This window comes from Coffea arabica, chromosome 10c (assembly GCF_036785885.1).
Source record: "Coffea arabica cultivar ET-39 chromosome 10c, Coffea Arabica ET-39 HiFi, whole genome shotgun sequence".
Classification (NCBI taxonomy): domain Eukaryota; kingdom Viridiplantae; phylum Streptophyta; class Magnoliopsida; order Gentianales; family Rubiaceae; genus Coffea; species Coffea arabica.
In genome coordinates, this window is record NC_092329.1 from 26,986,397 (window position 1) to 27,058,485 (window position 72,089).

Consider the following 72,089-nt stretch of genomic DNA (forward strand, 5'->3'; position numbering starts at 1 on the left):
CGGGGTCTCACACGGTGCTCATTAGGAGCCACTTATATAATACTATACACTTCATAATATAATAAGTCATTCAATATAAAAGGATACAAGCTCCTTCTTGGAGTCATTTCAACATCACTGCACACTCTACCACAATCATCCCTATATATCCTCTAAAACAATAAACAATCCCCTACATTCATTAATCAGTTCAATAATCTCTAAACTTGAAGGTAATATACCGAAACCCTTACCCAAAGCTACCATTCTATCAGACCAAGCCCTTTGCTGGTTCGAATAGTCCATTGAACAGAGGGTTTTGGGGCCCAAGTCAATCGATGTAGTAAAGTACCCATACGGCTTACATTCATGCACACTTACAGTAACATTTGGTTAATTATTAACCTTCAAATTCAACTAAATTGAGTGCGATAAAGTACACCCCCGACTTAGAAGGCGAGGGATAATTGAGATACACTTTACAATGAATCACTAGCAATATTCCGTATTTCATAATAAGCACATTTATCACATAACTTCACTTAAGTAAAACATAAGCAGTTTAGACACACAAATCCAAAAAGACTCACTTAGTCCGAGATTGCTTTCATGCCCACTAGTAGTTCCTGAGACAAATTTCAAGTACTATGATTATGGTATAATTCTAGGAATAGTCACTAATTGCAGTTACTTTCATCCCCAATCCCAATTCTAAGTTGATTGTACTAAATTTAATCGTTAGAACCTACCCAAAGTACATATATGGTTCACTTTAGTATAATTTAGTCAAGTTCAAGCACAATAATATTGTATAAAATCTACCTAACAATTCAAGTTAAAACCAAAATTAATTAAGGTTGAGGTTTAGTCTTAAAGGTGAAATAATTGTCCAAGTTCACTCATTTCATTTCCTCCTAAATTAGTCTTTTCTAACTTTTAAGTCAACACGTACTGTGACGATTGGAAAATATCCTTATATTTTTCTTAAAATTCTCTTTTATTTGGAATTTATTACCTTACAAAAGCTTTACTACTCATTTACCCCCTTAAGAATTGCAATTCACCCTAGAATCAAGGGTTTTTCATTTAGGTTCGTAGTTAGCGTAAATTCAAGTTTTTACGTATTTTAGTAATGTAATCAATCGGTATAGACTATGTATAAATTTAGTGATTAAAGAGTGAGTTTTAGATGATATTAAGTGTGTGATTAGAAGTGGTAATAATAAGTTAGTGAATTATAAGTTAAAACCCTAGTATACGCGAATTAAGAAAAAACGGTGTGAATCGAAGTGTACCGTTTGTTACCGAGTGAGTACACCACTTGAACACTACTTTATTATCTTAATCTACTTGTTATTAATTGAACAAAATCAGACCTAAATATCTTCTTAATGCAGCCGAAATTTTGAACTAAAAACAAGAGAGAAAAGAAAAAAATTGACTTCCAATCAAAAGGTGACACTTGTCCAATTTTGACCCAAATGAATTCCTATCATCTTAACCTTCTTGAAGCTTCATTTCAGCCTCCATTTCTGCACATTCCAACTGTGAATTTGAGAGAGAAAATAGGGAAGAAATCATTCAATTTCCATCTTGATTTTTAGCTTAATTTGAGTGAAAATCCAAAATCTAAACCGATTAAACTCTCCCTTTAGTTCTTAAGAAGCTTTGTGTGGTGAAACTTTGGAAGGAAAGGTTGAGGTTTCTCTTGAAAGCATCATTAGCAAGGTATGAAGGCTGTTTTTCCATTATCTTTCCCTTAATCTTGGTTAAGTTTGTATAGCAACTTAAATACTTGGCTAATGATAGCTATTTAAGTAGTTGTGATGATTTTGGTGGATTTGTGAGTTAGGGTTTTGAATTGTTCAGTGGTATTTCTTCTTGTTTAGATAGAATATGATGTCTATAATCTTGTATAGGAAGTTGAAGTAGTGGTTTAAGCTAGAAATGTGAAGGTTAGATCTTGAATGCACTAAATTCCAGATTTAAGGAGTGAAACTGCTCTGTTCTGACCAGTTTTATTCGTGTATGTTAGAGACTGAATCAGGCTTAGGTTAAAACATGAAAGTTGTAGGAAACGGTATTTTATAATTTCTTATAAAATTTCAACTCGATCTAATCACTGTAGCATGTGACATGATCGAAATACCCCTGACTGCCAAAAGCCTCATTTTGCGGACAGTTTTGAGATTTCACATGTTTGGCTTCGTTTTTCACTTTGATCTGTATCAAATCAGCATTTGGCCGAAACATGAAAGTTTAACTCTAGGTTTCAGCTTTCCAACGCATCTAAAAACATCTCAAACATAATTGTGTAGCCTGAATTATTGCCATTTGAATTCAGTACTGACAACTATACTGACAAGGACATTTTGGTTGTGTAATTTGCAAATTCAACCTAGATCAATTGTAAAATGGGTTAAGTTGTCTTCATGAAAGTTGTGACCCTTTGTCTTAGCTTCGAAATGGTATAAAATTCACCCCAATCTGATAAGTGTAGCGTCAGTTGTGACCAAAACGCTAAGAGACGTCAAATCTGCCATTTAGTCTTTTACCTTCAAAACTTGATTTCCGATTGGATTATTATACTTGGATGATTTTGAGCCTATTGAATGAATATTGTGATGAGATTATTTATATGTGTTTTGGGCCTGAATTGTGAAAAATAATGAAGTCATAAATGGCTGAAAAATAAGTAAACACAAAGGGCGTGCTGCCCAAATTTACACTCAATGGTTAGGTAAAGGTACTCGCGACTTGAGTACGAATTCCGGAACGAATATCTCTTGAATCGTCTAGGATATTCAAATTTTATTTCATAGAGGTATATAAATTAGAATTCGACCGAAACTTGTACCCTTGTAAAATGAAAGTAACGACTAATAGAAATATGTTAGTTTCAAATTTCAAAGGTTAATCACTTTAAAGTTTCACCATTTTAAGAGCGAGCATGATTTTACAAATATTCTCGAAATAAGTTTCAATTATGTGATTCTGTTAAACGAAAGCTTAAGTTTCAAACCTTAGTTACTTTCAAAAGCTCTTAAACAATGTTTTATCACAGATTTGGACTCCACACACGAAGTAATACCCGAACGTAACCCGTAAAGGCACCGCATCTTTTGGTGAGTGCTTCCAAATACCTGATTGAATTGGACACTTATTTTCAATACTTGACCAATGTGATTTAATAATATGTAATTTGTTTGATCGGGTAAGAGTGTACTTTATCGCACTTGCCCTAAAATGATATATATACGTGTTTATTATTGCATTTGACTTGATATACTTGTGCTTGACTTGTAAGTGCTGAGTGACAGCATGTACCACACTCAATGTGAGTAGGAAGTGCCTCTCATTCTCGTCTCCATACTTTTATTTTGATTTAGTCGATTGGAAATGATATCTCATCGACTTCTTTGGGACCCAAACCCTACTGGCTAGTTAATTGAGTCGAACCGACAAGGGTTTGGTGTAAGGATCAAAGACAACTTAAAAGGGGGGATGAATTAGGTGGTTTAAAAACTGACCAAAAAATGAGTCACTTTTTGAGAACTTGCCCTCTTTTTCTAAAGGACCACACAATAAAGCAATTAATGAGGAAGCACAAGTGCTTGGGAGTAGAAGAGATAGACAATTTATATTGCAAGACGGCAAATAAAAGGATAGAATAGCAAACCAAGTTTCAAACTCCACTTGAATTTGAATACCACTTTATATAGCAAGTTTCTTCAAATTGATCAACTTACAACCAATCTCTTGTGTATAAAAGAAGGATCACTTCCTCCTCGTCCCAAGCCGTACTTGGTCAAGCACGAAAGCTTTACTATCACTCGGATAACCCTCACAAAGCTACACTATTGAAGAAATAGAAACACACTTGAAAAGCTTATTGAAAGTTCCATAACTAAGAGTACAAATCTTATTTAAAGAGTATTCTCACACTTGAATCACTCAAGATTTGATGTAGTCTCAATGTGCGAAAGTTGTTTGGAGTGGTTGACTTTTTTCTTTTGATAAGGGACCAAAAAATTCTTCAATTAATGCTACTAACGGATAGAAGGCAGCTGAAGAGTCAACTAGCTGTGGGTGGTGTCGGATGTCCGGTAGGCTAGTTTTCTGCGTCCAAACGCAGGCAGTGAGTTCAAGAAGTTTTTTTGAAATATTTAGGACGTCCGGTACCTCCAGAATATGCGTCCGAAGGTATGATGTAAAACTGGGAATTCTCCTTCAATTCATTCGGATGTCCGGTGCCTCCAATGTTTTGAGTCCGAAGTGTCGCAACGTTTATCGGACGTCCGGTACTCAGGTGTTATACATCCGCTCAAGGTCAATTAGTTTAGAGGACTTGGCTTATCATTTTCGGACGTCCGAGCGTGAGTTCTTCATGAGTCCGAAATTACTCAATTGTTGTCGGATGGCCGATGCAGTGTTTATGTGCATCCGACAGCTATTTCAGCATATGTTAGCCTTTGAACCTGTTCTGCTCCAATTCTGGAAAGATCTAATCGGAGAATATTAGTAACATCCATTTTTTGTAATCATCAAAAGTTACAGTTTGAGATAAACAATCTCGCCCTTTTTGATGATGACAAAACAATTGATGGAATAAAAAAGGTTTTAGGAACAGCTCCCCCTAATTTAATGCATTCAGGGAGTATTCACAACTTCCCTTCAAAATAATCACAACTCCCCCTTAAAATGACTCCTCCTCACATATAGATTGCATATCCATATCTCCCCCTTTTTGTCATCATTGAATCAACCAGTAAAATTATCCATATTACCAATACATTGGCTCACCAACATTGTCACCAGGTATTATCAGCAACACACATCCAAGCTGAATTTAGCAAAACTAATATTGGCAGAACACAGCAACACCATCAATTCAGAACCAAAACCAAAACATTATCAACCCGAAACTAATATTTGCAGATAGACTGAAATAAGCAACATTCAACATAAAGGATAATTAATTAGTTTTACAGAGCAGTAGAGGAGTAAAATCCTTAAGACAGAGCACAACAAATGTTTTTAAGTGCAAAAGATGCAAAAACCTAATATGAACTATTATCCTAATCATGAAGTGCAGTAGCCTAGTAGTGCCTATATGGTGATCTTTGAGGATCCAAGCCTTTTTCTAGCCAGGTGAAACTGGGCAGGGTTTTCTTCCTTAGTGTCCTCACCCGCATCTTCATCACCCTCTTTAGTCTCTTTTTCAGTTGCCGAAGCTTTTCCCTTGTCCTATGGTTGAGAACTGGAGGCACGGTATTCTGGGGTAGCCTCAGTGGTTGGCTCAGTTCTAGACTCCTTTTGGTATGCATTTTCATTTTCTGGAGGAATGGAAGTACAAACAGATTCCTTTTGGCAATGAAGGTGGCTTGTTGATCAGAAGTCATGGTCATCATCAAGCCATTTTCAACAAGTAGGATATGTTTTTTGAGATCATCCAGCAGAGAGTGATGATAGCATCATGGTACGTGGGCACGCCAACAATGGCTTGAGTGACCCAGAGGTTGAGGATCGCGTAAAGTTCCAAGCGGATCCATTACTAGGGCTCACGCGAAGAGATTTCGTGAGCAACTCAATATACTTATTCTGGCCATACATAAGTCCTTTGAAAGATTCATACACTCAAGTGAAGGTGATCGCGGTCCGGTAATGAGCATTGAAGCTACACCTGAGGATTAGGGTTGTTGCCAATCCCTAGTTTCCATTTTAGCATCATAGTCAGTTATTTCTACATTAGTTGAATAGCTTGAATAATTGACTAAGTGCATGTTGCACGTAAAATCGCCAAGGGTAGGATTGTTATTTTGTTCATTATTATTTGCTAGAGTGGGTTGCCTAGGAAGGAAAGCCCACGTAAGGTCCAACCCGTCGAGGGTTGAGCCCGTAGCTTCCGTTTCCCTTTTCGTCACTTATTAGGGCCCATATCCACCACACCTTTAGTCCTTTTCCTTACTAGATTAGGGTTTTTTACTTGTAGCCTATATAAGGCACTACATTACATCAATAAAGGGTAGACACTTATATCATAAAATACATGAGAGAGTTTTCTCCATAACTTTCGAGCTACCCTTGAACAACTTAGAGTTACACTCTAGTGTTCTTGTTCGGCTTATCAATTCAAGAATCGCACTTGAAATTGTGGCGCCTTCTACACTTGCCTGAGGTTCGTTAATTCGTTTGATTACGGGTTGAGATAATATCAACAAGTTTGTAGTCACGGGGATTAGAAGGGTCGTAGGGTTTCCGCTGCTACCTTCCATGGACATCAATCTCAAATCCAACAAGCGATCTTGGGTCGCGAATCTCTTTCTCCAACGAGATTCGTATCAGCTGGCATCAGAGCTAGCTTGTTGGTAACATCATTTTATCCCTCTTGTCGTGCCTTCAATTCGTATGTGTGCCTTGTCTTGTTTCTTATTCGGTTAGCCCAGCCAAAAAAAAACCCACTGGTGTTCTTAGAGTCACGTCCTTATTGGTGTTTCTATTGAAGCTTGGTCAATCTGTCCGTGTCTTGTTATTGCCAATTTCTGTTGGGTATTGTGTGATAAAATCTGGTCGTGTCTTGCTGTTGTTATATCCACCGCTTGGGACTAGCAAATTAAAGTATCAAACGGTGCTAATAGTCATAGGAACTTCTGTCTTGCCACACTTGATATTGTTTCCTTGCATGGGCCAACCTGACCGAATTGTCTCCTTATTGTTTGTGCGTGTCTATTGTTCAGCTTTTGTTGTCTATTGCCTTCGTGATTAAGTGCCAAACTTGAGTTAAAAAAAAAATTAAAGGGGGCAAGAAAATTCTGGTCGGTGTCTCCTTCCAAGTCGCGAAGTTGCCACTTTGAAAGTTCCCAAATTTTGCTTGTGTCTCTTTGTCGAGTTGTGATTGGTTCTAAAGTTGTTCTTAGTCCATGTCTTAGTTATTCATTATCTAGGAGAATATTGGTACCTTGTTCTTGAATTTCGTAAGCAAAATTTCACGGTTTCTTGGAGCTCTTGAAGAGGTTCTTGATCCTTTGAAATCTGGAAATTTGCAGCGATATTCTTGAAGCTATTTGCTGGAAATTTTGTGTTTGGTTTACAACTCTTGATTGTTAAAGGTTGGTCTCTACCTGGAGCTGAACCTTGACCCATTTGGGGAACCAAAACGTAGCCTACCTGATTGCCAAAAAAAAAAAATCATCAAACAGACCGCACCTCAACTTGGACAAACTTGGGAAATTCTGGGTAACCTAAGCCTGTGTTCATCCGAAGTTGCTTAGTCGTCATCTGGGTTGCTGTCCGTGCTCCGTTGTGAGTTAGCAGCCAGAGGGAAGTTTATATCTTAGTTGTTGTACAATCCTAGAGCACTTGGGAAGAGAAACCTAGTTGGTTGAACAGCTAGAAAAGGGAAAAAAAAGGAGGGAACAGCCACTACAAACCTCCAAACCTGATTGGCTCCTAAAACCGACGGGGCTTCCAACTTCATCTTGTCTCCTAATTCGTAGCCACCGCTTGACCATACTTATCACCAATCTTGGTACCCTTCTCAAGCACTTAGGAAAGGATCCAATTAGCTGAACATCAAAAACAAAAAAAAAAGAGAAGAAGGGAAACAGCCACAAAGTTTCCTAAACCCAATTGGTTTCTAAAACCAAAGGAGTCCGACAAGACCAAGTGACTCTTAACATTCACTTGTCTCAAATTTTTGTGGCCGTACATTTCCCTAGAGTTATCCTAGGTAATAACAGCACCTCTGCAAAATCTAGCCAGCACCTTGAGTCGGTTAGGATAGGGTAAACATTCCAAGAAAATCCAGCAAAGCAAAAGGACCATCCTCCTTGTCGGTTAGAGCTTTTGAGTGTCCTTCTTAATTTTTTTTGTAGCTTTAGTGTCCATTCTTTTTCCAATTTTTATTCCTGAATATATTCTACCACTCCATTCTTAGTGTCTTAATTTTGTTTTCCAAGAGAATCTCCACTCTTACGAACCTCAAATTCTAGCGTGAACTTGATTTTTTTTGAGCTAAACGTGAGCACTTGAGGAATTCTAATTTCTTCAAGGTTTGCAAGAGGTTGTGAGAAAATCTTTGGTGAGCTCATTAGAGTGATTTGAGTGACCATACACGAGTGTGAGAGTATACACTTAGGGAGTGAAGTGAAAAAAAGAAAAAAAAAAGAGAAAAAAGGAGACAAACATTTTTTTTCCTTTTTTCCGTTTCTTTGCTACTAACCCTTACAGGTACACTCGAGACTCCATGTCTAGTAGAAACGAAGGAGTATCCCGCCCCATGGACTTTGAAAAGATGATGGAGCAAATGGAAAGGCGTTTCCAACGCATGCTAGAACCAATTCAAGATGAATTGCTGCAACTCCGAGCGTCTAGAACACCAAAAACGTCTAAGTTCACGCGAAGACAAAGGGACGTGGAGGAGTCCGATGGTTCCAATCATAATAATGACAACAAGGAACCTCATTTTCGACCAAGGCAAAGGAACCAAACTGGACCTACTGACGTGTTCAAGGGAATCAAAATGAAAATCCCAAAATTCAAAGGACGGTCCAATCCCAAGGCCTTTTTCGAATGGTTATCCAAGATCAAAATAGTCTTTTCTTGCCAAAACTACACCGAGGTGCAAAAGGTATAGTTGGCAACCATGGAAATCACTGAGTACGCTATGGTTTGGTGGGACCAAATCAAGAAGTCTAGAAGGAGAAGTGGGCTACCCGAACTCATTCCATAGCCCGAACTTTGAGCCATGATGCGCACCCGATTTGTACTTGGACACTATACTAGGGATTTGTACTACCGATTACAACTCTTAGTTCAGGGCAGCCGGAGTGTGGATGAGTACCATAAGGAGATGGAGGTCCTGATGCTTAGGGCGGATGTACAAGAGGATCCCGAAGCAACAATGGCGAGATTCCTAAACGGGTTAAGACCCGATATTGCTGAACGAGTGGAACTTCAACACTACATGGAGTTGCATGAGCTTGTTGACAAGGCCATTAAGGTCGAGCAAAGGCTCAAGAGGAGGGGTAATACTTGATCGAATTTTGGCAATACCACCTACTCTACCAACCACGGAATGATTCTCGGCCTTCGCCAAATGCTCATACACCAAAGCCGAGATTCGAGGGAGGTAAGGTGGGTAATTCTAGTGTTGGTAAACAACCCTCTTCTACTCCAAAATTTGAGGAGCCTAGGGTACAAACTAGAGCTCGTGATACTCGATGCTTCAAATGCCAAGGTAGAGGGCATATTGCTAGTCAATGTTCCAATCAAAGGATTATGATTATGATGCAAAATGGCGAGATCATGAGTGAGAACGAAGCCGAGTACGAAGGCATGCCAGCCCTTGAAGGAGGTAGTGATGGTGAGTCACCAAATGATGAGGAATTTAGTGCACCCGAGGGTCATTTTGGGACCGCCTTGGTTGCAAGGAGGGCATTAACTGCACGTGTTAAGGAGGACGAGCTTCAACGGGAGAACACCTTCTACACTAGGTGCTTCGTCAACCAAGCACTTTGTAGTATGATTATTGATAGTGGGGAGCTGCACAAATGTAGCTAGTTCACTCATGGTGGACACCTTGAAGCTGCCTACGAGGGATCACTCGCGACTCTACAAACTCCAATGGCTCAACAATTCTGGGGAGATTCGAGTAACCAAACATGTTCTTATATCCTTCCAAATTCATAACTATTCTAATGAAGTATTATGTGATGTAGTTCCTATGCAGGCTAGACACATTATACTAGGCAGGCTGTGGCAGTTTGATAGGCAGGTAACTTTTGATGGTGTGACTAACAAGTATAGCTTCTTGTACAATAGTACGAAAGTCACCCTAGCTCCCCTTTTCCCAAAACAAGTGCATGAGGACCAATTGAAATTGCAACAAGAGTTTGAGAAGTATAGTGCAAAAAAGAAAGAAAATGAGAAAGCCAAGGCAAAAAAAGAGAGGAAAAAGGCTATAGATAGCTCGACAAGGGAGGTAAAATCCGAGGGAAAACAAATGCTCCTGATAAAAGTCAAGAAAGTGAGGAAATTAATGAGGGATGAGCAGCCGTTTCTTATGCTTGTTAGCAAAGAAGTAGCTCTGAATGTGCATGAACTTGATACTAACATACCTGTCGCGCCCCATTTTTTAAATAAAGAAAAATAAAAAGACGAGTTTAGAACAAATGACTTTTGATTCGATTTTTTATTGGAAAATGAATTTTTGATTATGGAAAAGCATGGGTCAAAATGGGACTTGAAAATGCGACGATTTGACCCAAAATATAGTTTAAAAAGGGTTTTTGAATGAAAAATAAAGTCGCCACTTGGTATAGAGTTAAGGTGTACCAAGTCACCTAAAAATGAATTTTTAAAGAAAAAAGTAGAAAAACCCTTTTTAAACGACTCCAAATCTACGAAAATCAGAGAAAAAGATTCGGGAGTCACATTTGAAGAAAGGGAAGGCAAGGATAAGAATCCAAGGCACCCTTTCAACCTAGCCAAGGCTAGTTGCACGATTTAGTCAAAGATTTTCTTATTTTAACCTAAAATTTTATCACGTTTGGATGTTATATATGAATGCAAACCCTAGACCTAGGAGGGTGTCGGGGGGTCAAAATATCTCTTCAAAGCTCGAATGGTGCCAATCACATTAATTGTGACGCCTAATAGGGACTCTTTGAAGAGGTCACGAATAATGCAAGTCATGAGATTCGAAAGAAAGGAAAAGTAAAGAAAATAATAATATACAAATGTGTATAACCTAAAGGAATGCATCATATCGGGTGCGGGGAACTAATGTTCGTGACTCCAATGTTCCCTTTAATAGAGAGAATACGAGCGTGCTAAAGCTAGAAAAGCCAAACTCGTCCATATCCCATATCCAAGGGGTTACTCCCTAACTTATGCAAGCAAATGAACTAGTCTAAAATGAGAATGCAGCCCTAAATGTGTAGGGCAAAGGTTAGGGGAGCATGCAAAATGTGAAACTACTAAAATGCATGAAATGTAATGAAGGCATGCAATTATGAACTAGCGAGGGGGACGGCCCTATTGGGTCTAGCATTGGACTAGCCCTTTATTAACGCTCATTCACAAGCATTGGACTTGTGAGAGTTCGAGGGGGAAAAGACCATGACTAGCATTGGACTAGCCACGGCAACGTGCATCCCATTCACATAATCAGATATAATATCAAAGCAAATAGACATGCGAGGCACATAGTTTCACATAGCACATATTCACATAAGCATGCTTATCTAGATGCAAGGCCCTAAGAAAGCGGTAACACATAGCACGTAAGCATGTAAATCACACAAAACAAATAAAGCGAATAAAACCCTAACCATTACATTCAGGGAGCCCTACTACAAATCTAAAAAGGGGAAATAAATAAATAATTAAAATAAATACCTAACTATTACAAATTTGGCATTCATGTGCCTTTCGAATGATCAAATTGAACTAAAAATAAACATATAAAGCCAATAAAGCAAATGAATAAATAAATGGAATGAATAAAAAAACATTCAAGAGGCATACAATCAAACATGTAAAGTCACATAGGGCACGTAGAGTCAAATAAAGTAAGAAATAAGGGATTAGGGTGTACCTCCCTTGAATTGGGGCCCCAACGGAGTGAAACCACTTATTTACCCTCCAAAATAAAAGAAAAGATCAAGGTACCAATTTATTTGGAAAAATTAGAGAAAATATGCAAGACACAAACTCACTTGGTTATAAAGCCCTTAAAATTATGAATTAAGTGCAATTTAAACAAAACATGGTGGTTAATTGAAGTAAGCAAGCAATGAAGTTACAAAATTAAAGCTGCGAAGGACTAAATTGCAAATATCAGAAAGTTTTAGGGTCTAATCACAATTTCCAGAACTTTTGGGGCAAAAATTGAAGGAAAGATAAAGCTCAAGGATCAATTTGTAAATTGTAGCAAGGACCCAATTGAAAGCCTTTATAAAAGTCTTAGGGTCAAATTTGGAGTCCTAAAAACTTTGGGGTTAAATCACAAAGAAAGGGGGAAACTGGGGACGAGAGTTATAAATTAATCATCTTCTCCAAATGAGCTCAACATCAGACCGCATTTCAGCTTTCTTTCGGTCAGCAACATCAGAAATTTAGTTTCAATTCCAAGCATTTTCAATCAGACAATGAAACCCACAAGAATTCCCCTCCCAACCTTAATTCGAATTCATATGATGGAAGCGAAAGGAACGGCAAAATGTAAGGCAGCAATGCACCAAAAATTCTCAAATGTGAGGAAAGGAACTGAACTTGATGACTTGTTCATTTTCCTCACATAAAACTGCAGATGAATCGCTTTCAGGAAGAATTTCTAATGTGACATTTCGTTGAATCATAAAAATAGACATTAAGATTTCACTGTCCTTTTGCCTAATTGATGTTATAATCCGTCCCAAAAATTATCAGCAAACCCAATCAAATTACTCTTACACAACAGAAATTATATACGTCACATGAGTGGGAGACACCAAAAGGAGATAAACTATGGGTTTCAATCGAGCATTTCATCGAACACCAGATGGGTATTGAAAAATTCAGTGATTTTTGTTCAATTGATGCCATAACTAGCCCAAAAAGTTTTGTCAGAAAACAAAACAAAATATCCCAACCAATCCATAAAGCATGCTCGGTCAAAATTGTGGACAATCCACAAAGAAAATTCAAGAAATCATCCTCTGTTTTAAGCTTAAAAAATATGAACTTGAACAAAAAAATGAATTTCAAAGAAAAAGGATCTCTTACCGCATATATTTTCTCAGAAAAGATTTGCCGATGGCGGTGGACTCCGACGAGGTGGGGGTGGTGGCTCCTCGCTAGTGCAGCAGCTTCGGCTGCTCTGTTTTTCGCAGCCTCTGTTTCTTGCCAAAGCCTTTCTTGCTTGCTCCCTTGCTTGGATAGACATCTTCTTATCTGAGTTGCGTATGTCTGCCGGAATGGACTCTTTTCAGCATTCAAGTCTTCAAATTGAACAAGGCCGAGTTCACCAAGGTAATTTGTGGTGAGGTGAGGGGACTCGGCGGGGATGATGAGTTGGACCAGTTGCATCGGCTCTGACCTCATCAGATCCATTGGCGGGCAACATCCTCCTCCACGCCGCTCTGCCATCATCTACATCCCCCTTCTCGATTCTTCTCTATGTCTCTCTCTATCTTCCTTCTTAGCTCTGTTTTTTCTTAGTCCGCCGCACTTTTCCTCTCTTCCCCAGATTCTGCAGTCACCCCTCCTCCTTCTACTCTCTCTCGCGTTTTCCTTTGTTTTCTGTTTTTAGCTGTCCTTCTCCCTGGAATCCCCCCGTGAGCTTTTTCTGCGTTTTTTTCTCCAGCCGTCACAACTCTCCCCTCTCCCCCTTTTCCTTTTGTTGCTTTTCTAAAACCTAGCCGTCCCCCGATGCCCCTGGCTGCGTTTCTTTCCCAGCTTTTTTGTATCAGAAACTCTCTCCTGAACCCTAGCATCCAAGGCACGGAAAAACTCCATCTTGTTTTTGCATTTTTTTACAGCCTTAGATTTTCATGTTTTTTGATAAACCTTAGATCGAGCCAAGTGTCTTCTGTTGGGATCATCAGACGGAGGAGAAAATTGAGTAAACAATGGAGCCCCAGAAAATTTTGTGTATCTGCCTTTTGCAGGAAAAAAATAAGGAAGGGTTTTGATGCTATGCTCCTCATGGTACATGAGCCCGTCACTTTTTCTTTCCATTTCCATCATTTTCATTTCTTTTTTTTTCTTTTCTCTTTTCTCTTTAAAATTAGTATGAGGACAAAAATAAAAATAAAATAAAAATAAAACCCTAGAATTGAAACAAATAAACCTATTAAATTAATTAAACAAATAAAACTAAGAAATCAAAAATTTGGTGTCTATAGTTTGCCCCTCTTTGTCTGAGTTTTGGAAAAACTTGAGACAAAGAAGTAGACACCAAATACTCACCTGTGTCATTCGGCTGCGAACGTCTCGAACGACGGACACTTTAGAAATGGGGACTGACCCCTTTGACAAAATTTTAAAATGGGACTGACCCAGACAAGAAATTTAAAACGGGACTGACCCGAACAAAATTTAAAAGCATGGGACTGACCCGAATAAAACTTAAAATCATGGGACTGACCCGAATAAAATTTGAAATCATGGGACTGGCCCGAATAAAATTTAAAATCATGGGACTGGCCCGAACAAAATTTAAGTGCTCACTAGTGGGACTAACCCATGTTTAGTGGCAAAGAAAATAAAATGCTCACTGGTGGGACTAACCCATGTTCAGTGGCAGAGGAAATGAAATGCTCACTGGTGGGACTGACCCATGTTCAGTGGCGATGAAAATAAAGTGCACACTAGTGGGACCGACCCATGTTTAGTGGCAAAAAAAATAAAATGCACGCTAGTGGGACTGACCCATGTTTAGCGACAATGAAAATGAAATGGTCACTGGTGGGACTGACCCATCTTCAGTGGCAATGAAACATGAAATGCACACTAGTGGGACTGACCCATGTATAGTGGCAATGAAAATGGAATGCACGCTAGTGGGACTGACCCATGTTTAGCGGCAATGAAACTGAAATGCTCACTGGTGGGACTGACCCATGTTCAGTGGCAATGAAACATAAAATGCACACTAGTGGGACTGACCCATGTTTAGTGGCAATGAAAATGGAATGCACGCTAGTGGGACTGACCCATGTTTAGCGGCAATAAAAATGAAATGCTCACTGGTGGAACTGACCCATGTTCAGTGGCAATGAAACATAAAATGCACACTAGTGGGACTGACCCATGTTTAGTGGCAAAATAAAAGAAATGCTGGTATGTATGAAGAAACTGTATAAGACTTGCTCGAAAAATTATCCAAAAATTTGCCCCAATATGATGAATTGGTCAGTGGGATTAAACCCGAGCCTGCCTTTGACAAATTGGTCAGTGGGATTACACCCGAGTCTGCCTTGGATAATCGGTCAGTGGGATTACACTCGAGCCTGCCGTGAGAATTAAAACACACACGTCAGTGAGATAAACTCAATGCTAACAGTGGTAGAAGAACAGAACCACACACGTTAGTGAGATAGACTCGATGCTAACGGTGGAGAAATCAGTGAATTAAATGTGGTTGTCAAGAATGGGAAATGAAAGGGTGCGCAGCGGGCGCTGAAATTTCATCAACAAGAAATTGAAATTTGTCAAGGAACAAGAAATTAAATTCAAGTTTGATTTTTGAGAATCTTTTCAAAAATAATTTGCCCAAACTTCCACCAATTATTGTGCAACCGATCAATTGATTTGTGTAGACACCAAATTTTTAGTGTAATTTCCTTTTCTATTTATTTTTATTTATCATGTTAGTTTTTATTTACTTTTAGTTTTTAGTTTTTCATTTTTTAGCCATTTTAGCGTAATACTAACTGAAAAAAAGGAAAAAAGGAAAAAAAAAGACAGAAAAAAAGAAAATCATTAATCAAACATCATTTGTTGTTAGGAATTTTATTTTTATCTTTTATTCCGAGTTTTTTTATTATAATCTGATTTTTATTTAAAATATTATTTTTGTTTTCATTGAATTATTTATAAAAAAAAAAAAGAACGCGGAGATAGCAGCATGCAAGAAACAAAAAATGCAGTTTTGTCCAGTGGGTTTTCCGGTCATTTTTGCCCAATATTTTGCTCCATTAGATTGGCATGGTACGAGCCCATCCGACCCTTCATCCGGCAACTAAAATTTCAGGAAGCAAAAGCCATCCAAGGGCTCCCGGACGATCACAGAAAAATGCAGAAAAGAGGGGACCGTAGATGCTAGGTCTGAGGGGTGGCTGATGTCTATATAAAGCCATGAAGCAAAAAGAAAGAGGGGGGGAGAGGTGACGGCTGAGAGCAGGGGTTTTTGGGGGAGAACTGCGAGGGTTTTGAGAAAAGGAGAAATGCAGCCAAGGGGGTGATAGAGGAAAGATAGGAGAGGAACGGCGAGAGGGTTTTAGAGAAGTTTTGACGGCAAAAGAAAAAGGAAGAGAGGACTGGAGTAGCGTTGGAGGGCTAGAGAGAAAGGAGCCGGAACCGAGAGGAGAGAGGAACCGAAGGATTGCAGCAAGTGAAAGAAAGCTAGGAAGAAAATGGGAAAACGCATGCAAAAGAAAAGGCTACCGTTTCTGAGGAGACCAGAGAGAAAGAGAAGCAGCTGCGGGAGAGACGGAGAACAAAGGCTTCATCTTTGGATTACATCAAGCTATGATCAGAAGCTAAAGGTAACATTTTTTACTCTGGAATTTGTTCATAAGCTGCTGGGTTATGATAGATTGCTGAAAGTTTGGCCTTTACACCTGTTTTCGTCCTCCATGCGAGTCGTATTTGCGAATCTGGTTGGGTTTGAGGGAAAGAAGAAGGGTTGTAATCCATGTGTGCGTGCTAAGCAAGGCTTCTCTTTGTTTGTTTCCCTGATTAACTTTCGCTGATTCTTGTTGAAGTTCCATTAGGTTTTCTATTGTTTCCTGCTCTTTCGCTTGACAATCAATGTGTGGGTTTGGCCTGGATTTGGAGGGATAGAGATTTATGTTTTTCTATGGGGTATATGATGAATCCATGGAGTTTTCGCTGGTCTTTTAATGCTTTGGAAATTATTTTCGATTGGTTTAAGCTCATCCACAAGTGCGTTCTTTTTCCTAGTGTTTTCCGCATGTATTTTAATGGCTATGGTGTTCATCAAAGTATGTTAAAAGTGTCTAATGAATCTTGGCCAAACATTGTCCGAATCTAGCCTGTGTTTCTTTTCTTTTGCTGCATTTTTCCCCTCTCATCTTATGCGATAATAGCTCAGGTTTTATGGCACAAATTTGATGTCAAATGTACCAAGATTGAATCTTGATGCTTGGGGCCCCCTAATCTTCATGTTTTGGTCTAAAACTTGATGTTTTGCTTGGATTTTTGTTACCTGGGTTGGGTATGAATTCCATAGCAGCGAAATTGCAGAAATTTTGTTTCTAGTTTGGCACGCTATTTCTTTCTGAATTTTGTGTTTCAGTTTTAAGAATTTCATGTTGAAAACTAGGAAGAATGTTTGATGAGCCTTTTCACCTGTTTTTAGAATGCTTTTGTGTTTAAGAGTTGTGCCTAAAAATCTGCTGCAACAAGCTGAGGTCTCTTGGCATGTTGCAGCAGCTTGGAAGGGTCCTTTTCTTTTCTATTGGGTCGTTGAAGTGGTAGTTGGTTAGACTTTCTTGCTGTTGTTTATTGCTTATTTGAGATAACATGAACAATATGCTATGAAGGCTGCATTTAGGGAAAACATAGTCTTGAAGATCAGGAGAAGTAAGCACCATGCGCTATTTGTTCAGTTTTTCTTGTTTGGGTTTTGATGCATGGAGGAATTAAAGTGTCTTGTTCATAAGCATAGCTTGTCTGACTCCTTGGTGATGATCTCAGTGTTTGGTTAAAGAAGTGGAATGTTCTTGGTTGAATGTTTAATGTGCCGTTGCGAGTATATGATAAAAGCTCCTCGACTGCATCTTTGTTTTTGTTTTTGTCTTTTTGGCCTAAAACTCTTCCGTGGGAATTGTACAAATCATGTTTGGGTCTAGGACTTGAAGTTTATGTGAGGTTTGGCTGAAGAGGTCTCAAACAAACTTTGTCTATCTGAATCTGAAATTCGAATTTGGAAGCCAAATGTAGCAGACTTGCACTTTAGGTTGCGGAACTTGCTGTTCTGAAAAAGGCAGCGGGTTTCATTTTTAGTTAGTTGCAGAAATTTCAGCCTTCTACGTATGCATGAATGAAAACCAAAAGAAGAATTTACACTTTAACCTCTCAAGTCTCCCATAATGCTAATTTGGCCCGAGTAATTGAAAAAGCCAATCAAATTGATCCCTCAAACTTCCTTTTTCCTTTCAATCGAACCCTAATTTTTTGAATCATGGACTGTTTAGTTGTTTAAATGCTTTCAATGGTTCAATTTCATGTTTATCCCGCTATTTGAGGTGCCTTGACCCTTTTTATTGTTTTGAAGCTAACATTCCCTTCATTTCATTTCCATTGCAAGGGAGGTAACCTCTATTTTTCTTGATTTTATTTCTCCTACGTGCTCCTAAATGTTATGTGTGAATATGCATGCTTTAATTCGCTTTTCATTTTATGTCTAATTGCCTATTTCACTTTCTTTTTATTTCGTCTTTTGAATTAGCAAGTCATTCGAAGGCACTTGAATGCCAAATTTGTAATAGTTAGGTATTTATTTTATTTATTTTATTCCGTTTCCCCTTTAGATTGTAGTAGGCATCCCCCTTTGTAATAGATAGGGCTTCCTTTGCTTTATTTGCCCTATGTGATTTGCATGCTTACGTGCTACTTGTTACTTGCTTTCTTAGGGTCTTGCATCTAGATACCATGCTTATGTGTTATGTGCTACATGTGATTTATGTGTTTATTTGCTTTATTAGCCTTTACATGATTTATTTGATTTGTAATGAATATGGACGACACCACACTAGTCCAATGCTAGTTGTGGTCCCTTCCTCGAGTCCACACTAGTCCAACGCTAGTTGTGGCGCTTTGTTCCGATTTTCTCACTAGTCCAACGCTAGTGAGAATTTAGTGAAGGGTTAGTCCAATGCTAGACCCATTAGGCCCGTCCCTCTCGCTAGTGCATTTTTTGTATGTTTCATTACATTCCATGCATTTTTCTTAGTTTTTTATCATTTGGCATGCTCCTCCAACCTTTTCCCCTTCATTTTGGGTTTTTGCATCTTCATGCTAGTTATAGGGTACATTTGCTTGGGAGTCCCCTTTCGGTAAGGGAAACGAGCGAGTGTGGCTACAAAATAACCTTAGCATGCTAGTTCTTCCTTCTAATCAAAGGGAAAATTAAAATCGTGAAGTTATGAGTCATTCCCGTACCCGACTTGATGCATTCCTCTAGGTTCATACACTCTCATTCTTATCATATCCTCACTTTCTTTATCCACATTCTTTCACTACTTATATTTTTCTCAATCCACATGCCATGTTCGTACATTTTTCTTTTTTTCCTATTACTTATTTATTTTCTACCTCACAAATTGCACATAGTTGCACTTATATGCATTTACTACTATTATACCATATTTTCATCCACTTGCACACAAACACCTTTATTTTCTCAATTGGCACACACACACCTTCATTTTCTCAATTGACACACTTGCACTTTTCTTACATTTGCACACTTACACTCATACTTGAGTATTCATTTGCATTATTCATGATTTCTATGAGGGCTTTCCTTACTGGCCATCACAATTCATGTGGTTGGAACCAAAAAGCCTCATAAGAAACATTTTTAGATTTAGGATTGCATTTTTTTTCATATCCATTAGTCACATCCAACATACAACACATATTTTGGGTAGAAGAATTAGGAAAAGAAGGACTAAGTCACGCAACTAGCTTTGGCTAGGGTAAGGGAGTGCCTTATGTGGCGACCCCACTTCCCCCTAAAGCGAACCAAAGGGTTGGCGGGCCGTCTGCCCAACTCTCGCCAGGACTCACGCAAGCATTCTAACCCAAATCCTTTCGAAGAATAACCTGATCTATTACAAAACAATTTTCCCGAAGAAGACCATCACTAAAACCACTTTAACTTCAGAGATAGCAGTGATTTAAAATAGCCAATCGAAGCTCTTAAAACGTCCCACGTGCTACATACCAAGGTATAAAGTCGTACCAATCCGGATAGATAATTACATACATCACTAATACAAACTTACAAACCAAACACTCGAATTAGGGTTTACACATTTTCCAGCTTCAAGTGGCAATCCAAAATAAAAGTACATTATCCCAATTAACGCATTACAGCCCACAAAATAAGTCATAGTATTCAAATACATTCCAAAAGGAAAACATGAGTAAGTTTCAAAGCTTTCAATTTCCAGAACCTGTTAAGAAAAACAAATAACGTGGGGTGAGCTAAAACTCAGTGGTGCCCCAAAACATGCAATCACGTAAATCAAACAGCGAGTAATAACTTAACCAAATTGAACAGTTAGGAAAACGTATAACAGCACAAGGTAGGATACATGGGCTCTCAGGAGTCATTTTCCTCGCTTGATCACCATTTATCGTAGTTGACCCTCCGTCAACTCCCACTACTTATGATCCAAGTAGAGTGTCTCATTTTGTTACCTAACCCGTCACCATTCATACCCCTGTCCCAGGCCCGAACACCGACTAAGGAAGCAGTATACTCGAGATATACCCTTAGATAATTGGAAGCAGTATACTTTAGTATACCCTCAGGAAATTGGTCGAGGGATTCACCCAGCGACATTTCCGTAGTTGGATTCAGAAGTCGAGGGATTCACCCAACGATGCAACTACATTTAGATTCAAGGATTCATGAGAAATATGTTTCGCGCAAGTCACCACTCGAACGGCTAGTGCGATAAAGTACACACAGCTCACTTCGATGGATCAAAAACTAGTTTTGCAAATTATCACATATCGAGTCAAGAAAGCACTTTAACCAAGTAAGCATAGAACAGGCAGGGACACTCACCAAGAGTGAAGTTCAGATATCAAGTTGGGAATCGAATTCCACGTCCTCGCAATATCCTAAAAACCAAATTTTGAAACTATAAGTCCTCTATTCAATTTTTAAGCTTGTACGTATTGTGGATTATCTAATATTTTACTAGTTAACCTTCTCAAAGTAATTTCAAAAATCTACTTGGGTGGAAGTTTGACAAAAGTAGAAAAAAAATGTTTCTTATAGTTTTCCTGAAGATACTTTTCCTTATAAAAGGGTAACTAGTATTATTTTCTTGAAATAAGTCGACAAATCACTTGATATCAGGGTTAGAAAGATACTTTGAAAAATTTCTTTAAAGTTACGGTACATGCAAAATTTGTCATTAAAACTATTTTACCTAAAATAAGGTTTCTCGCCGAGCAAGTTTCTATGCTTTTAACTAAAATTATTAAAACTCGTATTTTGGAACTTTTCCTATAGTCAACTAGCCAAGAACAATTCTTAGAGAAAAGAAAAGAAGTAAAACAAAGCCTAGAGTTTTAGAAAATAGGGAAATCATTTTCTAAAGGTAATAAGGCTAGTTTAAGCTTGAAGGAAGAAATATCGAGTTGGCAAGGTTTAGAAAATCCCTACACGAAGTTTCTAACTTTAACATACAGTGCTAAGTTTTATCGCACCATACTAGAGTGAAGATATATTTAAATAGCTTGCTTAAAACTTTCTCAAGTTCACAGGACCAAAACGGATTTCTTACGAATCCGATTTGCAAGCACGTAATATTTCAGATTCAACAATATAACAAACTAACATTTCCAATAGAAATCTCACTAGGGCTTCATCAATCATTAGCCCTAGATTTCCACAGATTCAATTCTGATCAAGAATAAAATGAATGACCAAGGCTTCGTCAACCATTAGCACTTGGTTTTGGCAAGCTCATATCACATATCAACTAAATAAAAACGAAGGTAAGGCCTCCAAGAATTTCCAGCAATTAAAGTTCATCACCCTTTAATATTTATAAAATCATTCAAATGGCCAAGGGCTTCATCAATCATTAGCCCTTGACAAACATCAATCACTTCCAACCACAATTCAAACCACAAATAAGCTAAATGTTCGATCCAAGTCAAAAATTCAGTTTCATGAAGAAACAGGACATTCCAGCAGGACAGCCTACTTTGAGGAGTCACGGACAGCAGTACACATGGAGGAAAAATATGAAATTTCTACAAAACAAAGGCCCATGATTCTAGTTTCAAATGCCATTGACGGTACCTTAAACGGATTTTCCTACACCAAGATATAAGCATTTTACTGAGACTGGTCAGTGAAATCCGAAAATCTGGAAACTCATTTTTCACTTGTGAAAAACTCCTTTTTCTCTTTTAACACCATAAGGTTTTTATTCAAACCATCCATACATTTCTTATAGAACTCTAAAACAACATATTCCATGCATTTCCAACCATTAGGTTTCAAAGAAACATTTCAAAACCAAGCTGAGATTCTAACCCAACCTTCGGCTATCACAAAAGAAATTCCAGCATTTATATACCAACATTTTTGGTTCCATCTTTCAATATATCCAATATTTCATTGCTATACAACTTACACAACTTAAAATTTACATCTCTTATGTATTTCTAAACCATTATATTCCAAGGAAAAAATAAAGTAAATTTCCAGAAACCAATTAAAATTTCCAAAGACAAACTGAAAATTCTGGTTCATACCCCTCGGCTATCAACACTTTTGCAGCATTTAGGGTTTTATAAATCCAACTTTTCTTTGGCTAAAACATGGTTTTAGATTCTCAAATTCGTCATGTGAACCTTTGGCTAACTAATTAACATTTCTGGTTCAAAATCGAATTCGAATAACAACTTCAACATCCCAAAAATCCAGAAATCTGTCCAGCTAGTCACGGATGAACTTGCATGAAGAAATTTTCTGTTTTCATTTTATTTTCTTGGTTAGCCGAGCTACTTAGCCTCATGCAAGACTTAATTACCTTATTATTAGTGAGGTAATCACATTCACCAGTTTAAATTGTTACCAAATAAACAGATTAGTGCTGCCTTTTCATTTCAGTTACTCGGCAGTCCATTTCTTTCCAAATCAAGGTGTCTTATGCTTCTAATGAAATCATCCAATACACACAAATCAACATGCAAAGCCACCTAAAGGATTTACTTATCATATCCAGTTCAGAACAGGTTTGGTCAGCAGCCATAAACATCTACAAATCCAGAAATTCCTACAACTACTCTCGGATGATCTTGCATGTAGCAAGTTTCTTGTTCATCTTTATTTTTTTTTTCTGAGTTAAACCCGTTAAGTATCCACATGCAGAGTTTAATCATCTTGAAATTTACTAGTTAAACATGGTTAGAGGCTCAAAACAGCAAAATTAGACCAAATTAAGTGGCATTAATCCAGTCAGATTCTCGGCAGAAATTTTTACTTCCAAAACAGATTTTTCCACAACTTTGATTTCATCATCCGACTGCACAAACAACACATGCAAGCCCTGATACAGCTTTATCTACCAGCAAATAGCTATTCTAAGACTCGAATTTACCTCAGCTAGGAACTCAGCTCACGCACAAGAAAGCTATGAAATTTTCCTCTCTCGGCTCGCGCACACTATCTGGTCCTGATTTTTGGTTTGCAGCTGGAGTGGTGTTGCGGTGAAGATGGTTGCAGCTGGAATGGTGTTGCGGTGAAGATGGTTGCAGCTGGAATGGTGTTGCGGTGAAGATGGTTGCAGCTGGTGGAGGTTGAAAGGGAAACGGATGAGACTCACGCACGACCTCTCCCTCTCTTCCTTCAACTTACGGACAGAACCAGAAAGTTTGTTTTGCAGCTTGCGGATTTCCCTCTCTCGGTTTGTAGAGTGCGGCTCTCCCTCACTCTCTCCCTTTGTCGACAATAGCAAGGCAGAGTAGAAGTGCAGTGGTGGTTTGGAATATGAAATGAAGAGGAAGAGGTATGGTGCCGCTGTTTTGAGAAGAGATTGAGTGTTGAGATAGTTAAAATTCCTATTGGTCGGATGGTGCGGTGATTGTAATGCTGTCAGAGGGATTGTTTGGTTTTGCATGGAAATGTTGTGGTTGTAAGGGCATTTTAGTCTTTTCACTTTGCTTCCTAACCTCTACTTAAATTCTCCATTCTAACTTAACTCCAAAAATTATCCCCAAGTGTGATTTGAAAGCCTAATTATACACTAGTCATGCAAGACTTTAATTATCGTAATTTCATGCCTTGAGTATGTTTCGCATACTTGTATAATATTTATCTAAAATTCATTGATTTCGTCTTACCGTGAAAAATTTCCTTTTTAACCTATAATGCTAGCAACTATTTGGAATTAATCATTGAGTTTCGAGTAATTTATTTTAAAGTAATAAGATTAATCGGCTCAAGTATCATTAATTTTGCATAAAGGAATTTAAGTATTCTAACATTTTATGTTAAGGCGAAAAATTTAATCTAACTCTAAAGATATTAATTTAGTCTAGCAAAACCAAGAAATTTCATAACTTAGAAAAATTATATTATTTTTCACATAAACCTATTTTTACGTACTTAATTGCGAACAAGTAAAAGTAATGCTAGAAATTATTAAGGAATAAAAGAAATGCAAATGAAATATGCACTGGTTTATATATATTTTCAGGGTTCTCACATCCTCCCCTCCTTACAAAGAATTTTGTCCTCAAAATTCACACTTTCTAAGGAAATAAATCAGGGTACTTTTTCTGCATTTCCTCTTCTAATTCCCAAGTTGCTTCCTCAAGTCCATGATTTCTCCATAGAATCTTCACCAAAGGAATTTTCTTATTTCTTAGCTCCTTTACTTCTCTTTCCAAAATCTTGACTGGTCCTTCTTCATACGTTAACGTCTCATCCACCTCAATTCCCTCCAGTGGCAGCACATGACTTGGGTCGGAATAATATTTCTTAAGCATGGAAACGTGAAATACATCGTGAACCTTAGCCATGCTTGCGGGTAACTTCAGCTGATATGCTACATTCCCAACTCGCTTCAAAATTTCGAAAGATCCGATATACCTTGGCTTTAACTTCTTACCTCTCTTAGACACTACTCCGCCCTTCAAGGGTTTAATTCTTAGGAAGACCTTGTCTCATACTTCGAATTCCAAATCTTTCCTCCTTGTGTCGACGTAGCTCTTTTGTCTACTCTGGGCGGTTTGAAGCCTTTCTCTAATTAGTTTCAATTTCTTCTGGGCTTCTTCTATCCAAGGTATCGCTGTTGGATCTAGAATCTTCTTCTCTCCTATTTCATCTCAGTTAATCGGAGATCGACACCTTCTCCCATACAACGCTTCGTAAGGTGCCATTTGAATTGAGGATTGATAACCGTTGATATACGCAAATTCTACTAAGGTCATATATTTACTCCATTTACCTCCAAAATCCAATATACACGACCTCAGCAGATCCTCCAAAGTTTGAATTGTTCTTTCCGACTGCCCGTCGGTTTGGGGATGGTAAGCAGTACTAAATTTCAACTTGGTCCCCAAAGACTCCTGAAATTTCTGCCAAAAACGTGAGACAAATCTTGGGTCTCGATCAGACACGATACTTACAGGGATACCATGTAATCTTAGGATCTCTTCTGTGTACAACTTGACCAGTTTTTCCAAAGAAAAGCTCATGCTTACGGGTAGGAAATGTGCAGATTTAGTGAGTCGGTCAACTATTACCCAAATTGCATCGAATCCTTTTTGACTTCTAGGCAATCCCGTTACAAAATCCATTGTGATATGTTCCCATTTCCATTCAGGGATTTCTAACGGTTGCAATAAACCAGAGGGCTTCTGATGCTCAGCTTTTACTTGTTGGTAGATTAAGCATCTCTGTACAAACTCTGCCACGTCCTTTTTCAAACCTTCCCACCAGTATAATCCCTTCACATCATGATACATCTTGGTCACACCTGGGTGTATGGTATATTTCGATCGATGTGATTCTTCTAAAATTTCTTTTCTTATCTCTTCATCTGCCGGAATCACAATTCGATCTCGGAACCTCAATACACCTTCAGACCCTAATTTAAAATCTAGGGTTTCCCCTTTTTGCACTTTCTCCAAATTCTTCTGAATCATAGGGTCCGTTTTCTGGGCCTCTTTAATACGCTCTAGTAATGGTGATTTTAACGATAAGTTCCCAAATAATATCTTCAGTTTCTCCAAGCGAGGGTTCCAACCACTTATTTCCTCTAACATGTCCCACTCTTTAACCATTAACCCTGCTACTTGGGTCTTTCTACTTAGTGCGTCAGCTACCACATTAGCTTTTCCTGGGTGGTAGTTAATTGAACAGTCGTAATCTTCCAGAAATTCTACCCATCGCCTTTGTCTCAAATTTAGTTCCTTCTGGGAGAACAAATACTTGAGGCTCTTATGGTCCGTATAAACCTCAAAAGTCACACCATACAAGTAGTGTCTCCATTTCTTTAAGGCGAAAATCACTGCTGCTAACTCTAGGTCATGAGTTGGGTAGTTTTGTTCGTGAGGCTTCAGTCTCCTGGAAGCGTAGGCAATCACTTTGCCATTTTGCATTAAAACACATCCTAGACCTTCTCCAGAAGCATTGGAGTACACGGCGTAACCTTCGCCTCCGTCAGGTAACACCAAAACAGGAGCGGATGTTAAACGCTTCTTTAATTCCTGAAAATTTGACTCGCACTTCGGAGTCCAAATGAACCTATTCCCTTTCTTGGTTAGCTCGGTCATGGGTCCAGCAATCTTCGAAAAATCCTTGATAAATCACCTATAATACCCTGCTAATCCCAAGAAACTTCTAACTTCAGTTGGGTTTTCTGGCTGCTTCCAATTCATAACGGCCTCAACTTTTGCCGGATCCACGGCAATTCCCTCCTTGGAAACTTTATACCCTAGAAAAGATATTTCATCCAGCCAAAACTCACACTTGCTGAATTTGGCATACAGTTTCTGCTCCCTTAATATTTGCAAGACTATCTCCAAGTGCTTAACATGTTTCTCTCGAGTCTTAGAGTATATCAAGATATCATCGATGAAAACCACTACAAATTGATCCAGATACTTCTTAAAGACTCTCTGCATTAAATCCATGAATGCCGCTGGTGCATTAGTTAAACCAAAAGGCATGACTGCGAACTCAAAATGTCCATATCTCGTACTAAAAGCAGTCTTGGGTATATCCTCCTTCTTAATCTTTAACTGATAATACCCTTGCCTCAAATCCAGCTTAGAGAAAACTACTGACCCTTGCAGTTGGTTGAACAAACTATCTATCAACGGTAGAGGGTATTTATTCTTAATTGTAATCTCATTTAACCCTCGGTAATCGATACATAACTCAAGCTTCCGTCCTTTTTCTTAACAAATAGAACGGGTGCTCCCTATGGTGAATCACTCTCCTTCACAAAACCTTTCTCCAAGAGGTCTTGCAGTTGGATTTTCAACTCCTTTAGCTCGGCAGGAGCCATACGGTACGGAGTCTTAGAGATTGGAGCCGTTCCAAGCACCAAGTCAATTTTAAACTCCACTTCTCTCTCCGGCGGTAAGGTCTTTAGTTCTTCGGGGAACACATCTGGAAATTCCCGTACCACTGGTACATCTTCTAACTTCACTTGATCACTGGGAGCATTAATCAAGAAGGCTAAGAAACCTTGAGCTCCTTTTGACAACATTTTCCTCGCCCGTATTCCTGAGATCATAGCAGATGATGCTAACCTACCCTTAACATCTAACCTCAGGGTTGCTTCTCCAGGTATATAGAATTCTACCACTTTCGCTCGGCAATCAAGCTTAGCATGATACTGGCCTAGGAAATCCATTCCTATGATAACATCGTACCTCTTTATGTCCAGACTGATTAGATCCACTAGCATTTTACGCTCTCCAATCCAGAATTCACAATTCTTATAGGCTAAGCTAGCGATTATCTTCTTATTACCCATTGGTGTCCTAACTTCAAGATCGAAGGGTAATCTAACACGTCTCACATCTATTCCCGACATAAATGATGGATTTACGAATGAATGAGTTGCACCAGGGTCAATTAACACTTTAGCTAATCGATGAAAAATGGGGAGAGTACCTTCCACGACTTCCGAGGAATCAGGTACAGGTTGGTCATCTATAGCATACACCCTGGCAGGGACTGTTGGCCGGCTCTCTCCAGAAGTGTTTGGTCTAGCGTTTGGAGTACTCCCTTCCTGCATTTTTGGACATCTAGAAATTTGGTGCTCGCTACTTCCGCATCTCAAAAACTTTCCTTGTTTCTTCCAGCAACCATCTATAGTATGGCCAGGTTTCTTACAATATGCACAATTCGCTTGGGGAATTATTGTTCGGCCTCCTTGCGAGGTATTCCTAGGTTGCCCCCTTCCAATCGGTCCCACTCTAGTTCCATTATTTCGTCCCCCTGTATTCCTTGCCCCGGTTCCTTTTGCTTGTGCGCCTCGTGGTGCTCCAGGACTAGTCACTCCACTGGTTCCTCGGCCCACTTGGCCTGAAAAGATTTCACTTGAGCCCTAACTACTTCAACTCTTTGGGCTTTTTCGACGACATCTGCAAAAGTATCTATCCTCACGGCAGCTAAACCTTCCTGTACTTCTACATTCAGTCCCTGCACAAACCTTCTGACTCGCCTTTGCTCCGTGGTTACCAATTCAGGAGCAAAACGGGATAGCTTTGTGAACTGGACTTCATATTCGGCAACACTCATCGCCCCTTGCTTACATTTTAGGAAGTCATCCTCTCTCTTCTCTTGGATGAGAGGTGGAAGAAATTTGGCATTGAACTCCCTTGTGAAGTTTGCCCAAGTCCTTGGAGTATGATTCCTGTCCCAGTTAATCCTAACCAGATTCCACCAGGAGCGAGCAGCTCCCTCAAACTGGAATGCGGCGAAAGTCACCTGTCGCTCTTCCGTGTAATTTAAAGCTGCGAAGATGTCGGAGATTCTCTCCCACCATCCCTCAGCTATCTCCGGTTCGGGTCCTCAGTAGAATTTAGGAGGTCCAAACTTCAGAAACCTCTCCAGTGCCCAATCCTCGGAATCGGTTGGGCCTCCTTGGCGGTGCACTGGCCCAGAGGCTTGATGTTCAGTCAAACGCTATAAGACGTCAGTAATACGGTTAATTGCGGTGGCCACTTGATCTCCGGCCACTCCCTCTTGCCCTTGGTCTCGATTGACCTCGGGTTCCCTATCACCACCTACTTCCGGGTGTTGTCTAGTGGGTCTCCCACGGCTCCTTCCTATCACTTGGCGATCCATGGCCTAATTATGCCTATTACTGAAGGGTAAGACAATTAGGCAAAAATTTTATTTATATTTAATTATTATGATTCTTTATGTGATTAAAATCAACATGGAAGTGGAGGAAAAGGAAATGAAACACTTAACATATATTTCTGCGGAACAGTCATACAATTAACAAGTTGGAACATTTCCAAAAGTAAGGCACATAAGTTAGCAAAAATACATACAGATAATCCCTTAAACAAAAATTAGGGATATGGTGCCTCGGAAGCAAGTCATTCACCTAGACAAAATTTGATGACTTGACTAATGTCCCTTTTTCTGGTCCTACATATCTAATACTATCAAGTCAACCTAATCTAACCCTCAGCAGGGCTATCAGGAGCAACGTCCTCAGCCGGATCCTCCTCTGGATCCTCCTCCGCGCCTGCCTGCTCGTTACCCTGAAGGTAACTAATGGCCTCGTCCATTAGCATAGCAGCATCAGCCCTGATGCCAGCACTCCTATCACGGATCCCCTCAGCTAGTCGGGTCACCCTAGACCTCTGTCGCTCTATCTCCAAACGAGCAGCCTCCAGCATATTATGCTCAGTAGCTAGCCTAATCTCCAAATCGGCTATGCGGTCGAACTGGGTATCCACCATGATACTCAGCTCCTCCACATCCTGGGTCAAGGTGTGGTTAGTGTCCCACAAGTGACGGCGCTCATCATCAAGGGATAACACCAAGGCGTTGGGATACGCGTACGTGGCTCTACACTGGCATCTAGGGTGCCTATCAGCAGGTGAGTATCGAACTCGGTCTCCTCCACCTCGAGGCCTATAGGAAATGGATCTTAGCGGCTCTACATGTCCATTAGCCTCGCTACTACCATTAGCATGGCCGTTACCATTCTCCATACCTGCAAAATAATCCATACTTAAAGGTTAGAACTTAAATAGCTAACCGGATCGTATATTACTTAAGGTATTTCTAATGGTCTCAATTCTTATTCCTAGAGAGGATTAGGGTTTCTAACACACCTAATATGTCTTTCAAATAACTTTTCTAACCTAGGCTCTGATACCACCTGTGGCGACCCCACTTCCCCCTAAGGCGAACCAAAGGGTTGGCGGGCCGTCTGCCCAACTCTCGCCAGGACTCACGCAAGCATTCTAACCCAAATCCTTTCGAAGAATAACCTGATCTATTACAAAACAATTTTCCCGAAGAAGACCGTCACTAAAACCACATTAACTTCAGAGATAGCAGTGATTTAAAATAGCCAATCGAATTTCTTAAAACGTCCCACGTGCTACATACCAAGGTATAAAGTCGTACCAATCCGGATAGATAATTACATACATCACTAATACAAACTTACAAGCCAAACACTCGAATTAGGGTTTACACATTTTCCAATTTCAAGTGGCAATCCAAAATAAAAGTACATTATCCCAATTAACGCATTACAGCCCACAAAATAAGTCATAGTATTCAAATACATTCCAAAAAGAAAACATGAGTAAGTTTCAAAACTTTCAATTTCCAGAACCTGTTAAGGAAAAAAAATAACGTTGGGTGAGCTAAAACTCAGTGGTGCCCCAAAACATGCAATCACGTAAATCAAACAGCGAGTAATAACTTAACCAAATTGAACAGTTAGGAAAACGTATAACAGCACAAGGTAGGATTCATGGGCTCTCAGGAGCCATTTTCCTCGCTTGATCACCATTTATCGTAGTTGACCCTCCGTCAACTCTCACTACTTATGATCCACGTAGAGTGTCTCATTTTGTTACCTAACCCGTCACCATTCATACCCCTGTCCCGGGCTCGAACACCGACTAAGGAAGCAGTATACTCGAGATATACCCTTAGATAATTGGAAGCAGTATACTTGCGTATACCCTTAGATAATTGGGAGCAGTATACTTTAGTATACCCTCAGGAAATTGGTCGAGGGATTTACCCAGCGACATTTTCGTAGTTGGATTCAGAAGTCGAGGGATTCACCCAATGACGCAACTACATTTAGATTCAAGGATTCATGAGAAATATGTTTCGCGCAAGTCACCACTCGAACGGCTAGTGCGATAAAGTACACACAGCTCACTTCGATGGATCAAAAACTAGTTTTGCAAATTATCACATATCGAGTCAAGAAAGCACTTTAACCAAGTAAGCATAGAACAGGTAGGGACACTCACCAAGAGTGAAGTTCAGATATCAAGTTGGGAATCGAATTCCGCGTCCTCGCAATATCTTAAAAATCAAAATTTGAAACTATAAGTCCTCTATTCAATTTTTAAGCTTGTACGTATTGTGGATTATCTAATATTTTACTAGTTAACCTTCTCAAAGTAATTTCAAAAATCTACTTGGGTGGAAGTTTGACAAAAGTAGAAAAAAAATGTTTCTTATAGTTTTCCTGGAAATACTTTTCCTTATAAAAGGGTAACTAGTATTATTTTCTTGAAATAAGTCGACAAACCACTTGATTTCAGGGCTAGAAAGATACTTTGAAAGATTTCTTTAAAGTTACGGTACATGCAAAATTTGTCATTAAAACTATTTTACCTAAAATAAGGTTTCTCGCCGAGCAAGTTTCTATGCTTTTAACTAAAATTATTAAAACTCGTATTTTGGAACTTTTCCTATAGTCAACTAGCCAAGAACAATTCTTAGAGAAAAGAAAAGAAGTAAAACAAAGCCTAGAGTTTTAGAAAATAGGGAAATCATTTTCTAAAGGTAATAAGGCTAGTTTAAGCTTGAAGGAAGAAATATCGAGTTGGCAAGGTTTAGAAAATCCCTACACGAAGTTTCTAACTTTAACATACAGTGCTAAGTTTTATCGCACCATACAAGAGTGAAGATATATTTAAATAGCTTGCTTAAAACTTTCTCAAGTTCACAGGACCAAAACGGATTTCTTACGAATCCGATTTGCAAGCACGTAATATTTCAGATTCAACAATATAACAAACTAACATTTCCAATAGAAATCTCACTAGGGCTTCATCAATCATTAGCCCTAGATTTCCACAGATTCAATTCTGATCAAGAATAAAATGAATGACCAAGGCTTCGTCAACCATTAGCACTTGGTTTTGGCAAGCTCATATCACATCTTAACTAAATAAAAACGAAGGTAAGGCCTCCAAGAATTTCCAGCAATTAAAGTTCATCACACTTTAATATTTATAAAATCATTCAAATGGCCAAGGGCTTCATCAATCATTAGCCCTTGACAAACATCAATCACTTCCAACCACAATTCAATCAAGAATTCAAACCACAAATAAGCTAAATGTTCGATCCAAGTCAAAAATTCAGTTTCATGAAGAAACAGGACATTCCAGCAGGACAGCCTACTTTGAGGAGTCACGGACAGCAGTACACATGGAGGAAAAATATGAAATTTCTACAAAACAAAGGCCCATGATTCTAGTTTCAAATGCCACTAACGGCACCTTAAACGGATTTTCCTACACCAAGATATAAGCATTTTACTGAGACTGGTCAGTGAAATCCGAAAATCTGGAAACTCATTTTTCACTTGTGAAAAACTCCTTTTTCTCTTTTAACACCATAAGGTTTTTATTCAAACCATCCATACATTTCTTATAGAACTCTAAAACAACATATTCCATGCATTTCCAACCATTAGGTTTCAAAGAAACATTTCAAAACCAAGCTGAGATTCTAACCCAACCTTCGGCTATCACAAAAGAAATTCCAGCATTTATATACCAACATTTTTGGTTCCATCTTTCAATATATCCAATATTTCATTGCTATACAACTTACACAACTTAAAATTTACATCTCTTATGTATTTCTAAACCATTATATTCCAAGGGAAAAATAAAGTAAATTTCCAGAAACCAATTAAAATTTCCAAAGACAAACTGAAAATTCTGGTTCATACCCCTCGGCTATCAACACTTTTCCAGCACTTAGGGTTTTATAAATCCAACTTTTCTTTGGCTAAAACATGGTTTTAGATTCTCAAATTCGTCATGTGAACCTTTGGCTAGCTAATTAACATTTCTGGTTCAAAATCGAATTCGAATAACAACTTCAACATCCCAAAAATCCAGAAATCTGTCCAGCTAGTCACGGATGAACTTGCATGAAGAAATTTTCTGTTTTCATTTTATTTTCTTGGTTAGCCGAGCTACTTAGCCTTATGCAAGACTTAATTACCTTATTATTAGTGAGGTAATCACATTCACCAGTTTAAATTGTTACCAAATAAACAGATTAGTGCTGCCTTTTCATTTCAGTTACTCGGCAGTCCATTTCTTTCCAAATCAAGGTGTCTTATGCTTCTAATGAAATCATCCAATAACACAAATCAACATGCAAAGCCACCTAAAGGATTTACTTATCATATCCAGTTCAGAACAGGTTCGGTCAGCAGCCATAAACATCTACAAATCCAGAAATTCCTACAACTACTCTCGGATGATCTTGCATGTAGCAGGTTTCTTGTTCATCTTTATTTTTTTTTCCTGAGTTAAACCCGTTAAGTATCCACATGCAGAGTTTAATCATCTTGAAATTTACTAGTTAAACATGGTTAGAGGCTCAAAACAGCAAAATTAGACCAAATTAAGTGGCATTAATCCAGTCAGATTCTCGGCAGAAATTTTTACTTCCAAAACAGATTTTTCCACAACTTTGATTTCATCATCCGACTGCACAAACAACAAATGCAAGCCCTGATACAGCTTCATCTACCAGCAAATAACTATTCTAAGACTCGAATTTACCTCAGCTAGGAACTCAGCTCACGCACAAGAAAGCTATGAAATTTTCCTCTCTCGGCTCGCGCACACTATCTGGTCCTGATTTTTGGTTTGCAGCTGGAGTGGTGTTGCGGTGAAGATGGTTGCAACTGGAATGGTGTTGCGGTGAAGATGGTTGCAGCTGGTGGAGGTTGAAAGGGAAACGGATGAGACTCACGCACGACCTCTCCCTCTCTTCCTTCAACTTACAGACAGAACCAGAAAGTTTGTTTTGCAGCTCGCGAATTTCCCTCTCTCGATTTGTAGAGTGCGGCTCTCCCTCACTCTCTCCCTTTGTCGACAATAGCAAGGCAGAGTAGAAGTGCAGTGGTGGTTTGGAATATGAAATGAAGAGGAAGAGGTATGGTGCCGCTGTTTTGAGAAGAGATTGAGTGTTGAGATGGTTAAAATTCCTATTGGTCGGATGGTGCGGTGATTGTAATGCTGTCAGAGGGATTGTTTGGTTTTGCATGGAAATGTTGTGGTTGTAAGGGCATTTTAGTCTTTTCACTTTGCTTCCTAACCTCTACTTAAATTCTCCATTCTAACTTAACTCCAAAAGTTATCCCCAAGTGTGATTTGAAAGCCTAATTATACACTAGTCATGCAAGACTTTAATTATCGTAATTTCATGCCTTGAGTATGTTTCGCATACTTGTATAATATTTATCTAAAATTCATTGATTTCGTCTTACCATGAAAAATTTCCTTTTAACCTATAATGCTAGCAACTAATTGGAATTAATCATTGAGTTTCGAGTAATTTATTTTAAAGTAATAAGATTAATCGGCTCAAGTATCATTAATTTTGCATAAATGAATTTAAGTATTCTAACATTTTATGTTAAGGCGAAAAATATAATCTAACTCTAAAGATATTAATTTAGTCTAGCAAAACCAAGAAATTTCATAACTTAGGAAAATTATATTTTTTTTTCACATAAACCTATTTTTACGTACTTAATTGCGAACAAGTAAAAGTAATACTAGAAATTATTAAGGAATAAAAGAAATGCAAATGAAACATGCACTGGTTTATATATATTTTCAGGGTTCTCACACCTTAGGCTTTGCCTTTTCCCTCATCAAATGTGACCCCCGATCCCTTTCTTTGGTTCCGTAGACCTAAAATTCTTTAAAAAGGGTTTGTTTACTTTTCTTTTCCAAAAATCACTTTTTTGGGTGACTTGGTACACCCTAACTCTATACCAAGTGGCGACTCCTTTTCTATCTAAAACTCTTTGTTTGGCCAAACTGTCGCATTTCACAATCCCACGGCCTTTTATTTTCACTTTCACACACGTTCACAAACATATCCCACACACTATTCACACACATTCAAAAAGTGAGGCGCGACAATTTGCATTACGGCATGGTTGCTCCTCCTTGAGGCCTTGATTCGTAAGATTCTGACTTACGCTTCTTCGTCGATTTCAGCCATGAGTACCTGCACAGAGGCTTGCCAAAGTACAACATGCACTTTATTTTAAAACATTGCAACTACTACTCATGGAAAGAGCAGTGTGATTGATTTGAAAGTCTTGCTTGACTTTTTGATGAAATCCTCAAATGGACTATAAAAAATTTGCCCCCTGTGTGGGCTTATTTCATGAAATCTCACAAATAAAAAAAATTTGCCTCGGTGTGGGCTCCTTTGATTGCAAAAATTTGTTCAGATGATTCCCCATTTATTTGAACAAAGAGAAATCGCACTTTCTAAAACTTAGAAAATAATCATATGTATAATGTGAAGAAATTTGAACGTTGAGTTTGAACCTATTCAGAAATTTCATGATGAATCTCTCAGAATAACACCAAATTACAGAAGATTTCTTCCTCACTTTTAGCATCTGTGCTTAGAGTAGCGGGTCACCACTTCTTGTTGGCTCATCTTTCAGGACCAATCAAGTGGGGTGTTATTTCTGATTTGGAAATGGGAGGTCAAGGTTTGTCTTATTCTTGTGCCCAAATTGTATGTAATCCCTTCAATACCACATCTTAGTGAAAGCAAAGAGTTTGTCACCCTCATTTTTTAAGGAAATCTAGTCAACATATAAGCTTTATAAGCTTGCAACAATATGGGTAGAAACGATAGCTAAACATGTGAATACAGGTAGAAACGATAGCTAAACATGTGAAAACTAGTTATACCCTTATGATCACAAATGATTGACTTCTTGTGAGAACCCGTAAAACCCTAATTATTTTCCTAGGGTTTATTTCCCCTTAATTGCATGTTTTCTGCATTTTCTGGCTTAGAAATATTTTCTTAGTGGATTTTATGAGCAATTATAGTTTTAAGATGATTTTTCTAGCATTGGAGAAATTTTAGAAAATTAAGAGTAAATAGTGGACGTGGGACCCACTAGTGCGAAAGTTCGAAAAAATTCGGCCAATAAGGTTAAGTTTCGGATACTGTGTAAAATTTATCGGGTGTTAAATGATAAGTAGAGTGTGTGAAATGATTGATGTGAGAGAGGAAAGAAAGGATAGGAATGCATTGAATAAGGTGCCACATGTCACCTTCTTATTGGTTAGGACTTAAGAAACACTATTCATACTTTTGACTATTTTTTTGACTAAGTGTTAAATACTTCAAAAATCATAAAAATTCACCATTTCTTACCTTGTGTTGGCCGACCATCCCAAGCTCAAGAAGGAGGAGAACTTCATCATTTTTCAAGCTTCCAATTGGTCCAAAATCCACCAAATCAAGTGTTTAAGTTAGTTTTACTCCATACAATCTTTTCTTTTGGTGATATTGGTTGGTTTATTGAAACTTTTTGGAAGAGCTAAGGTGCCCATCATCTTCCTCTCTCTTGTTATTAGGTGAGTGATGCTTCAACCTCTCCCCTATAGTTAATGATGGTTATTTTGTGCTTAATGGTGGCATGAGTGTTGAAATATATGATTTGTTTCTTGATTTGAATATGAATGGGATGTTGTGGCCTTGTATGATGAATTGTAAAGGTTGAAAATGACTCTAGTGAGTGTGAATTGATGATAAATGCAATCAATTTTGGATTGAGAGTGAAATTTGGAAAGTTAGGGTTCTTAAATCCCCAATTCTGTCCGGTTTTGGATCATAGGGTTAGAGGCCGAATTTGACTTTGATCAAAACATGAAAGTTTTAGGTATTGATGTGTTTGAGGTGCCTGTAAAATTTCAGGTCATTTGGATTAATGTAGAATGAGTTATGACGAAATTACTGTAGCTGTTCTGCTTTGGACAGAATGCGAAAACTGCGATAGTAATTGGCTATTTTGACTGGAATTGGTTTGGATTTTGGAGTTGGTGTCTTCTGATGAAATGTAGCTGGATGACTTAGCTAACTTATGCCTTTGGAATTTCGGCATTTGGACTTGTATGGACTGAGATATACCGATTACAGTTTTCTGTGTTTTGCAAACCTGTTTTGGTAATTCTGGTATAGTATTTGGCATTTTCGAACTAGTTAAGCTAGGAACTGGATTGAGTGACCTTCTACATTGTTGTATCCCTGTTTCATAGTTTCGAAACGGTGGGTCTTACACCCCCATCCGATAACCGTAGAGAATTTTACACCATTACCACATAATAAGGGCAAAACAGTTTTCTATTTGGGGGCCAAGACTAAGGCCATTTTCTAATTTCTGGTTTGCTATTATGCTCATTTATGCATATGAAACCCTATTGGGGTTGTGTTTAGCATTGCTATATGACTCGTTATCGAGTCTCATTGCATTTGTTGCGTGATTCTAGGGCGTGACGATAGCTCACGACGTCTTGGTGACCACGGTGTATGAAACACCACTTTCTCACTTGGTGAGTATACTACTCACTAAATGGTTACTATGTGGCTTTGCTAAATGTTTATGTGATGCCTTGAAGGCTTACTTGCATATTGGAATTGATTAAGGTGAGGGTGTACTTGACCGCCCTCACCTCTTTTGATATTGTCACTGAATGGCTACCGTTTTATTGCATTACTGAACTTGATATATTGGTTGGTGAATTCCATTTCATGGAAACTGAATTGATGTCGTTTGGACGATGTCCAACGGCCTTACTGCATTACTGAGCTCAACCCCGTTTGGTAGTCAATTGGATCGAGCCGGCGAGGGCTTGGTCGTGAAGATTGAATTGCCACGGGGACTGTACTGGGGAACCTTGTGGTAATGAGACCCTTGGTTCCGGTAAACTCGAGTATTACCAAAAACTACTGAAATGAAGTGCGGGCCCGGTTGGGGTATGTTAGGTGGAAGGATTGGAAGTAAAGGGTGGTCTACGGTTTGGTACTTTTAACATTGACGGAGAGTCAATGAGGTTGGATCAAGATTGCAAGCGTGGAAATGGGCTCTTGAGAGCCGACCGTATCCTTTTACCGTTTTGCTTCATTGCTTAATTGTGCACTTTAAATGAAAGTTCATTCTTATATGACTTTGATTGCTTTGGGTGGTATACCACTGGGCTTTAGCTCATTCCGTGTTATTTGTTTTCCTTACAGGGTGATAATTACTTTTGAGAATGGATTGGATAGTCAATTGCCGAATTGAGCATGTAAATGTCTTTTGTATTGCTCTTGAAGTGAAACCCTAATGTATAACGGGTTCATTTCCTTTTGATAGGCAAATCGAATATGTACTTCCTTAGTGAATGGTTTTGGCTTGCCGTTGTGGCTTGTAAATGGCTAATGTTATGTTGTATATGTATTTCGATGCTTGGTTGGGTTTCGGACGGGTCGGTTACTATTCATGGCCGACTCTGGAGTTCGTTTCTTTTATTTTGGGATATTTTGCCCTTTTGCCTTGTTGCGCGCGTTATAAGTTTCAAACGTGATAGATCGCTTTATACTGCACCGTTAGTCCTGGCGAGAGCTGGGCAGGCAGTCCGCTAACCTCTTTGGTTCGCCTTAGGGGAAGGTGGGGCTGTCACACTTCTTATGAGCATAATCCTCACTTTGGGTTGCCATGAAGGATAAGTCAGTGATGGACTTTATAAGCTTATAATGCGGCTTGAAAACGATAGTTAAAGAATAAGACTTTCAAGGATATTGCACCGAAGATCGCATTTTTTCCAAAATTGCCTCTATTTTGAACTTAAAGATCTTAGACTTTGTTTGCATTTTCTCATCATTCACCAGGGACTTCAGCGTCGAATCTTTTTGCATTTTTCTTTGCATTCATTTTGTTTGCCTTTTCTTTTCTTTTCAAATGTGCCCTTACGGATTTTCACATGATGAGCAGTGTCAACCTCATCTAATGAATTCAGAAATACATCTAAAAAATTTCTCGGCATCAGTATATGAGCATCACTTGCCAATTAGAAAATTTCTTGATAGAGATATTGCAAAGAACATAAGTCAGGGCTTTCAGCTTTTGTAATGGGGTCAGGTGGGGTGCTTAGAAAAGTTAAGGTTTGAAGGTGAATTTCTGAAAGTGGTTTAAATGATCAGAGATCGCATTATTGCATCAACCCTCTTTTAGGGTTAAATCATAATATGCCCCAGTTTATTCTCAATTGAGGCTCTTTTCTCTTTCATTTTGTTCTCTTTTTTCAGCCTTCTGCCATTCTTTTGAACTTTTCCAAAATTTGCCCCAGTTTATGCTCAACCAAGGTTCTCTTTTTTCCTTTTTCTTTCGATTTCGTTGCTTTATCACTTTTCACCTCTTGGGACTTTTCTTTCTTTTTCAAGTCAAACTTGCCCCAGTGTAGGGTTTGCGATTCTCAGAGGTTGCCAAACGAAGTAATTTATTCTGAAGGCTCAAAAGGGATAACTAGAGATAGAATGTTTGATTGGAAAAGAAGAGGGTCTGACTTTTATTCCGCTCCTTACATCAACTCTGAAAGGAAAATTTTCATTAATGCGAATTTTTTTTTTCATGCATCTGAATCAATTAACCGAGGATGACTTCCGTTCATCCACATCCGTGAAACATAGAGGATCCGCCGGACAACTTTTCTTTCTTTTATCTTTCTCTCTTTTCTTTTCTCTCTTTTTCCTTTTTCCTTTTTTCCTCTTTTTTTTTCTCAAAATTGAAGCCCAGGTAGAATAAATTTTCCCATTCGAGGTTCTCTCTTTCTTTTAATTTTAGCATTTTGCTTTTTCTCCTTTTTGGGAAAATTCTCCAATCTCTTTCCCCAATGTGGGGTGTGATCATAGGTGCTTTGAAAAGAACCACTGATTTTAGCTCAAATGAGGATGCAAGGGGTAAAACAGTGTTTAGATTGTAGAAACGATGGCCAAAACATCATTCTTACGCTTCATGACAACCAAAGTAACGAATTGCTCATTGAGAATCCATTCCCTTTTGAAAATTTTCCAATGTAGGGTAGTGATCATTAAGGCTCTTATTTGAAAACGAAATTATTCTTTTTAGAGGCTCAAATGGGAGAGCAAATGATAAAATCTGTATGGATAGAGAATCGAACGCTTGAAGTATCATTTCAAAATTTCAAAACAAACGAGGATAATGCACCATTTTGCTTTCACTGAGATGTAAATTGAATGTAATTGGACACAGTTGGCATTTTCAAGCCAAGGTTGCCCCAATTTGCAATTTATCAATCAATGTGACTGATTTTATTTTGGGGTGCTTTTGTGAAGGAGAAAAGGTATCTCATTGGGCCTTTTGAGTGACCGATCAGTTTGAGTGGCTTCTTTTTAATTCTGGGCACTCTTATTGTACAGTTTGGATCACTAATCTTGTGAATTTCCGGACAAGAGGTTGCAAAAATCTCAACTTGGTTTTATTTCTTAAAATTCATCATGAAATCTCCAATGAGCAAAAGAAAGAATGAAATGTACATGATTATATACAAAACAATAATTGTCTAAAACTTTATTGCTGAAAAAGTTTAAAACAAAATTTCTCGTTCAATTATAATACAAATGAGAAGACAAAAACTTCTACAGTGCTCCCCATACATACTTTTGTCTTCTTTCCTTTTGGAAAAAAATGTATTAACAAAATCAAATAAACAGAATTTTCCTTTGAAAAATAATTACAAAATCTCTCAGAGACTTTAGCCTAGAGCTTTTAGATGGATCTTCTATGTTTTTATTGTAGGATCTGCCCAAGAATCAAATAATATTTGTAGTTCTCAAATTTTAGCAGACATAGGAAAATATTTTCACCTTATTAAAGCATTTTTGTGAATGCAGGGGAGGGGGGAAACAAAAGAAAAATACCCCGAGTTAGTAGGTAAAACTACAAAATTGGTATGCATGTCCTATGTTGGAGCCCTTTTATGCCAAGAGTAGGCCTAGTATGAAAATGCAATCTTCTAGGGTAGGCACTATACCATACCTGATGAATCCGATCAACTGATTGAGTGAAAAAAAATGATTTGAAAACTTGGCCAATTGGAGTGAGAAGAGACATTTGTTTGAAAAAAATGAGAACAAAGTCCGAATGGATTGCTTGCTTTGATCAACATATGATATGTGAAAGGGAGCTTACTCTTGAAAGGATGGCAATGTCTTGGCTAATTTATTCAGTGAACCTTAAACTTAAACCCTAAAGGGAATAAACAAGTCAAATGGATAAGATGAAATTGATGATTTATTCAAAATTGACTAGATTACCTTAAAAGGGTAAAATGGTCAAATGCATTGAATGAAATTTAATTATTTATTCAAAATTGAATGTATAACCCTAAAAATGAATTAAACTAATCAAATGAATTGAATGAAATCAATTGACCAAACAGATCGAGTGAAATAATGATTTATTCAGAATTAACCGAATTGCCCTAAAAATAGGTAAACTGGTCAAATGAATTGAATGAGATTTGATTTATTCAAAATTGATCGGATCACCCTAAAAAAAGGGTAGATTGGTCAAATGGATTGAATGAAACTTGATTTATTCAAAATCGATTTGATTGCCCTAAAAATGGGTGAATCGGCCAAATGAATAAAATGGGGTTAATGATTTATTCAAAAATGATTAGATTGCCATAAAATTGAATGAATTGACAAAATGGATTGGATGAAATTGATGAATAAAATGGTCCAATGGATTGAAAGAAATTGATGATTTATTCAAAAAATTGATCGAATTGTCTACCCATTAGTAGTTTCAAGAAAATCATTGCGATGCATTAGTCTATGAGCCTCTTAAAATCAAATTCTGGCCTCAATTTATTTATCGTCTCAATAGTGAGGAATTATTTGTGAATTTCTTCAAGTCAATGTCCTTTAAGCAAGGGATTTTTACCAACTATGTTGACAATGTCCAAAAGATGATTGTTAGATGCTCATATTCTAATGTTCAAAAATTGCTTTGCCGTCTTCGAAAGATCAGATCCTACCTTACCTCGTGCACTACCCCTTCGGATGGTACAAAATGTAAACGTGCAAGTTTTATTGGATTAAATATCCGAGACACAGGGCCATTCATTCCTAATACGGGATCCCCTAAATGGCATTTCCTCTAAGGTGGATGCATGATGCCAGTGTATTAAAGCGATAAAACATGCAATTCGAAATGAAATATGACCTAAGGAACCCTTTATATGCCAGGGTAGGCCTAAAATGATATGCCATTAATTTACGAATGAAATATACCAGAATTTCTAAACGTGCAATAGTCTATCTATAAGGGCAGGTCCTAAAAGAGGATCATGCCAGACCTCTTATTTCCTAATGTTTGTGAATGCAAAAGACAAGAGACAAGGAAACGTCAGTTCAACACATAATCACATAACACGTTGGACAATTAGATGATATAAAAAGCAGCAAAGATAAATAAGGAAAGAGGGGTGAGATCCCTCCCTTCGTGCCTAGTGTCCCTAATAGGGTAAGGTCGACTCTACCCTAGGTAATTCTAATATGGATGCATGAGGTTTGGCTCACTAATGCATCTAGACTCAATAAGGCTTCGGCTCCCAAGCTTTCAGACCTAAAGGCGAAGGGTCATCACTCCCAGGGCCTTCGATCGGCGGCTCGAGTGATCCCTTAGGTAGCGCTATGGGCGCAGAGCACACCATCCGCCTACCCAAGGCAATCGATCCTAATCCTACAAAGAGGTGTGGGAAACGCCCACGAAAAAAGAGAAAAATGGGGTGACTAAAACTAGGCATGCACGTATGAAATGCTTCGTTTGGAGGGGAGGGATCGAGAACTAATGCGAGGCTCTAAGGTAATATCCCCCCTCCCAAATGCAATGCAAAGCGCGAGATCACATCACATAAATCATTCATCCATCAAATCAATCGTACGCAAATGTGTGAGGGAGTGAGTTGATACGCGCGAGATGCAAAATCCTAAAGAGGAAAAATGCGACCCTAAACATCCAAATGCGATATATAAAAAAGGTTAAAGGAAGAAAAAGATTGACTAAATCAAATTTGCTCGGACTCTCTAAGTCCCCAGTGGAGTCGCCAGCTGTCGCGCCCCATTTTTTAAATAAAGAAAAATAAAAAGACGAGTTTAGAACAAATGACTTTTGATTCGATTTTTGATTGAAAAATGAATTTTTGATTATGGAAAAGCATAGGTCTAAATGGGACTTGAAAATGCGACGATTTGATCCAAAATATAGTTTAAAAAGGGTTTTTAAATGAAAAATGGAGTCGCCACTTGGTATAGAGTTAAAGTGTACCAAGTCACCTAAAAATGAATTTTTAAAGAAAAAAGTAGAAAAATCCTTTTTAAACGACTCCAAGTCTACGAAAATCAGAGAAAAAGATTCGGGAGTCACATTTGAAGAAAGGGAAGGCAAGGATAAGAATCCAAGGCACCCTTTCAACCTAGCCAAGGCTAGTTGCACGATTTAGTCAAAGATTTTCTTATTTTAACCTAAAAATTTATTACATTTGGATGTTATATATGAATGCAAACCCTAGACCTAGGAGGGTGTCGGGGGGTCAAAATATCTCTTCAAAGCTCGAATGGTGCCAATCACATTAATTGTGACGCCCAATAGGGACTCTTTGAAGAGGTCACGAATAATGCAAGTCATGAGATTCGAAAGAAAGGAAAAGTAAAGAAAATAATAATATACAAATGTGTATAACCTAAAGGAAGGCATCATATCGGGTGCGGGGAACTAATGTTCGTGACTCGAATGTTCCCTTTAATAGAGAGAATACGAGCGTGCTAAGATTAGAAAAGTCAAACTCGTCCATATCCCATATCCAAGGGGTTACTCCCTAACTTATGCAAGCAAATGAACTAGTCTAAAATGAGAATGCAGCCCTAAATGTGTAGGGCAAAGGTTAGGGGAGCATGCAAAAGGTGAAACTACTAAAATGCATGAAATGTAATGAAGGCATGCAATTATGAACTAGCGAGGCGGACGGCCCTATTGGGTCTAGCATTGGACTAGCCCTTTATTAACGCTCATTCACAAGCATTGGACTTGTGAGAGTTCGAGGGGGAAAAGACCATGACTAGCATTGGACAAGCCACGACAACGTGCATCCCATTCACATAATCAGATATAATATCAAAGCAAATAGACATGCGAGGCACATAGTTTCACATAGCACATTTTCACATAAGCATGCTTATCTAGATGCAATGCCCTAAGAAAGCGGTAACACATAGCACGTAAGCATGTACATCACACAAAACAAATAAAGCGAATAAAACCCTAACTATTACATTCGGGGAGCCCTACTACAAATCTAAAAAGGGGAAATAAATAAATAATTAAAATAAATACCTAACTATTACAAATTTGGCATTCATGTGCCTTTCGAATGATCAAATTGAACTAAAAATAAACATATAAAGCCAATAAAGCAAATGAATAAATAAATGGAATGAATAAAAAAACATTCAAGAGGCATACAATCAAACATGTAAAGTCACATAGGGCACGTAGAGTCAAATAAAGTAAGAAATAAGGGATTAGGGTATACCTCCCTTGAATTGGGGCCCCAACGGAGTGAAACCACTTATTTACCCTCCAAAATAAAAGAAAAGATCAAGGTACCAATTTATTTGGAAAAATTAAAGAAAATATGCAAGACACAAACTCACTTGGTTATAAAGCCCTTAAAATTATGAATTAAGTGCAATTTAAACAAAACATGGTGGTTAATTGAAGTAAGCAAGCAATGAAGTTACAAAATTAAAGCTGCCAAGGACTAAATTGCAAATATCAGAAAGTTTTAGGGTCTAATCACAATTTCCAGAACTTTTGGGGCAAAATTGAAGGAAAGATAAAGCTCAAGGATCAATTTGTAAATTGTAGCAAGGACCCAATTGAAAGCCTTTATAAAGGTCTTAGGGTCAAATTTGGAGTCCTAAAAACTTTGGGGTTAAATCACAAAGAAAGGGGGAAACTGGGGACGAGAGTTATAAATTAATCATCTTCTCCAAATGAGCTCAACATCAGACCGCATTTCAGCTTTCTTTCGGTCAGCAACATCAGAAATTTAGTTTCAATTCCAAGCATTCTCAATCAGACAATGAAACCCACAAGAATTCCCCTCCCAACCTTAATTCGAATTCATATGATGGAAGCGAAAGGAACGGCAAAATGTAAGGCAGCAATGCACCAAAAATTCTCAAATGTGAGGAAAGGAACTGAACTTGATGACTTGTTCATTTTCCTCACATAAAACTACAGATGAATCGCTTTCAGGAAGAATTTCTAATGTGACATTTCGTTGAATCATAAAAATAGACATTAAGATTTCACTGTCCTTTTGCCTAATTGATGTTATAATCCGTCCCAAAAATTATCAGCAAACCCAATCAAATTACTCTTACACAACAGAAATTATATACGTCACATGAGTGGTAGACACCAAAAGGAGATAAACTATGGGTTTCAATCGAGCATTTCATCGAACACCAGACGGGTATTGAAAAATTCAGTGATTTTTGTTCAATTGATGCCATAACTAGCCCAAAAATTTTTGTCAGAAAACAAAACAAAATATCCCAACCAATCCATAAAGCATGCTCGGTCAAAATTGTGGACAAGCCACAAAGAAAATTCAAGAAATCATCCTCTGTTTTAAGCTTAAAAAATATGAACTTGAACAGAAAAATGAATTTCAAAGAAAAAGGATCTCTTACCGCATATATTTTCTCGGCAAAGATTTACCGATGGCGGTGGACTCCGACGAGGTGGGGGTGGTGGCTCCTCGTTAGTGCAGCAGCTCCGGCTGCTCTGTTTTTCGCAGCCTCTGTTTCTTGCCGAAGCCTTTCTTGCTTGCTCCCTTGCTTGGATAGACATCTTCTTATCTGAGTTGCGTATGTCTGCCGGAATGGACTCTTTTCAGCATTCAAGTCTTCAAATTGAACAAGGCCGAGTTCGCCAAGGTAATCTGTGGTGAGGTGAGCGGACTCGGCGGGGATGATGAGTTGGACCAGATGCATCGGCTCTGACCTCATCAGATCCATTGGCGGGCAACATCCTCCTCCACGCCGCTCTGCCATCATCTACATCCCCCTTCTCGATTCTTCTCTATGTCTCTCTCTATCTTCCTTCTTAGCTCTGTTTTTTCTTAGTCCGCTGCACTTTTCCTCTCTTCCCCAGATTCAACCGTCACCCCTCCTCCTTCTACTCTCTCTCGCGTTTTTCTTTGTTTTCTATTTTTAGCCGTCCTTCTCCCTGGAATCCCCCCGTGAGCTTTTTCTGCGTTTTTCTCTCCAGCCGTCACAACTCTCCGCTCTCCCCCTTTTCCTTTTGTTGCTTTTCTAAAACCTAGCCGTCCCCCGATGCCCCTGGCTGCGTTTCTTTCCCAGCTTTTTTGTATCAGAAACTCTCTCCTGAACCCTAGTATCCAAGGCACGGAAAAACTCCATCTTGTTTTTGCATTTTTTTACAGCCTTAGATTTTCATGTTTTTTGATAAACCTTAGATCGAGCCAAGTGTCTTTTGTTGGGATCATCAGACGGAGGAGAAAATTAAGTAAACAATGGAGCCCCAGAAAATTTTGTGTATCTGCCTTTTGCAGGAAAAAAAATAAGGAAGGGTTTTGATGCTATGCTCCTCATGGTACATGAGCCCGTCACTTTTTCTTTCCATTTCCATCATTTTCATTTCTCTTTTTTTTCTTTTCTCTTTTCTCTTTTTTTTTAAAATTAGTATGAGGACAAAAATAAAAATAAAATAAAAATAAAACCCTAGAATTGAAACAAATAAACCTATTAAATTAATTAAACTAAGAAATCAAAAATTTGGTGTCTACAGTTTGCCCCTCTTTGTCTGAGTTTTGGAAAAACTTGAGACAAAGAAGTAGACACCAAATACTCACCTGTGTCATTCGGCTGCGAATGTCTCGAACGACGGACACTTTATAAATGGGGACTGACCCCTTTGACAAAATTTTAAAATGGGACTGACCCAGACATGAAATTTAAAACGGGACTGAACCGAACAAAATTTAAAAGCATGGGACTGACCCGAATAAAACTTAAAATCATGGGACTGACCCGAATAAAATTTGAAATCATGGGACTGACCCGAATAAAATTTAAAATCATGAGAATTTCGAATCAATCACGCTGTTCCTTTTATTGCTTTATCTCTTTGTATTGATTTGATACAATGTGTGGTGGTTCTTTTCAAAAGCACCTACGATCGCACCCCACATTGGGGAGGGAGATTGGAGAATTTTCGCAAAAGGGGAAAAAAATGCTAAAATTAAAAGAAAAAAGGAAATCACAAATTGGAGAAACTTGATTCTACCTGGGCTTCAATTTTGAGGAAAAAAGAGAAGAAAAGAGAGAAAGAGAAAAAAGAAGGAAGGGTGTCCGGCGAATCACCCATGTTTCACAGATGTGGATGAGCGAGAGTCTTCCTCAGTCAGTTAATTCAGGTACATGCAAAAATCTCGTATTAATGAAAATTTTCCTTTCAGAGTTAATGTAAGGAACGGATTAAAAGTCAGACCCTCTTCTTTTCCAATCAAACATTCTATCTCTAGTTATCCCTTTTGAGCCTTTAGAATAAATTACTTCGTTTGGCAACCTCTGAGAATCGCAAACCCCACACTGGGGCAAGTTTTAGTTGAAAAAGAAAAAAAAGTCCCAAGAGGTGAAAAGTGATAAAGCAAAAAAATCAAAAGAAAAAAAAAGAAAAGAGAATCTCGGTTGAGCATAAACTGTGGCAAATTTTTTGAAAAGTCCAAAAGAATGGCAGAAAGCCGAAAAAGAGAACAAAATGAAAGAGAAAAGAGCCTCAATTGAGAATAAATTGGGGCAATTTTTGATTTAACCCTAAAGTAGGGTTGGCGCAATAATGCGATCTCAGATCATTTAAACCACTTTTGAAGTTTGCTTTCAAGCCTTAACCTTTTCCAAGCACCTCACCTGACCCCATTACAAAAATCGGAAGTCCTGACTTCTGTTCTTTGCAATATCTCTGTCAAGAAATTTTCTAATTGGCAAGTGATGCTCATGCAAAGGAATTTTTTAGATGTATTTCTGAATTGATTAGGTGTGAGGTTGACACTGCTCTTCGTGTGAAAACTCACAAGGACACATTTGAAAAGAAAAAAGAAAAACAAATGCAAAAGAAAAATGCAAAAAGATTCGATGTTGAAGTCCCTGTTGAGTAATGATAAAAAGTCAAACAAAATCTAAGATCTTTGAGTTCAAAATAGGGGCAATTTTGGAAAAATGCGATCTTCAGTGCAATGTCCTTGAAAGTCTTATTCTTTAACTATCGTTTTCAAGCTACATTACAAGCTCATAAAATCCATCGCTGACTTATCCCTCATGACAACTCGAAGTAAGGATTACGCTCATAAGAAATCCATCAATCATTTGTGATCATAAGGGTATAACCAGTTTTCATATGTTTAGCTATCGTTTCTACCCATATGTTGCAAGCTTAAAGCTTGTATGTTGACTAAGTTTTCTTAAGAAATGAGGGTGACAAACTCTTTGTTTTCACTATGATGTGATATTGAATGGTTTACATACAATTTTGGGCACAAGAACAAGACAAATCTTGACTTCTCCCATTTCCTTAGCCACCTCAAAAATTAGAAATAAAGCCACTTGACTGATCCTAAAAGATGAGCCAACAAGAAATGGTGACCCATTACCCAAAGCATCAATGCTAAAGTGAGGAAGAAATCTTTTGTAATTTGGCATTATTTTGAGAAATTCATCATGACATTTTCTGTATGAGTTTAAACAAGACGTTCAATTTTCTTCACATTATACAGGAAACACAGTTTCTTGCTTTATTCAAATAAATGGAGAGGCATCCAAACCAATTTTTGCAATCAAATGGGCCCACACTGGGGCAAAGTTTTTATTTGTTTGTGAGATTTCACAAAATAAGCCCACACTGGGGCAGATTTTTTGTGATACATTTGGAAATTTCGAATCAATCACGCTACTTCTTTCATGAGTAGCAGTTGCATTAATTTTCAAAATAAGAAATGCACCGAAGATCGCATTTGGATGTTTAGGGTCGCATTTTTCCTTTTTAGGATTTTGCATCTCGCGCGTATCAACTCACTTCCTCACACATTTGCGTACGATTGATTTGATGGATGAATGATTTATGTGATGTGATCTCGCGCTTTGCATTGCATTTGGGTGGGGGAATATTACCTTAGAGTCTCGCGTTGGTTCTCGATCCCTTTCCTCCAAACGAAGCACTTCATACGTGTATGCCTAGTTTTAGTCACCCAATTTTTCTCTTTTTTCGTGGGCATTTCCCACACCTTCTTGTAGGATTAGGATCGATTGCCTTGAGTAGGCGGATGGTGTGCTCTGCGCCCATAGCGCTACCTAAGGGATTATTCGAGCCGCCGATCGAAGGCCCTGGGAGTGATGACCCTTCGCCTTTAGGTCTGAAGGTTTGGGAGCCGAAGCCTTATTGAGTCTAGATGCATTAGTGAGCCAAACCTCATGCATCCATATTAGAATTGCCTAGGGTAGAGTCGACCTTACCCTATTAAGGACATTAGGCACGAGGGGAGGGATCTCACCCCTCTTTTCTTATTTGTCTTTGTTGCTTTTTATATCATCTAATTGTCCAACGTGTTATGTGATTATGTGTTGAACTAACGTTTCATTGTCTCTTGTCTTTTGCATTCACAAACGTTAGGAAAATAAGAGGTCTGGCATGATTCTCTTTTAGGACCTACCCTTATAGATAGGCTATTGCGCGTTTAGAAATTTTGGTATATTTCATTCGTAAATTAATAATGGCATATCATTGTAGGCCTACCGTGGCGTATAAAGGGTTCCTTAGGTCATATTTCATTTCGAATTGCATGTTTTATCGCTTTAATACACTGGCATCATGCATCCACCTTAGAGGGAATGCCATTTAGGGGATCCCGTATTAGGAATAAACCGCCATGTGTCTCGAATATATAATCCAATAAGACTTGCACGTTTACATTTTGTATTATCCAAAGGGGTAGTGCACAAGGTAAGGTAGGATCTGATCATTTTCATAGAGCAATCTTTGGAATATGAGCGTCTAACAATCATCTTTTGGCCATTTTATCAAAGTCGGTAAAAATCCCTTGCTTAAAGGACCTTAATTTGAAGAAATTCACAAATAATTCCTCACTATTGAGACAATAAATATATTGCGGCCAAATCTTGATTTTAGGAGGCTCATGGACTAATGCATGGCAATGAATTTTTGAAAATTACCAATGGGTAGACAATTCAATCAATTTTTGAAATAAACCATCAATTTCATTCAATTCATTTGACCAATACCCTTTTTGGGTGATCTGGTCGATTTTTGAATAAATCATTAACTCCATTTCATTCATTTGGCCAATTCACCCATTTTTAGGGCGATCGAACCGATTTGGAATAAATCAAGTTTCATTCAATCCATTTGACCAATCTACCCTTTTTAGGGTGATTTGATTAATTTTGGATAAATTAAATTTCATTCAATTCATTTGATTGGTTTACCCATTTTTAGGGTAATCTTATTGATTTTGAATAAGTCATCAATTTCGTCCGATCCATTTGACTAGTTTACCTATTTTTTAGGACAATTCGGTTGAATTTGAATAAATCCTCATTTCACTCGATCTGTTTGATCAATTGATTTCATTCAATTCATTTGATTAGTTTAATTCATTTTTAGGGTTATCTATTCAATTTTCAATAAATAATCAAATTTCATTCAATGAATTTGACCATTTTACCCCTTTTGGCACATCATGCGTCGATCGAAGCAAGCAATCTATTCGAACTTTGTTCTCATTTTTTTAGGACAAATGTCTCTTCTCATTCCAATTGATCAAATTTTTCAAATTATTTTTCACTCAATCAATTGATCGGATACATCAGGTATTGTATAGTGCCTACCCTAGAGGATTGCATTTTCATTCTAGGCCTACCCTTGGCATAAAAGGGCTCCCCCATAGGACATGTATACCGATTTTACAATTTTGCTTACTAATTCTGGGTATTTTTTCTTTTATTTTTCCCCCCTCCCATGCATTTATAAAAAATGTTTTAATAAGGTGAAAATATTTTTCTATGTCTGCTAAAATTTGAGAACTACAAGTATTATTTGATTCTTGGGCAGATCCTACAATGAAAACATGGAAGATCCATCTAAAAGCTCTAGGCTAAAGCCTCTGAGAGATTTCATAATTGTTTTTCAAAGAAAAATTCTGTATATTTGACTTGTTAATACATTTTTGTCCCAAAAGAAAGAGAGACGAAAAGTGTATATGTGGAGCTCTTTAGAAGTTTTTCTCTTCTCATTTGTATTATAATTGAATGAGCAATTTTGTTTTAAACTTTTTCAGCAATAAAGTTTTTGGACAATTATTGTTTTGTATATTCATGTACATTTGATTTTGTATCTTGATCATTAGAGATTTCCTGATGAATTTTAAGAAATAAAATCAAATTGAGATTTCCTCAACCTCCAGCCTGAAATTTCACGAGTGTATGCTTTCTAAAATCCTTACGTACACTCAATTGGTGATCCGAGCTATACAATAAGAGTGCTCAGAGTTTAAAAAAAAAAAAAAAAAAGGTGAGCGGTCACTCAAAAGACCCAATGAGATACCTTTTCTCTTTCTCTTAACTCCAAAATAAAACCAGTCACATTGATTGATAAATTACAAATTGGGGTAATCTTTGTTTGAAAAATGTCCATTGTGTCTAATTATATTCAATTCACATCTAAGTGAAAGCAAAAATGTGCATTATCCTTGTTTATTTTGGAAATTTGGGAATGATATTTCAAGCGTTCGTTTCTCTATCCATATAGATTGTATCATTTGCTCTCACATTCGAGCCTTTGAAAGAATGATTTCGTTTCAAATAAGAGCCTTAATTATCACTACCCTACATTGGAAATTTTTCAATGACCATTTCCTTACTTTGGTTGTCATGAGGTGTAAGAATGATATTTTGGCCATCATTTCTACAACCTAAGCACTGTTTTACCCCTTGCATCCTCATTTGAGCTAAAATCGGTGGTTCTTTTCAAAGCACCTATGATCGCACCCCACATTGGGGAAGGAGATTGAAGAATTTTCCAAAAGAAAGGGGAAAGGTAAAAATGCTGAACCAAAAGAGAGAACCCTAAATAGGAAAAATTTATTCTACCTGGGCTTCAATTTTGAAAAAAAGATGAAGAAAATGCAAAGAGAGAAAATTCGATCAAACTGGGGCAAATTTTCCTCAGTTTCGTTCAAAATTGGAGACGATTTCAAAATAGTGCAATCTCAAGTTATTTCACGCCTCGCATCAAAATTTGCTTTCAAGCCTCAACTTTTCTTGAAAAACACCCCACCTGACCTCATTACAAAGCCCAAAGTCCTGGCTTTCGTCACTTGTGGTATTTCTATTAGGAAATTTGTTAATCAACTGGCAAGTGATGTCCATAATGCCTTCGCCTAATCTCACAAGGGAAGTGCATTTTACTGATGCCAGAAATCTTTAACTCATGTTTCTGAGTCTATCATGGTCGAGATATTTCATTGTGCTTTAGGTGAAAACCCGAAAGGGCGCCTCGAAAAAAAAAAAAAAGAAAGGTCAAAGCAAAAACAAAAAAGGGTGGGTGCAACCTTGGTGAAAACCCGAAAGGGCGCCAAGGCAGGTTTTCTCAACAGACGAGCACGAGAAGGAACAGCTGGTGACCTGGTTCATTTAAACTTTTCCTCATGTTTGTGATACTTCTGCCAGAATCGAATTCCGAAGCAAATATATCCAAAGGCTTGAACATGATATTCGTTGGCCAAATTTGTATTTTTCTTTACAAATATTCTTTTGCAAAATGTATCTTTATAAACCTCTTGGTTTCTCTCGAGTATTTGCGTTCGACTGCTTGTGGTTGTCTACATTCTTTTGCATGCTCATCTTTGCCTGACATAGGAAATCATCTTGCATATATCATTGATTTTTATATGACAAATTTTTCATGCATCATTCTTTCACCATTGGATTCGAATTGATGATAAACCCTAAGGTTTGTGCAAGGATAGGGGATTCAATCATCTATTGAAGTGAGTAAAATGCAACAAAGCTGCTACATAGATTTGGTGACGTGGTAAATACGTACTTTATCAGTCTCAAGAATTGAAAGGTTTCAAAATTACAAGTTTGACTAAGCCAGACGCCGCAGAACAAAGGCAAAAGCATCACAAGACTCATGTTTACACGATTCTCAAGGCAAATCGAATCAAATGATGGTGGCAAGTCCATTATTTCTTCTTTTCTTGCAGGAACGTTGCGTTTACAAATGAAACAACCACTCTCCTTTTTACACCCAAATCGATGCCAGAAAATGCTCCCCAGTAAGCAAAGACGAAGTGATAATGTTATTGGCAAAGTTTGATCATAAGAAACAACATCAGCTATCGCTTCAGCTACAGAGATCAAATCTCCCTCTTGGTACAAAAGTTTGAACTACTCCCAGGTAAAAATTCAATTCATTGTTTAAACCTCCCCAGTGGAGTCGCCAGCTGTCGCGCCCCATTTTTTAAATAAAGAAAAATAAAAAGACGAGTTTAGAACAAATGACTTTTGATTCGATTTTTGATTGGGAAATGAATTTTTTTTTATGGAAAAGCATGGGTCTAAATGGGACTTGAAAATGCGACGATTTGACCCAAAATATAGTTTAAAAAGGGTTTTTGGATGAAAAATGGAGTCGCCACTTGGTATAGAGTTAAGGTGTATCAAGTCACCTAAAAATGAATTTTTAAAGAAAAAAGTAGAAAAACCCTTTTTAAACGACTCCAAGTCTACGAAAATCAGAGAAAAAGATTCGGGAGTCACATTTGAAGAAAGGGAAGGCAAGGATAAGAACCCAAGGCACCCTTTCAACCTAGCCAAGGCTAGTTGCGCGATTTAGTCAAAAATTTTCTTATTTTAACCTAAAAATTTATCACATTTGGATGTTATATATGAATGAAAACCCTAGACCTAGGAGGGTGTCGGGGGGTCAAAATATCGCTTCAAAGCTCGAATGGTGCCAATCACATTAATTGTGACGCCCAATAGGGACTCTTTGAAGAGGTCACGAATAATGCAAGTCATGAGATTCGAAAGAAAGGAAAAGTAAAGAAAATAATAATATACAAATGTGTATAACCTAAAGGAATGCATCATATCGGGTGCGGGGAACTAATGTTCGTGACTCCAATATTCCCTTTAATAGAGAGAATACGAGCGTGCTAAGGCTAGAAAAGCCAAACTCGTCCATATCCTATATCCAAGGGGTTACTCCCTAACTTATGCAAGCAAATGAACTAGTCTAAAATGAGAATGCAGCCCTAAATGTGTAGGGCAAAGGTTAGGGGAGCATGCAAAAGGTGAAACTACTAAAATGCATGAAATGTAATGAAGGCATGCAATTATGAACTAGCGAGGGGGACGGCCCTATTGGGTCTAACATTGGACTAGCCCTTTATTAACGCTCATTCACAAGCATTGGACTTGTGAGAGTTCGAGGGGGAAAAGACCATGACTAGCATTGGACTAGCCACGGCAACGTGCATCCCATTCACATAATCAGATATAATATCAAAGCAAATAGACATGCGAGGCACATAGTTTCACATAGCACATATTCACATAAGCATGCTTATCTAGATGCAATGCTCTAAAAAAGCGGTAACACATAGCACGTAAGCATGTAAATCACACAAAACAAATAAAGCGAATAAAACCCTAACTATTACATTCGGGGAGCCCTACTACAAATATAAAAAGGGGAAATAAATAAATAATTAAAATAAATACCTAACTATTACAAATTTGGCATTCATGTGCCTTTCGAATGATCAAATTGAACTAAAAATAAACATATAAAGCCAATAAAGCAAATGAATAAATAAATGGAATGAATAAAAAAACATTCAAGAGGCATACAATCAAACATGTAAAGTCACATAGGGCACGTAGAGTTAAATAAAGTAAGAAATAAGGGATTAGGGTGTACCTCCCCTGAATTGGGGCCCCAACGGAGTGAAACCACTTATTTACCCTCCAAAATAAAAGAAAAGATCAAGGTACCAATTTATTTGGAAAAATTAGAGAAAATATGCAAGACACAAACTCACTTGGTTATAAAGCCCTTAAAATTATGAATTAAGTGCAATTTAAACAAAACATGGTGGTTAATTGAAGTAAGCAAGGAATGAAGTTACAAAATTAAAGCTGCCAAGGACTAAATTGCAAATATCAGAAAGTTTTAGGGTCTAATCACAATTTCCAGAACTTTTGGGGCAAAAATTGAAGGAAAGATAAAGCTCAAGGATCAATTTGTAAATTGTAGCAAGGACCCAATTGAAAGCCTTTATAAAAGTCTTAGGGTCAAATTTGGAGTCCTAAAAACTTTGGGGTTAAATCACAAAGAAAGGGGGAAACTGGGGACGAGAGTTATAAATTAATCATCTTCTCCAAATGAGCTCAACATCAGACCGCATTTCAGCTTTCTTTCGGTCAGCAACATCAGAAATTTAGTTTCAATTCCAAGCATTCTCAATCAGACAATGAAACCCACAAGAATTCCCCTCCCAACCTTAATTCGAATTCATATGATGGAAGCGAAAGGAACGGCAAAATGTAAGGCAGCAATGCACCAAAAATTCTCAAATGTGAGGAAAGGAACTGAACTTGATGACTTGTTCATTTTCCTCACATAAAACTGCAGATGAATCGCTTTCAGGAAGAATTTCTAATGTGACATTTCGTTGAATCATAAAAATAGACATTAAGATTTCACTGTCCTTTTGCCTAATTGATGTTATAATCCGTCCCAAAAATTATCAGCAAACCCAATCAAATTACTCTTACACAACAGAAATTATATACGTCACATGAGTGGGAGACACCAAAAGGAGATAAACTATGGGTTTCAATCGAGCATTTCATCGAACACCAGACGGGTATTGAAAAATTCAGTGATTTTTGTTCAATTGATGCCATAACTAGCCCAAAAATTTTTGTCAGAAAACAAAACAAAATATCCCAACCAATCCATAAAGCATGCTCGGTCAAAATTGTGGACAATCCACAAAGAAAATTCAAGAAATCATCCTCTGTTTTAAGCTTAAAAATATGAACTTGAACAGAAAAATGAATTTCAAAGAAAAAGGATCTCTTACCGCATATATTTTCTCGGCAAAGATTTGCCGATGGCGGTGGACTCCGACGAGGTGGGGGTGGTGGCTCCTCGCTAGTGCAGCAGCTTCGGCTGCTCTGTTTTTCGCAGCCTCTGTTTCTTGCCGAAGCCTTTCTTGCTTGCTCCCTTGCTTGGATAGACATCTTCTTATCTGAGTTGTGTATGTCTGTCGGAATGGACTCTTTTCAGCATTCAAGTCTTCAAATTGAACAAGGCCGAGTTCGCCAAGGTAATCTGTGGTGAGGTGAGCGGACTCGGCGGGGATGATGAGTTGGACCAGCTGCATCGGCTCTGACCTCATCAGATCCATTGGCGGGCAACATCCTTCTTGTGACGGCCCCACCTCCCCCTAGGGCGTACCCCAGGGTTCGGCGGGCCGCCTGCCCAACTCTCGCCTGGACTCAGTCGTTCACTACAGTCCTCAAATAAATACAATACAAATCTCAAGTATACATCAAATGGTCCACAAATACACATCCATCTCCAATAATTACATGTCACAAATGCAGCGGAAACTAATCCCAAATATATATAAAATAATTCCAAATCCAAAATTGTACAAAGTTTAGGCCATCCATACACGTGCACAAGTACTACAAGTCCTTCCTTCGCCACGAGCCCTATGGAGGGGAATAAAATAGTTTTTGGGGTGAGCTAAAAGCTCAGCGAGTAACCAATAAAACCAGTAAGCAAATCAGTTTCACAATCGTTCATTTCAGTGATGCCATGATTCCAAGATCAAATGTACATTTATTGCTCTCGTGAGCCAGTGAAATCGTTGTACTTAAACACCCAATTCTCCAAACAAACATTTAACAGTAAACAATCAGAGGGGGAGCCATTTGCTCCAGATGAACAGTACACAGAGGTGGAGACGTTGGTGTTCAGCACACGAATTCCAAGTACCCATTTAAGCCAAAACATGTCATGGGCCACATGCAAGCACTCATGATATGCAATCAAGTAAATAGTGCAATAAACGGTTCATAAGTAACTTTGGAAACAGTTTAGGGTCACTCACCTCCACGGCTCAGAACCCATCCGTCATATACCATTATCTTGCCCGAATCCAAGCCCTAAAACCCAAAATAGATTTGATGTCATTAGCGGTTTTGGCACCATTGGCACTACGATTATCGGATGGAGTTGTAAGACCCACTGTTTCGAAGCTAAGAGATAGGGCTACAATGTTACAGAAGGTCGATCAGTCCAGTTCATAGTACAACTAGGTCAAAATTGACATATATGAAACCAGAATCTCACAAACAGGTTGGCTAACCGCACAATTGTTAAACAACAATAATTCAGGCTACCGAAGTCCGATTGAAGTGTATCTTATGGTGTTTCGAAGCTAAAACACAACCCTACATTTCTTATGAAGACATCCATGGCCAAATCATGCATTTTCATGATCAAAAATGGAAAACTACACAAAACAGAATTCTGGGCGCGAAACAGGTTTCATGGACAGTCAAGGGTATTTCGGTCATTTCACATGCTACAGTGGTCGGATCAAGCTGAAATTTTGTAGGCTACTAGTTTATACCATTGGGTACAACTTTCATGTTTTGGCCAAAATCTAATTCGGTAAGGATCATGGTGAAAGGTCACGGTCAGATTGGGTGAAAAGACAACCCTGTTCGCTGAACTCCTATCTAGACCAGTCTGGGTATTTCCGAATTATCTCAGCATATACAACTCCAATTCAAGTGATTCTAAAGCCATTTGAAAGCTACGATACAAGGCTATAATTCCTAAGAAGATATCAACAACCAAATCGGTAGTATTCCCAGTCAAACTACCCAATTACCAAAGCTGATTACTATTCTCGGATAGAAACAGGATAGCAGGGGTATTTCGGTCTTTTCACAGGCTACCGAGCTCAGATTGAGTTGAAAATTTACAGGTAACTAGAAAACATCATTCTCTACAACTTTCATGTTTTGTGCTAAGGCCAATTCGACTTCTAACCTGGTCAAATAGAAACGGGCAGAATAGTGGTTAGTGAAACCCTAATCTGGAATTCATGCATTCAAGTGCTAATCTTCCACAAAACAACATCTAAAACAACTAAAAACCACTAATAAGCAATTAATTGAAGTAAAGAGGATGTTCTTGGCAAAATACCTTAAAACCACAAGAAAGGTAGGAATTACTAAGAAAGCCAATTTTAAGCAATTAGAAGTCATTTCATGAATACGGCCATAACAAATTACTTTAGAGTTTCTAAAATATCAAATAAGTTTTAACTCATTGCCATACAACCTATCTACATAAATTTAGCAACAAAACTTCAAGTTTTCATCCAATAACTTCATTTTTTTTTACTTGATTAAATCATCAACTACTTAACTTACATTTAATCTAACATGAATTATGATAAGAAACATTTAATTGTAACCAATGTTTTGTGCAAACTATGCACACAAATCAGTCTTAACCATCACAGCTTTTAAGCAATCCCTTAGCTATGTATATATCGGTCCAATGTTTGCCGTTTCACTCAAGTTCCTCCTTCCAAGTTTTTATCCCAAAATCCCAACTAGACATGTTAACCACGTTTATTAAACTACAAATTAGCCTTGTACAGAACACAAAAGATGGTGCAGCTCACTTAGAGGAAAAGAAAACTGATCAGTCTATTTTTTTTTCTTCTCTCTTGGCTGTCCTTCTCTCTCTCAACAGATTGCTCCATTTTTGTTAGTTAAAATCCACATGCAAGAGTTGGTTGCTAAACTACAGAGTACCCTCAGCAAGCACACAAGATTGCCGCCAAGGAAAATCAGAACAACACTGGTTCATCTCTCAGTTTTCCTCCCTCAGCATTTTTTTCCAGAATTATAGCAGCAATCTTAACACAATTTTTCTCTCTAATAATCTCTTCAGTTCATGCTCAAATTTTTCATGCATGTTCAGACCAAGCTCTTATATATCATCTATTACAGTTTAACATAGATAATCAAGGCCAAAAATCATGAAAACAGCTAGGAATCTGTCCAGTTTCTCACTCGGATAAGCTGGAAAATTTTGCAGCAGAAAACTTCCCTTGGTTTCCATCCATAATCCAACTTTCCCCAAGTTTTCTTCAACTAAACCTCTCAAACAACAGAGACCAACGTATTACATGCAAAATCTACCATTAGTTTCCAGTTTTACACTAATCACAGGCTGCAACATTAGATAATAACTCCTGGTTCATGCACTTCAATCCTGTTCCAAGTTTTTCCTCTTTAACAGATTTTTCCTTCGGTTAAAACTTGTTATTCCCTTGCTAAACTAACATGCATTGTCAAAATCATCAGCTATCTATCATTTTTGATCCAAACCAAGTTCGGACAACATCAAAAGTTATCATCCAACCAGAAATTCATTTGATCCTTCTCGGTTAGCTTGCATGCAAGCAGATTTTGTATCCCTTCAATTTTCTGACTTTCTCCCAGCTGATTAACCTCATGCAAAGCATAATCATCCAGTTTTTAGTTAGCTAAATACACAACTAGGCTTAGATTATCTCAAATTAACAAATTAAAGCTGCAATTCCAGCTCAAACTCTCGGCAGCTTCAATTTCATTCAAAAATCAGATTTCTTGTGACTTAATTTATCATCCAACCGCACCACCCTTACATGCATGCCCCTAAACAACTTTATCAACCTATAATCATCTAGTCTAAGTCCAGAATTTACCTCAGCTTAAGGCTCAAATCACACAACAAGCAGCTGAAATATTTCTTTCCTCTCGGCAGTCCAGAATTGCAGTCCGCCAGCTCTCCCTCTCCCTTGCTCAAACTTGCGACTAGAATGGAGGAAGTTTGGCTCTCGATCCTCTTCACCAGCTCACGGATGGAGTGAAGAATGAGCAGCAAGTCTCTCTTTTTTTGTTCCTAGCTTTCGGACAGAAAGGAAAAGAGTAAAAGGCTCGGCTCTCTCTCTTTCTCACTTCACTTTCGGCTTGCGGCAGAAAAAAAGAAATGGAAGTGTGGAATAAGCAAATGAAATGGAAGTGTTGTGGTGGGTGGTAGTTGATATAGTAGAGTGTGATAGTGGGGAATGGAACCGACAATAAGGAATGTTAAGTGTGAAGAATGGGACCGGCATGCTGAAAATGTTTGGATTTGAAGCTTGTTCTAGGAGTTTCCATGGCTGCGTGGTTAATTTGAAATGGAGGAAGGCTATTTCGGTCTTTTAACAACTTGTTCAACCTTCCACCTAAGTCTTCATTCGTAAACTAACTCCAAAATTTTACCCCAAATGAAATTTGGTAGCTTACTAGTATACTAATCTCGCAAAAATTCAATTATCGAGATTTAACGTCCTAAGTATAATTATAAAGGTTTCGACCTAAAATCGATTTCGTCTTAATTCTAGGTTCCCGTTGACACTTAACGTTATTACACTTAAAATTAGCTATCGGTATCCAAAGAATTAAAATCAAAGCAATAAAATAACCTACATCAAGAAATATTATATTAACTTGGCAAAAATCAAATAATTTAATATTTTGGCACAATTGAATTATTTGAAATCTAAAAATTATTTTTTACATGCTTATTGAAGAACAAATAATAATAAAATTTATTATGAGTCTAAAATGTAGATGCAATATGTATGTATATATATATATGTACTTTTTTTCAAGGCTCTCACAAAGAATCCGGCCAGAAATTGGCCGGATTGCCCTAGGATTTTTGGGAAATCCGGCCTTGTTCTCTGGCCAGATTCCGGCCGGATTCTGACGTGTCGGTTACTATTCATGTTCAGCTCCGATTTTCATTTTTTTTATTTTGTGATTTTCACTTGTTTATGCGTGCGTGTATGTTCCGAAACGTTTTAGATCGCTTTAAACTGTCCCGTTAGTTCTGGCGAGAGTTGGGCAGGTAGTCCGCTAACCCCTTGGGTTCGCCTTAGGGGGAAGTGGGGCTGTCACACTATCACACAATTGACTAACACTTAACAAGTTATAGCTCAAATTGTCAACTAAAAGAACATTGTGAACAAAGGTTTGACCATTCTTACCAACATCACCAATTCCAATAGTTTTGGCTTTGTTGTCATCTCCAAATGTTACCTTTCCACTTGCTTTTGCCTTGAGTTTGATAAACTGTGATGGATCGCCAGTCATATGTCTTGAGCATCCACTATCTATGAACCACTTGATTCCTTAACAATATTTACCAGGTTCACCCACACAAAAATCCACAAGATAATATTTGGTACCCTTTACTTTTTGGGTCCTTGAGAGTTAGCATTATGTCTAACCATCCACATGCATCTCATGACATATCTCATGTTTTGTTTAACATAACAATTGCTTTATATGTGGCCAAATTGACAACAGAAGCTACACATAGTCAATGAATTATTCAAATGAATAGGTTTAATAAATCTGATTTGCCTTTTCCTATGCATAGCAAATTCATTTGCACTATGATTCAGCCTTTTCTGATGAGTACCAAAATGAGGTTTTGCGTCATTCGTTTGAAAACGGTTTTGTTTCTTGCTCGCTTTTCAAATTGTGAGACTTGGTAACAATTATACCTGGAAATACCATTTGAGTCGAAAGAACGAGGAAAAACGTATTTTTATTAGTTGTTATTTCCATTTTCCCAAGGGTACAAGGTCAGCCAAGTTCTAACTTATATACCTCGATAAAAGAAGACGCAAATATCCTAGATGGTTCAAGTGGTATTCATTCTCAAATCCTTAAGCAAATCGCGAGTATATCTACCTAGCCCTCGAGCGCAAATTTGGGCAGCACGCCCTTTGTGTTTACCTATTTTTCAGCCATTTATGGCTTCATTCTTTTCCTCAATCAGTCCCAAAATCACACGCAAAGAGTCTCACTACAATAGCCATTCAATAGGCTCAACGTCATACAATTACAAAAACATGCTACAGAAATGACCGGAAATAAGCTTTAAGGCAAAAAGAAAAAAAAAACAGGTTTGACGTCTCTTAGCGTATCGGTCACAACCGAGACTATGCTTATCGGATTGGGGTACAATTTAAACCATTTCGAAGCTAAGACAAAGGGCTACAATGTTTGTGAAGACTACTCAATCCAGATCATAGTGTATCCAAGTCAAATTCATCATTTACAAAACCAGAATTTTACCATCAGGCTGGTTAATAGCACTCCATTCAAATGACAATAACTCAGGATACAAAAGTTTGATTGAGGTATTTTTAGAGGCATTGGAAAGCTAAAACATATCACTACAACTTTTGTGTTTTGGCTAAATACTAATTAAATATGGATCAAGGTGAAAAAAACGCGGCTAAAATGGTGAACTGTCAAAACTGTCCACAGAGCTCTACCTATGGCAGTCAAGGGTATTTTTATCTTTCCATGTGCTACAGTGCTTGGATTGAGCGGAAATTTTGTAGGCAGATAAAAAACACCATTGTCTACAACTTTCATGGTTTGAACTAAGTCTAATTCGGCCTCCATCATTGCCAAACAAAACAGGTCAGAACAGGCTAAGATGAAAACCCAAATCTGGAATTTAGTGATTTTAAAGTGTAAACTTCACCTTTCTAGTTTAAACCACTACTACAACTTCCTATACAAGATTATATACACCATATACCATCCAAACAACAAGAAATATAAGTGAACCATTCAAAACCCTAACTCAAAATTTCAGCACCACAAGCATCAAAACCCCTTAACTAGGTATCACAAGGCAAGAATACAAGTTACTGCATAACTTCAACAAGACTAAAGGAAAGGAGGAAGATGAACAGACATAATACCTCAATAAAAGGCTTGCAAGAGATATCCTTCACCTCTCCTTGAAAAATTTAGCTCCCCAAGCTTCCTAAGCTCCTAATTGAGAATTTAATCGATTTAGTTTTCTTGATTTCTCACTCACATGAATTAAGCTCAAGATGAAATAGAGTTTTCTTCCTCTTTCTCTCTCCCTCAAAGCTCACGGCTGGAATGCTGAAATAAGGATCAATGTGAGTGATTTTTGATGATAAATATGGAAGAAATTGGTTGGTCAACAACCTTTGGATGACCGCCACTTGTCGCCAGGAGATTAACTCTCAAATTTTTTCCTTTCATTGTGTTTTTCTAGTCAATAATTTCAGCCACTATGAGCTAAGAAAGGGGCTGATATTTTGCACTAATTTTAATGATGTTTCACGGTAAGAAAGTGGTGATCAAGGGGTGTGTTCAATCGGTAGTGAAAGATACCCGTCGGTTCAAACCAATTTTCCTTAAATCGCATATACTAAGGTTTTATCTAATAATTCACTAAATTATTATTATCACTTCTAATCACACACTTAATATCATCTAAAACTCACTCTTAATCACCAAATTTGATACACATTCCGTACCGAATAGTCACACTACGAAAAAAATCCTAATTTACGATAATTTGAAAACGAAAGGGAAAATCCTTAATTCTATATTCATTTGCACTTATTGTGGGGTGATTGGGTAGTAAGGTTATTATAAAGTAATAATTGCCAAATCAAAGGGAATTTTAAGGAAAATATCAGGAATTTTACAAGTCCTCACATCACTACCATTTGAATTGATGTGTGATGCAAGTGACAATGCGGTTGGAGCAGTTTTGGGGCAAAAGAAAAAAGGAAGGTTGCACGTCATCTATTATGCTAGCAAATTGCTAAATGAGGTACAACTCAATTATGCAACAACGAAAAAGAAGCTATTGGCGGTGATATTTGCTTTAGATAAATTTAGATCCTATTTAGTAGGATCTAAAGTTATCATATATACAGACCATTCGGCTCTTAAATACTTGCTACATAAGAAAGATGCAAAATCTAGACTAATTCGGTGGATTCTTTTATTACAGGAATTTGATGTGGAGATAAAAGACAAAAAGGGAACGGAGAATCTAGTGACGGATCATCTATCACGCTTGGAATATATCCCAATCAATGACCAAGTTCCTATTCAAGAGAATTTTCCAGATGAGTTTGTCCTAGCAATTATCAATTCTCCATGGTATATAGATTTTGCTAATTATTTGGTAAGTGGAGAGATTCTAAAGGGATTTAATTATCATGAAAAGAATAAATTCTTGCATGACGTCAAAAGTTACTTTTGGAAAGAACCATTGCTATATAGACATTGTGCCGATAGTATAGTGCGCAGATGTATTTCCAAAAATGAGGTACATAATGTTTTATATCACTGTCATAACCTTGAAATAGGTGGTCATTTTAGCACTTCAAAAACTGTGGCAAAGGTATGGCAATCAGAATTTTATTCACCAACTATGTACCAAGATGTTAGAAAATATGTTAAAAGTTGTGATGCATGCCAAAGAGGTGGAAATATATTTCGTAAAAATGAAATGTCCCCTAACTACCTTTTCGGAGGTTGAGTTATTTGATGTGTGAGGTATAGATTTTATGGGACCATTCCCTAGTTCTTTTAATAATATGTACATCTTAGTCGCAGTGGATTATGTTTCTAAATGGATAGAGGCAATTGCTTCCCCTACTAATAACTCTAAGGTTGTACTCCGATTCCTTAAAAAGAACATTTTTTGCAGGTTTGGTATACCTAAGGCCATAATAAGTGATGAAAGAAAACATTTCTGTAACAAACAACTGGATTCCTTATTGTTAAAAATGGCTGTAGACACAAAACATCACTCCTGTACCATCCTCAAGCCAACGAACAAGCGGAACTAGCTAATTGAGAGATAAAGCTCATCTTAAAGAAACCAGTGAACAAGTCATGCAAAGATTGGGCTACAAAGTTAGATGATGCACTATGGGCTTACCGAACAGCATTTAAGACACCCTTAGGGATGTCGCCGTATCGTTTAATCTATGCAAAAACTTGTCACTTACCTGTAGAGATTGAACATAAAGCTTATTTGGCTATTAACGCAATTAATATGGATTTTAATCTTGTAGGTGGAAGGAGGCTATTTGAGTTAAGTAAATTGGAGGAACATCGGCCACATGCTTATGAAATGCTAAAATTTATAAAGAAAAGATCAAATATTGGCATGATAAGCATATTATTTCTAAACAATTCCAGGTAGGGCAAAAAGTCTTTTATTCAACTCACGCCTAAGATTGTTTCCAGGGAAATTGAAGTCAAGGTGGCCGGGACCATTTGATGTTACTCAAGTATTCCCTTATGGAGCTGTTGAAGTGGCAAATTCAAGAAATGAAAGGTTTAAGGTGAATGGACAAAGATTAAAACCCTATTTAGTGGGTGAAATCGTCCCCAAGGGACTCATATGTCACTTGGATGATTTTGCTTCAATTTGAGAATTCAACCTTTGAATCGAGCCAATGACTATAAACAAAAGCGGTAATTGGGAGGCAACCCAATGTTTAAGTTATATGTGTTAATTTGGAGTGATTTTGTGTTTAATACATGTATTTAAGTTAAGTTGTTGTTTGTGTGTCGCAGGGTTGGTATACGGAAGCAAAGATAACCATTTGAGGTGAAAAAGGCGAAGTTTGATCAAGCAGCTGAACCCCTTGATTTACGTTAAAGGTGTATTTGATCCATTAAAAAGGGGTAAAATGCATGTTTTCATTGTTTTACATGTGTGTACATTGATAAAATTTGTAAACAAATGATCTATGATGCATTTTGGGAAATTGGGGTACCATTAGTAATTATTCAAAAAGTTGCATTTGTGCATATTTTTGCAGAAGAAAACGTGCTTTTCTAGAAAACACGCCAGTAAGTCACGTTTTCAATTTTACATCTGAACCAAAGCAAACGCGCTTCAAAACGCGACTTGAAGTTGCGTTTTAAGTAAGTCGCGTTTTCAAGCCTATTCTAGAAGGACAAAACGTGCCTTCGAATACGCAATTTCAAATCGCGTTTTAGTCCTAAGTCGCGTTTTGGAACCTGCAAAATTTACACTGAAAACGCGACTCAACACAAAACGCGACTCAAAGGTGCGTTTTGTGGAGCCGCATTTTCCATCCTTGGCCAAAGCTTAAAACACGATTTCTGCTTCAATTATATCATTTTCTCTTCCATTTCCAGCCGCGTTTCTCTTCATCCTTTCACCCCCAATTCACCAATCTTCATTTTTGTTCTATATCCTTGCTAAAAAACATAAACCCAACACCTTTAGAGCATCATACAACCTTTTTAACATATTAAAATCCAACAAAAACACCTAAAAATCGGTTTTAAAGAGATTGAAGGTTAGGGTCTTTTAATTCTAATTTCTTCAATTGGAGGTCAATTGGAAGATGTTTCATAGGACTTTTCACATATTTAGCATCACCAAACATCCTTCTATGTGATTGAGGTAAGTTTCTTCATCAAAACTTCGTATTTCAAAAGTTCATATTTTTTTACTTTCCTGAGCTTTTTGACATTTTTTAATTTCGAATTTGTGATGATGTATAGTGATGTTTTTTTACCTCATTGATGCTTATTAAGGTTATTTATGCATGATTACATGCTCAATATAGCAATTTGATGATTAATCGTTCTTTAATTTTTTTAAATTGCTATATTTGGCTAAATTAAAAAAGTTGGATTAAAGTGTTTTTAAGCCGTTGGTGATTAATGATTATGGTTAAGAATGGCTAGTTGATGATGTTTTAGTATGTGCATTGTTTATAGTGAGCAATTTGGTTGAATTTGTGAATTAATTAGTTGAATTTTTGCCTAACCATGGTTATAGCTAATTGCACATTATCGTTGTTAATTATAGATTGCTATAATCATGAGTGATACTTTTTTCACTGATTGAGTTATACTTGTTACATATCTTGCTTAAATTGGTAATTTCGGTCAATTTTTGGCATAAAAAATGTTTCTTCTTGTATGGTCCTATAAGTAAGTTATTGGATGATTTATAGCTTTAAGAAATGAATTTTAGGATTATTTGGATCAATTCAGGATATTTATTGCCAAATTATGAACTGTGTCCTAGTGCATGTGGCTAATTGCATTCTTTGCATTAGGTACTATGAGAAGGGGAAGCAGAGTGATATATTCCTCCTCCAGCAGCGATGAGAGGGAGATTAATGAGGAGATGGAAGTAACTGAGGAGGGGACGTCACCTTCTCCTCCACCAGTTAGCCGACAGCTCAGTGAGGGCACCTCTCGTGGCGTGGGAACATCTGTTTTTGACAGTGTTAGATTCAATACTCACAGGAATCAAGAGGAGCATGAGGAACATGCTAATTTGGAGTTCTTGTTCGAGATGCACGTTAGTCCAGAGGTTGAGATGGTGCATCGCATCTCGGAGGCTTTTGCTCAGCTTGGCTGGGCTGCGATTCTCACCCTACCTAATCATTATTATCCAGAATTGGCGCGAGAGTTCTATGCCAACATTGAGAGTAAGGCGCGCCACAGTGGTGAAATGGTTGAGTCTTGGGTGCGAGGAAGACGTATAATCTTGTCACACGAGCGCCTGGCTGGGATTTTGGGATGTAGTGATCAAGGCCAGGCGATCGACTTGAAGAAGGAGTTTGTTCCCCCAAATAGGAAGTGGGATCCATCGTTGGCAATGGCTAGGTTTGGTCTTGAATACCAACCTTTTCGCTCTACGAGGAAGGAGACTATTGGCAAATGTTTTCAAACCTCGCCATCGTCTCCTTATTTATATGATGGCTCACAATGTCATTCCCAAAAAGATGTGGCACACGGAGGTCCGTAAGAGTGACATCTACTTCCTTGACTACATGTTCCATAACCAGAATTCTCACTATGCATGAATTTCCCTACCGAACATCATCATTAGCCACATTCGGTCTACGGCGAAGCGTAAGAAGACGTCTTTCAAATTATCATTTCCTCGGCTACTTACTTTGATATTTCCATTTTTTGAAGTTCAGTTGGAAGGCATGAGGCGAGAGTATGTTACATCAAGTGCTGAATTATCGGTTTCTACTCTACGTCGACTTGGTATTGGCACAGGAGAAATTCCTCGACCTGTTAAAGAGCGAAGACAGAAGGCTAGACATGGTCGAGAGGAAGCTGGACCCTCTACTGCAGCACCTCCTCCTCCTCCGGTACAAACCAATTGGCAGCAGCTCTTTGGTCGCTTGGATGACCTTGAGCATCATTTAGCTAGAGTGGACACTCGCTTGAACCACATTGAAGTTCATCTCGGAATACGTCCACCTCCCATGGATGGCGATGAAGAGGATGATTGAGGCCGCCCATTTTGTTCATCTTTTGTTTGTTTGTTTGCTTGTTATTGTTCATCTTTTGTTTTTTAGAATGTCTAACTTACATTGCTTATTTTCAATATTGGAACTTGTGGCAGTTACTAGTAGATCGTTGATTGTAGATGGTTGATCGGTCAATGGTTCATGATTCAAGGCTTCACTGGACCGCAGCCATCTCAATTGGGGAGTCACTTGTTCCTTTCCTTTGTTTCTTTTCTTTCCCTACACATTGAGGACAATGTGTATTCTAAGTGTGGGGGAAGAAATGTATGGTACTTTTAGTAGTTTTTATGTTTAATGTGTGGACAAGTAGTTTAAAATATTACTTGACTTATATGTTGTCTATTTTGGGTTTGCTGGCAGGGAGTTTAGTCCACTTTTAAGGGGAGACTCTGTCAAAATTTTTCCAAAACCTTATACATATATATATATAATAATCATAGTAAACAAATAAAATTTTGTCAATTATCCTTTTGAAATAAATATGTGTGGTTTTGAAACTTCTTTTCTCATTTAACTTGGAAATGACAATTATGTGATTATAATTTTTACATTTGTAGGAAAGTATATCTAGTAAATGGGAGAAATTATGCCTACATTTTGCATATTTGATAAATTTTCTTCTTTTTATTTGATTTTATAAGTTAAGAAATTAATATGGTCAATAAGTGTCATACTCTTCTCATGATTATTCTTTAGAGGGAATTTTATTATTTCTCTATATGTATAAATAAAAAAAAGAAAAAAATTATTCTACTCCAATGGTTCTTGTACTTAGTAACCAGGAGTCTTCATCTACAAATGTCAACTTTCGTGTAAAACGGTATTCCAATTAAGAGTATGAAAAGCAACTTGAATACGTGAAATGTTGAGTAATCGGCGATTTCATCTAAAAATGTTGATTTTCGTGTCAAAAGGCATCACAACTTAAGTAGTATTTAACTATGTAAAAGAATAAATCTCTCTTTAAGAAAAATAAGAAGTTGATCATGAGATTAGTTAGCATCTTTATTGATGATATAAGTTGCTTGCTTATAAAATTGGGTAAAAATGAGAAATTGAGTTGAATTAGTATAATTATGGTATACTTGGCTCTTCTTTGCCTGATATTATGAGTAATTGAGAATTAAAGAAAAATCACATAATAGTTATTTGCCTTGTTTTGAGGAAATGAAGTATACTTAAGCACGTATAATTATCTTCAAAATATTTTAAATCATTGTTGGTTTGTATTTCTAAATTGCTTGAGGACAAGCAATGGTTCAAGTGTGGGAATATTTGATAAGAGTATATTTTACGTGTTTTTAAGTGTATTTTATCAGTTAATTTTAGTAGTTTAATCTTGTTTATAACTAAAATAATTAGGTCACATCTGCATTTTATGTTAAAGTGTCTAACATTGCATTTCTATTGATTTTAATGGTAAAAACCTCATTTTCATGTAGGATTAATGATTCAATCACCAAAGGATGTCAACTGAAGTGAAAAGTGGATAATTGGTGATGAATGAAGTGAATTGAAGAAATGCAAGTGAAAACAACCCTGACACGTTTTCGTATTTCGACTATATCTGGAGCTACACATATCAGATTGAGGTGATCTTTACAGCATGTTAAATATATGAGGTAGACCTACATTTGGTACAAAGACATCGAAATCCAATTCTGCTGCTTTCATGAACAAAAAGTCGAAATACAGAAGCTACATTCTATGGACGAGACTGAAACAGGGGTTTGACCAGGTGATAGTATTTTGATCATATCTCAGTCCATAGATCTCCGATTTGGATGATTCTTGAAGCATTGTAAATCTAATTCAAAGGCTACAACTTTGTGTTTTGTACAAAGGCTAGTTCGGCCTCTATCATAGATAAAATCATAGCTGAAGCGAGGCCAAAAGCATAGAGTTGAAAACGCCAGTCGTTGAAACGTGGCTTAAAGCCGCGTTTTGTCAAGTTGCATTTTGTAGCCAAAATTCTGCAATTTGCTCATCCATTTCTATTGTGTTCATACTACTTTCTAGTTATATTTAGCAACGGAATTCGGTTGTACATGCTTCAGAAGATAAAGGGCAGAAAAGATGGCCTATTGTCAAGTCAATAACATTTGTTATTGACTATCTTAACAAATTTTAGATTTGGGAATCCAGAGGTGGAAATTTGACTAGTGGAAAGGAGCTTTTGAGCAGTTTTTATGCAGAAAAACAAGGAGAAGTCTGAAGAGATACGGAGACCAATTTTCTGGTAGAACACATTCTCTCTAGCTAGCAAATTCTTGCAAGGAGCACTTGGAGACTTCATCTTGTAATTATCTAGTGCAAGATATAGCAGAATTTTGAGGGTTTCACCATTAACTTGGCTAAGCTTTTCTTTATCCTTCTTGTACATGTAACTTATGATGTTTTTCATTAATGAAGTTATGAGTTTGATTGTTATATCTTTCATGGGTAACTAAATTTCTATATCTAGGGAGTAGATGAATCTTATGGCCAAGTGATATGAATTGAATGTGATTTACACTTGTTGTATCTTGTATTAACTTGTCTTCTTGTGCAGATTGATTACTTGTTGTTGTTTGATCACCATTAGCAGGTCATTAGTTGTTATTACTCAATGAGAATTGGTAATAATAATGGAATAACATGAGTAGAGCTTGAGTTGTAGGTTCATGAGAATAGGAATACATTCAAGTGGATTAATTTTACATTTCATGCATGAACAAGGGCAATTTTAGTTTTAATCAAGAGATTAGAGAAATCTAGACTGTTCTAAACCTTATTATCTTGAGAATGAAATTTTGACAATTTTGGAAATGAATCCCTAGTTAAACAAGAGTAGTAACAAGTGTTAAATTCATTCATTTGGATCTTTTGTACCATAAGTGGAATCTACATCTCTAGATTCAAGTCTTTAGTGAATTTTCTCCAAATGTGACTTGCATTTATTAAATCAGATTATAGACAGTAGCAAATATAATTTTTCTGCTCAATCTCATTATAAGTCTAAATAATAGAGAAAATAAGGACCTAGTACTTATAGACATTGCTCCTCGTGGGATCGACCCGATTAATGCGCTAAACTACTAGTTTGACTTGTATACTTGCAGTCATTGGGTATAAATTGGAATTAAACTTGCACTTATATCAAAAACCCATGAAGTTTTTGCCCCTGTTGCCGGGGAGCGGTAATATTATGGTCTAATAATCTCTATTAATTTAGACAGTTTTATTTTTATTAGTTAAGTTGTCTATAGTTAATTTTGTATTTTAATCAATTGTAGACAATTGAAGCTGCATAATCTCTCCTATTTCTGTTTGTAGTGTATGCACTGGACATCTCGGAAAGTTGCACCTTTCGATCCAGAAATTGAGAGGACACTACGTAGACAAAGGAGGCATATACCACAACAAGAGGAACAAGAGGTTTGGCAACCGATAGAGGAAATCTTAATAGAGCTACCATTTGAAGAAAAAATGGCAGAAAATGAAGCAAATAGGCGAGCTCTACGAGATTTTGTTCTACCGGGAACACAAGAATCTCAAACAAGCATAGCAAGGCCTACGGAAAATGTTAACAATTTTGAGATTAAACATCACTTATCCAAATGATTCAACAATCTCAATTTGGAGGTAATGCAGTAGAAGATCCTAACTCACACTTAACTACATTCTTGGAAATATGTGATACAATTAAAATGAATGGACTTAGTGATGATACTATAAGGCTAAGATTGTTCCCATTTTCATTGAGAGATAAGGCAAAACTTTGGCTACACTCTCATGCTCCTAACATTTTCACCACATGGGATGATTTATCAAGAGCATTCTTGAATAAGTATTTTCCACCGAGCAAGACTGCTAAGCTTAGA

General features: G+C 37.7%; 1 protein-coding gene across 1 annotated transcript; it reads right to left on the reverse strand.

Moving 5' to 3' along the window:
• Positions 1 to 26,900: 26,900 nt before the first annotated feature.
• LOC140015880 (uncharacterized) lies at positions 26,901 to 27,725 on the reverse strand. The gene has a single exon (XM_072068708.1). It carries the CDS (start codon positions 27,723 to 27,725, stop codon positions 26,901 to 26,903), a length of 825 nt encoding a protein of 274 aa, XP_071924809.1.
• Positions 27,726 to 72,089: the final 44,364 nt, after the last annotated feature.

Excerpts from the sequence above, each read along its gene's own strand:
- LOC140015880 (XM_072068708.1), bottom strand. The coding sequence starts at position 27,725 with ATGCAGGAAGGGAGTACTCCAAACGCTAGACCAAACACTTCTGGAGAG.